The sequence below is a fragment of the Paramormyrops kingsleyae genome, chromosome 13, assembly GCF_048594095.1.
Source record: "Paramormyrops kingsleyae isolate MSU_618 chromosome 13, PKINGS_0.4, whole genome shotgun sequence".
Lineage (NCBI taxonomy): Eukaryota > Metazoa > Chordata > Actinopteri > Osteoglossiformes > Mormyridae > Paramormyrops > Paramormyrops kingsleyae.
In genome coordinates, this window is record NC_132809.1 from 19,213,526 (window position 1) to 19,285,614 (window position 72,089).

Below are 72,089 nucleotides of genomic sequence, written 5' to 3' on the forward strand. Positions count from 1 at the left end.
CAAATTCCTGTCCATGTGTAACTCATTTCAATCCCCAAAATCAGTATTTTGTGGAGCACCCTTTACCCTTTATGACCTCCAAGTGTCACCTCCGTGTTGAAATCCAATGCTCACTGATATTCTTTGATTTCTGTGCTGCTACTGCTTTCTTTAAATCCCGCCTAATTTAGTTTTAAATCTGGGGACTGATATAGCCACTCAAGTACTCTTGTTGTTGACTTGGACATATGCTTTGCTCTTCGTCTTGCTGGAAAGTCCAATTATCAGCAGGCTTCAATTTATGCACAGAAGGCACCACATTCTTCACCACAATCCACTATTATTTCAAAGAATCCGCCTCCACACCCTGAAGCCACAAAACACCTTCATAGCAGCACTGAGCCGCCACCATGTGTCTTTCCCTCCTAATGCTAGACACACCGCCGATCTGCGAGTCCTGAAGGTTTCACTTCACGCTCATCACTCCATAGGCTTGTTCACATTCCTTCTTGCATATTCAGTCGACATTTAACATGCTTCTAGAAGAAGAGTGGAGGGTGCCGTGGTGCGTGGCCATGAAGCCCTTGCTCATTAATGTTCTTCTTATTATTTGCACAATATGTTGGTTCCTCAAGTCACCCTGCCTGTCTTTAGCAGTAACACAGGGATTTTCTCAGGTATTCTGTTAAGAATATGATTCCCCTCAGTAAAATGTTGCATCCTTCCAAAGGTAAGTTTACTGTTGTGCCATTTTTAAAACTTGCGTATGATGCTGGTAAATGTGTCTCTTGGAACTTTAAGTGTCTTGGAAAGCTTATTGTAGCTGTACATTTGTATTATTATTACATTTCTGCTCTCTGCCTTTGTGAAAGATCCTTTTCCTTTCCCCAAGTGACTCAGCTTGAACACATGCAGGGGTGGCATTTATAAATCCGGCACAGCTGTAGCAAATTAAGTGCCAGTATTGTGTTCCCAAGTATTTAATTGTTTAAACAAAGTTTTGTAGCCTTACAAACTATTAAATTATTAAAAAAGAAAACAACATTGTAGAATGGGGGTTAAATAATTAGCATATGACTGTTACAAATATCTTGAAGTCTAGCAATATTACATTCTAAAAATATTTTCATTGTTAATTTGAATATGTCACTCAACTGGTAGAGATGTGCTGTTTAAAGAATACATGCCTTCAGAAAAGTTTCAATTTGTAAATCCTGACAGTCTTAAGCGGGTTTGAATAATTTTTATTGCGCTATATAGTGAACTTTCGCCAACTTTAACTTCACAAAGAGCAGCGTGGAGCTTCTCACACATTTGTACAAACCAAATGATGCAACTTTCTCACTTACAGAAAAAACATACAGAAGTGCATCCGAAGAGTGACAGAGTACGTCCCTGGGTGACACTGTTATTTACTGTTTTAAGAAATCAAGCCCATTCAGGACCTGGTCATTCTGATCACACTTAGAACAGCGGCCAGCAAAGGCGGCATTCAAATGATCATTTTATGACCCTCATATAGAATATTTCTGTTCGCTATAGTCGTCCAGGATAAAAAACAATTAAAACCAGATGAATCTTACTATCCAAATTGCTGTAGAATTTATTAATGACATTTGCTGCAAAAACACTAACTAAATAATTTTATTATATTATTTTATTATTCATTATATTTTTGTTGGTTACCCATCATTCGTCACATATTGTCAACATGCATTGCAGAAGTAGCTTTGAATCATGAACAATGATTTCAACCTCAGATACCACATATGCCTTAAGAATCTCACATTGCTGTTTGCCTGGCAGGTCAGATCACATGAAGCTGATACTGTATATTGATTACTGACATGGCTATATATTCACGGTATAGGGTACAGTTAAATACCTTGCTCATGGCAGTGGTACAACTGCAGCAACTTACCTGAGATTCAAATGCTCCTGGCTAACAACATAGCCCAAAAAGACTGTGACATTAGCCCAAGTGTCCTCGGGAAGTATTCGAAGGGAGACTTCTAGAAAAAAAAAGCCAAGCGGGTGTCCTGCAGATCATGCCTCCAGCCTAAAGCAATCTTCCAGGCTACACCTTTAGAGGAGATAGACAGACAGCCACAGGCTCCACTCCAGCTGTACAGCAAAAGTAACTCCATTGCAAGAAATGTCAATATGCAGTACAGGTTTATGCTAGTGCATCAATGAGACATACAGATTATGACTTGAAATTTGAACTGTGTTGGTAAAAGGTGGATAATCTGAATGTAAGCAGTTTGGTAAAAGCAAGAGCCACTTTTGATGATACAATTGACACATCTGATGATACAATTAAGAAAATTGATCGTTGAGCTACTGCCTTGGGTGCTCAGGTGCCAGGTCCACTTATGAACGCCCTTATGTCCGAGCATGGTGTTTGTTATGGACAAGCTGTGGTTTGCAGAGAAATCCAATAAGATAGTATAGCTCAGATTCAGATCAGCTGGACCATTCCTCCCAATCATACTCTTCCAGGTTTTACTGTCATTATCCATGAGTATTAAAGACCCCCAGCAGCACCACGGAGTCCCCAGATGGACCGCCTTCCAGCACCCCACCCAAGGTCTCCAAGAAGGCCATATACTCATATAACTGGTGTTCAGTGCATACATACAGACAACAGTCAGAGCCCGTCCCCCAACTCAAAGTCACTGAGGGGAACTGCAATGTACTGGCGCCCAACCAGGGGACTATGAGTAGACCCACACCTGCCTGCCGCCTCCCACCAAGGGCAACTCCAGAGTGGAGTAGAGTCTAGCCCCTCTGGAGGAATTAGGTTCCAGAGCCCGAGCCGTGCGTTGAGGTGAACCCGACTATAATTTGGTGGTATCTCTCTACCTCTCACACCAGCCAAGTCTCTCTTCCCATCAGAGAAGTTATGTTCCATGTTTCTAGAGCCAGATTTGGTCGCTGATGATCTGTCTGCTGAGGCCCCTGCCTTCGACTGCCACCTGATCTGTAACGCACCCGACCCCCACGGTCCCCCCTGCAGGTGGTGGGCCCACAGGAGAACAGACCCATGAACTTACCTTGGGCTATGCCTGGCCGAACCCCACGGGTAGAGGCCCAACCAGTAGGCGTTCACCTGCGAGCCCCGCAACCCCCGCCCCCCCCCCGGACCAGGTGTTCACCTGCGAGTCCCCCCCTCAGGGTCTCAGACTTCTCAATCTGGGCGGGCTCACATGATCTTCATAGGGGGTCTATGTCTATGTCAATCGCACTTAGTCTGGCTGCTCACCTAGGACCAATTTGCCTTGGGAGGCCCTACAAGGGAAAATAGCCCCTGACTACATAGCTCATAGGATCACACAGGTGTGTGTGTGTGTATATATATCACAATATATTACAAAGGAATCAACATTATGCTTTACATATTCTTTAAAGGGATACGAAATCATCATGCTTGTAGTAACATCATAAACATATTTCTATTCAAACGTTACTTTGGCATTTATGGGTCCAGTGTATTTATGTAAATGAGCATTGGGAATAAGCAGCAGATCTTGATGTTTTCATTCAAGCTTTTTGCCTTTTTGTAAAATGGTATAATAATCCAGCCGAAACTGCTGCACTTGTTATCAAATTGTAGCATTTAGGGTTTTTTTTTTAAAGACAGTTTATTCTACGTCACAAGTCTGGCTGCACTGAGGCATGTAAAGCATTTATCTGGGGACAGATCTGCTCCTTTTCTTGCCTTTGGCTTTTCCTGTGAGCCTGGGCACTGAAAGATCTAGCAAAAGCTGTCAGATGGGTATTCCACCGTGAATAAATAAAGTTGTGTTTGCACAGGTGATTCCTTTTTAACATCTCTACAGCATTTCCCTCTCCCCCCCCAAGTCCATTCCATCTTCTGGCTAATCAAAATTTTGCATCCCATTTCCTGTCACCCCAGTAACATTTTGAACACTTTTTGGGTGTCTGTTTACTGCGTGTTTTCTTTGGCTGCCCTTCACTTTCCATTTTTCATTATTAGTACTTTGTGATCTGTGCTTTCCACCTCACTCTCTCCTTCTTCCCGTCAAGAGTTCTTTTTCACCCCCCCCCCCCATGTATCATTTCACCCCTGAGTGTCCCCTTCCGGGTCCTCCCTAGACACAATATGCCACCCCCAAAAAACATATCAAAAGGCTTGTAACAGAGAACTCCCACACTACTTTGTAAAATCCAGCTGTTTTCTTATTTTTAAAAATAGAACATAGACTCCTCATTCTTTCCTAATGATCTAGGGGGAAAAAGTCAGACATTTGGGGGATTCTATTCATAACTCAAGCATTTAGCTGGAAGAGCTTTGGCTGGATTTGTAAAAAGGACACCGTATCCCTCACTTGTAAAACTATCCATTGCTTCTCAGCACTTTGCCTGCTTGACCTCAAAATCCAGATAGCAGTTTCTTCGGAATGTCCCTCCCACTCCGAACCCAGTCCATCCTTAACACCTCCCAGAATCTTATCAGGCAGTTTGTAATGACAAGGATCGCGGCTTCATGAATGCAGGCCCTGTTTGATTGTGGCCTGAGGGAAAAGTGTTTAATATGATCTCTTTGCAGCCTGCCAAGACCAGGGAACCTTGTCTAAGGCTTTAGCCATGTGGGTGGACCTTGCACAGATCTAATCCCCATTTAATCTGCTATGTGCCCTTTGCATCATGGAAACACCACTAGAATGGTGATGTCATCATCTCAGCTGCTTCAGCATTCATCCGATGTGATGGAAACTGACACAGGAAACATGCTCCAGTTTGGTAGTCAGAGGTTTGCCATAAAGCTCCTTTTATGTCTTATGCTATTTTTAAGCTATTTATATTGCATTTGTCTTTTATATTAGCACGTGGCAGAAAAGAACCATTGGAATGTAAGCTTGGTTGCTAAGGATTTGGCTGTTTCCCTTTTCCAGCTTGCTAAAGGTTATTGTATGGTTATTCAGAGCGAGATCAGCCTCCATGGAAGAGCAACCGAAGCAGTAGAATTATATATTTCAAAGATTAATTATTCTGTATCCTAGTCTGTGCTTCTGGGATTATTGAAGTCACTCAAATCAGCCTGATGATGGCGCTATAGTGCTTAGACCTCATTAAATGGTGATTGCAGCTTTTCCTACTTAGTGAATCCTTTTTTGGCATTTTCATTCAGTGAAAATTGATTAAATATACATGGTCTCAGCAATCCATTAACAGACCTTATAGCAGTGAATAGAGTCTGGGGGAGGCCAGTGATTTTTATCAGTCAAAGCGGCTCTTTGCCAGGGAACGTTGCACGTATTATAAAAGCTGCCCTAATTTGCATGTTCTTCACAGGCATGGTGTTGGCCATGGTACCACAAAACAAAACAGCCTATCAATACCAGAAGAGTGAGACCTTTTCCGGTCCATTTTAATGGACATAAAAAAAATGTCAGTATAAGTAAGAGAATGAAGCAGGAGCTTCCAAACACATCCAAACACAGCACATGCAATTAGAGGAAAATAAAGTTTAATATGGAACATTGCATTTTTAATCAGATCAGTATAGGTGCCTGCAAAACAAAGATTTTTGGGGCCTGAGGTTATGGCTTACTATTAATAATTTGTTCAGTATGAACAATCTTCACCTTCTTCCTTAACTTAGTACTGAGGCCAAAAAACAAAACTCAGTGTTTGCATTGACAAGTTTAAACAAAGCAATAACCACTGGGGGCACCTGCACTCATGTGCTCTGTTTGGATCAATTTATAAATCTATCAACAAAATGAGGGTTGAAATCTCAGTGAATATTCTTCCTGCTTTTAAAATTTGTTTACAATCTACTTGCGAAATCTGCCCTGAATCGGATGCAAAAACATTTTACTAAAGGTCTGATCGCCAAACTTCATTTATGTTTGGCTGGAGTTTTATGTAGCACCCATTTGTACAGAACAAAAAGGCTTGATTGCTTCCCATCCAATATCCCATCAACAGTCACCTGATTCATTTAAATTACGCATGAACAGAAGGGCAATTATGTTCATATTGGATAAGAATGGTACATAATCTAATATATCCATAGAAATAATAACACATTGTACATAATATTCTACATATAATTCTTAATACTCTTTGAGGTATACAGCACCATCAAAATGTGAAGCGTACAGGCAGGTAACTTTATAGTTTTCTAGTCTTGTTGTAATAAGAATCACAGTTCATACCTAAAGAAAGCTACTCTATTTACGAACTTTCAGACATATAAACGAAGAGCACTGTAAGTCCAAATTATGTTCATTGGGCTCCTGTTTCCTGTCTGCAACATCAATTTTTTTTTCTGCGTGCCAGTTCCGCCTAGTACGACTTCTGGCTGCTACTCCCGCCGCACAGCAGCACAGTGTGCGTACTCCCAGCATCCTAGTTCTTTGTACTTGCATATACCCTTAAAATTATGTTGAATAACGACTTACGAACAATTCAAATTACGAACGGCCGTTCGGAACATGTCTCATTCGTAAGTAGAGAAGCATCTGTATATCAGTTTGACAAAGAACACAAATAAGAAATACATATGTTCAAAAAATGTTACCCTGTGTTCTTTTAGGCCTTTTGAGTTTTGGGTCAAGCTCAGTATTACTTAACATAACATATTACTTAGCAAATACACCACCCTAAACAGGCCACCCATATAAGTGCATGGGTGCAGTTTTGTACTCTGCGACTCTTTATACTTATCTGGTTGGTTGAAACAAAATCTTGGTCTGGATTTTTACTTCTTGACCTGAACTATCCACCTCTAGGTACTCTGAGCACTGTCTCTAGTACTGGCTAGAGTGGCTAGAGACAGTACTGTCTCTAGCCACACTCCCTGCTCTCTGAGCACTGACGGTACTGTCTCTGGCTGTACCCATTCCTCTGAGCACTGACTGTACTGTCTCTGGCTGTACCCATTCCTCTGAGCACTGACTGTACTGTCTCTGGCTGTACCCATTCCTCTGAGCACTGACTGTACTGTCTCTGGCTGTACCCATTCCTCTGAGCACTCACGGTACTGTCTCTGGCTGTACCCATTCCTCGGAGCACTCACGGTACTGTCTCTAGCTGTACCCATTCCTCTGAGCACTGACTGTACTGTCTCTGGCTGTACCCATTCCTCTGAGCACTGACTGTACTGTCTCTGGCTGTACCCATTCCTCTGAGCACTGACTGTACTGTCTCTGGCTGTACCCATTCCTCTGAGCACTCACGGTACTGTCTCTGGCTGTACCCATTCCTCGGAGCACTCACGGTACTGTCTCTGGCTGTACCCATTCCTCTGAGCACTGACTGTACTGTCTCTGGCTGTACCCATTCCTCGGAGCACTCACGGTACTGTCTCTGGCTGTACCCATTCCTCTGAGCACTCACGGTACTGTCTCTGGCTGTACCCATTCCTCGGAGCACTCACGGTACTGTCTCTGGCCACAACATGAGGATGCCCCTTGAAGTATCAGAAAAGATTCATTTCAGATAAATCTCAGAGAACCAGGGCTACCAAACTTCCTAGTCAGAAGGAAAGCACTACTAAAGATCCACAGTATGTGACACAGTATTGTCAGGAGCTAGGTTTCATTCAACAAGGGTTACTTTGATTTAGCCTTTGGATAAGAATGGTACATAAAGTAACATATCCATATTATATCCCTGTTTAGGGTTACCATATATCTGGGTTTCCCTGGACTCATCCAGCTTTTAGGGCCCTGTCCAGGCGTCTAGGTGGATTTTAAAAAATTGGCAGTTTGTCCAGTGTTGCAAGTTACAGTAGAGTACCAAGTGAAGGAAAAGATACCAAATGTCAATAGACGGCAGCCATTCAGTATCATAACACAACATTTGCAAGGCTCGTGTACACATTTACTTTAAAAATTAGATATGCACATCCCTACGTGTCACGCTGCTGACTAATGACGTCAACTTCCTCAAACCATTCCCACTCTGATACTTTATTTTTGTTTTCGCGTGAACAGTGAATCGTGTCGTTTGCTTGCAGTCTAACAAATTTTGTTAGTGTTTTGTCATTTTTGTTGAAAAAGACTTGATACTTGTATATTGTGTCAAGTGTTTATAGGCTGTAAAATGAAAGTTACCATATGTCCGGGTTTCCTGGTTAGGGAAAACTCATTAATATTCAAAAGAGAAGTGGTACTTGATTGACCAGTGAATGCGAAAATTCATTATTATTCATGAGAGAACCGTTACTTGATTGGTCGGTGAACATGAAATCTCATTAATATTCTGATCCACAGACACGTCCTCTTTGTCGTCTCACCAAATATGGAAACTCTATCCCTGGTCTTTCCAAGCTCCCTGTAATCCAATGTGTAGTTTGTATAAAACAGAGATTTCTTCGTGGAGATTCTGATTTTGCCTGTTTTGCAGCTAGCTGTGATGTGAACTTAGCAAGAAAGGAGACGATAGCAGACAAAGTGAAGATGATAGCAGGATGATCATTACACCTTGCCCTCTGTTTCAGTAACACAGTCTCACGATGTACGTATTTAGAATCAAATACACTTCTGCTAACATTTCCACAGCTAAAACCATTCAAAGCATTTACAAGATTGTTTTTTTGATGGTTTAATACAATCTTACCTAGCTAACTTCATACACATTATTAATTGAAACACCCACCTTTACATCCACATAAAGAGGCATAGCTACAAGCTAACAAAGTCAAGACTTTATATGAAAGCAAAAAATTTACAAGTCAATGTTTGAGCCTCTCTCACTTTTTATAAACTGGATGTTCACTTTAAACGGGCGAAGACTTGTGATGCTACAAAGCAGTCAGAAAATTATGCTTCATCAACAAAGGTACCTTTGAAGTGTGAATTCAAGTTTGCCATCCCAAGATCTTTATATGGAAAGCTTATACTGTGTTCAGAATAGAGGAGGCCTGGCTTGCATTCGTCTGACACACAAAGACATTTGCATTCAAGAAAGGACCATTCTCTGCCCCCCAGTCTTGCTGTGCTCCCCTCAAGCCCCCCATTCCTCCCCATCTTGATTTCTACGTCCACACTGGGTCTGCTGAAGGATGGCCACCTGGTGTGGGGTCAGATGTTATTTATCACATGCGTCTTCTTTCAGTTTGACATTCGTAAGGTGTTTCACTGCCATTGTAATTGAGTCTCCTTGTCATCTTCTAGGGCACCTGCACATACTGTATAACTATGTCAGAACACCTTGCTGCTATATATTACCCACATCATGAGGAAGACAAGGATGAGTTATCATTCAGTGTCAGAAGCAGTAAATGAAGAAGGAGAAGCAGCAAGGCCTTCATCCTAAACAAGGAAGGATGTTACAGAGACATCTGGCACCAGAGCAGACAAACAGCAGCATGTGTGAGGTGTGGCTCAGCAAAAGAGCAACAGGACCCTTGGGTACCACACAGGCTGGTAGCATTCTGGGCCTCTATTAGCTGGTGTACACAACAGGTTCAAAAGAAAGTTTAAAAGGAGCTTTCAAATGCAACTGTCTTGTCTGAATATTAGGGAATTTAAAAAGTAACACTTTTGACTATGAATGATGATTAGGCTATAGGGAAAATAACGTTATTGCCAATTGTATTTTAAAATTTTAAGTTTAATGCAATCCCTCTGGTTAGGCATTCAGTTTGAGTACTCTTTTTCCTTAACTACAATTACATGGTTTTTAATCTGATAGTTTCAGGTGAGAGGCTGGCCCTCCGCCTGTATGTGGTTAACATTTATAGATCAAGTACCACACATTTGCAGAGGTCATCAGAAAGTAAACTCCTACTAATGGACTAACAGATAAGCAGGCCGCAGTAATGATTAAACAGAGCTGCGTAAATTTCAGGCTGCTGTTGCCCTTTTCCGAAGTAAGCGAGTGAAACAGGTTCAGTCCAGTGTAAAAGGCCCAGCCTGATTGCTTTAAGACAATGACCTGTGATATGTGAAAACAGCCATTCCAAAGGGGAATGCCATTTCAACACTTCTGAAAAGCCACATGGCCACACTGGGGTTTTGGTAGAGGAAGCATTGTAAAGCACACCTGACTGCATGACACCCAGCTCTTCTGCGGGTAAAGCTCTCTGGGATGTTCACTGTCAGCGTAAAAGTTTTTTTTTTTTCTTTCTGAGGGACCCGTATGTATCTGGAGTTCGCAAGGTCACCTCCAGCTCTGGGACGGAGTAAGTCAAGAAAAACAGAACAAGCTGCAGCTTATCAGTACCCAAACATGCCAAGGTTTAAGATGAAGCTCAGGTAGAAGGTTGACTTTCACCTTCCAGTATTTGAATAATTCACACTGTAGCATTTTCATGCTTTACGTAGCGACAACTTAGATCTGTATGATTAATTATTATTGCTCAGTGACATTCCATACTTGTTTTTTTATTTTACTTTCAACCAAAAGGCACAAAAGACAAACACTGGTCACATTAGTCAAAAAATTGTCCACCAGAAAAACATAAACTCAAGATACTGTTGCATCCTCCTCTTTCACAGCAGACATTCATCAGTCCTTGGTGGTCTCACAGCAGCACATGGGTAATCTTAAACATGGCTGGAATTTGGCATATTTGCTCATGGAAATCTGTTGTTGATTTTGTGGAGACGTGCTCCATTTTCTCATTGTATGCCCCTATGTAACTGACACTTGAGTAATGTGTCAGGGCTTAGAGAATTAATCTCGGCATGAAGCATTTCAGCATCTGATCATCCATAACCCCTGGCACTCATCTCCTGCAGTCTGTGGACCTCCCCTGAAACATTAAGGTAGGCAAAGGAAAAGAAAACATACATTTGTGCCCCTCAGTGACAAAAGCACTGTTTATGTTCCTCACAGTGTTTCACTCATTGCTTAACTTTTTTCACGTTGTCTTTTTTTGCATTTCACGTGATTTTGAGTGCCAGCCCCTCCTTTAGGAACTGCCAGGTTTATGCAGAAGAATTTGAGGAAGATACTCTGCAATAAATGCCAAGGGCTTTCAGCTTCCAACAAACATTTCTGTGAAGCTGTAATGTGATGAATTTGATGAGGTACTTAGCAGTGCCCGCTCCAGAATGTATGTTTAATTCAGCATCTCTCTTTGAAGAGGTCATAGGCATCCATGAGGTCAAGTCAGAGATGTTAGAATTCAGCTCAAATGTGACACATTGAAATTTCTGTTTTTACTCTTTTGGGCCATTCAGTAGCTTTTGAAGAACTATTCCACATTTAGAAAATACAGAGTCTGTTCTTGCACATCTGAAGGATAATTAAACATCCCTGAAAATGGAATGGTTGTTACATGTCGTTTCCAATATTGAGAGAAATGGATGCTTGAGCACTTTGTGTTTTAGTCTGTTGTTGATCTTGTGCTTTATATGAACAGTTACATTTAATGTACAACACAATAACCAATAATTTGTTTACCATTGCAGTTTTTGAGTGAAATGTTCTGAAATACATTTTGTTGATAATTACTAGATCAACTTAGTTTTTGCTGTCAACAGCAAAATAATATTTTAAATGAAATGTTTATGGTAATTCAGCTGTACCGGAGTCATTTATCCATTTCCTACATAATATTGAGGCTTTTCTGAATGTTCAAAGTTTCATATTTTGTGGTTTAGTTGCTTCAGTTCTACAGCATAACAGTAAAATATGTGATACATAAGTTGAAAACAGTACATTACAAAGCAGCTAATTTGATTATTAAAAATAATTCACATGAAGTAACATATAATACTGACACATTTTTGTGTATTACAGAAAAAAAATGTTTTCCTTTTTTTCATATACTCCGCTGTAAGAAAGCAGTTTTAAACACGGCTTGTATAATTCGAACCTCTGTTAAAGGGATTCCCCTATTCCCATGAATGTGTTTGCTAATATATACCACCGTTTCATAACTAATGATTTATTAAGGCATAATTTCTATTCATATAACCACAAGTTCTTATTCAATACTAAAACGCATAATCTGGGCTTTAGCGGAGCTACAATAGTCGCCCATAACACAGGTGTGCTCTTGTAGTGCTTAAACTATTTATTGCTCCCATTTTTACACTTAGGCCAATCACACAGAATATTGCACTAACCGTATTTTCCTCTGTTAATTGTAGAAGTTGCGAGCCCTTAAACAATTCAAGGGTGTCCTAATTCAAATATGATACATTTTCTTTGTTTAAACTCTCAAGATCACATTGAAATCATAAGCAATCATACTAAAGTAAAGCGGCTGGCACCATTTTGCAGGCAGAGAGAAATAAATCCGCCGTAAGTGTGATATAAATAATAAGTGGGAGCTTTGCATGAGTCAGTCTCACTACAGCAAAATAGTTACATAAAAAAGAAAAGAGGGGTCATCTGGTTTCCATTAGGAAGATAAAATGGTTCACTTGAAACCTTTTACCAGCCTCTTTGTTACTGGGAGGTGTCCACACTACCCACTCCATCATCAGTCAGCTGACACAACATTAAAGACTTCAAGCAGCCACACCAGGTCGCTTAATCAAAAACTAATTGTAATAGATACCGGAGGAGTGTTAACACTCTGAACACTCGAGCTGGTATCGGTGGCCCAGAGCCGGAGATAACATTAAACACAACACCAGCTTGGCAGGTCGCGAGGGCTGCGAGTGCTAAGTCGGACACGCAGCTGAAAAGACGCAGGCCCTTTGTACCGCACTGTCAGAGATAAGTTTACTGTAGCCTGTCAAGCTGCATTAGCTCATAACAAAAAGGAATTTGAAAACAAAGCCTGAAAGTGCTCTCGGCTGTAGGAGGAGGGAGCGAGCCCAGAGGTTATAAGACAGAAGAAAATATATATCATTTGGCTTGAACCCTTCTGGGTCTATAGTGATGTCATTCACTTCAGCATATTAATCCATGTGTATCTGAGGTACCTTTCACTGCAGCTTGTTTCTGGGGTTTGCACACTGGCCTCTTAGGGAGGAATGAGAAAATGCAGTGCAAGTCCATAATACAGTATGTGTTTATCTCATGCCTTCAATTGTCTTAATGCTTATCTGTGAAAAAATAAAAGTGAGTGCATTAAGAAATAACACAGATAAATCCACATATACCTTAACAAGCCGTAAGTGGGAGGGCAGCTCAGTCAATGTCACCGCCGCCACTCACCTCTAGAACTGCCACCTGCATCTGTATGTATACATTTTATACACTGCTTCCTCATGTCACTCTGGTTCCTTTTTGATTATTGATTAGAAATTCAGGATTGTCAATGACAAACTACACACTATACGAAAGAGTGTAAGGAGGACCCGTCTTCATTCAAACAGATGCAAGCAACAAGAAGAATGTTGAGCGGCTAGGAAGCAAGAACATCAGAAAAGCCATGGATCAATATGGAGACAGGAGTGTGTAAACAAAGGCGGTGGGCAGCTGAAGGGTTGACGATGGAGGGCCAGAGAAGCCGCTTGCTGTTCCTGACTAAGGTGGGGGAAGCGTTAGACAATGTGTATCCATGAGGCTGTAGGGTAGTTTGATAATGTAGTCTGAGAAAATCTGTAGCTGAGGACAAATTTGTCTGTCTGTGTGTGTGTGTGTGTCTGTCTGTTTGTCTGTCTGTCTGTTTGTGTGTGTGTGTGTGTGGGGGGGTGTCTGTCTGTCTGTGTGTGTGCTTGTCTGTCTGTCTGTCTGTGTGTATGTGTGTCTGTCTGTGTGAGATAGCATAGCCTGGGAAGGCCGACCTTCTCTCAGGAGAGTCTAAGCCCAACTTTTTCACAGAATTACTGGTTTTAAATGTTCAGAAAAAATGAGGAAGCAAAAACTTCCAAAGAACAAACTATGTGGAAAGCTGTGAGCAGCTAAAACTGTTTGCAGGGGTCCATATATCACAGGAATAATCGGCATGATCCTGAAGCTGCGACATTTTAAAATGAGACTGCTACAGTCCTCCTTTTGTTAAGAAACATTACGGAAAATCGGATAAGTGAGTTTTTAAAGAAGAACCCAGTGTGAAAGCTGCGGGAAATCAAAAGCCAGGCCTTCAGCCACCGCTGATCGTGAGTAGGACTTGGGTTCAGGAGACTTTCCAGTATCTCTACATTTTTTAGAAGTTTTCCAAAATGAATGAAAAAGTACTTAATACTAGTCTTTTCACTATCAAGTGTGTCCAGGTCTCAAAGGAGAGGAAAGGTTTTAAAACTTAATGTTTAATTCGTTGAATCCCCCAATCAGAATATCTCTAGTAAACTGAGTTTTGTGTTATATGTACAATACAATAATTTTAGTGATTCCGTATTTTTTTTGAAGGCTGCATATCTGAAAGTCTGACCTGTATGTTTGAAGTAAAGTAAATCACTCAGCATGTAAGTCAGCAGTCCTCTTTATTTTTGCTTTCATAGCCCTTTCATTATGAACATACGTGAGGCTGCTGTCTTGGCTGCCCCACATCCCTCTCCAGGCCCAGTTGACAGTCTTCTCAAGGCTGGACTCAGTCTGATGCCGTCGGTCTCACCAGTTCCGTGTCAGACTTTGTGTACATTGGGACTGGTCCTCTCCTATTGAATTTCCTCACAGGCCATCTTCTCTGCTTCTCTGGGGTTTCCCCCAAACCACTTTCCGATTGGGCTTTTCTCCGGTCCAGTTTGGCTTCTGCGTCGAAGCTGCTGCCCATCATGCTTATTTTCCAGTGGGCTGCTCACCTACTGCACATTATCGTCTTGTTTGTCATCAGCGGGACAATCACTGGCCAAGTTATGGCTCACTTCAGCCATGTTAACCATGTCTGTCTGTCTTGGCCTAGTCTGCCCCAGCTTCCTCCAGAGTACCCCTTTATTTTTGGACCCTGAACATTTTCTTGTTTAGGGCCCTGCACCTTTGTGCAACTTAAACCCGCACTGATGCAGAAATTATGCAAACAAAAATGCTGAGCTTCTCTTTCACCAGTGCTTCCTTTGAGGTGGTCTCTAAGAATGAAATGTGAAGGTGAAATCGCTTTTTATATGGGAAATCTTCCTTCTGTGACATCACTGACCAGTTTTGACATCACAGAGGGCCCTCGATATAAGGCATCTGTAATTTCATTGTTCATACCAGTACAGGGTTGCTGATTGGTTTAAATCATTATTAAAAAAAAAAAAAAAAAAACCTGTGTGTGTGCGCACACTTTTTAATTCCATCATCATGGGGACTTCAGTGTGTGTGTGGGTGGGTGGGTAGGCAGATGTGCATGTGGATTATTCAGTGTATTATTCAGCGTCCATGGCCTGCTATCCTACTCTTCCAAATTAGAAGACATTAAATATCTCAGGGTTTAATTAAACTAATTGATACCTTTGCATTTTTATGAGTTATTGTGATTAGAAACATGGGATCTCTGGCTGCAAAGACAAATTGCAGATTTAAGCAGGTTTTTCTTGTGCACATTAACCCCCATGTCACCTCCCTCCTTTGCATACTGGCTTCCCTGTCTAAACGAGACACAGGACTAAGGTAGGATGTCTTGTCACAATGTTCCATAATGGAATTCCCAAGAGATGATTGCTATATGAATTAAACACACAGTCACACCTGTCATCTTTACCTAAGAAACCACTAAACTTTATAGATACTTATACACAGTCACCAGCCGTTCCCAGCCGGACCATGTCATGTGATTGATGCATCTTACCTTGAGATATTGGTATCTCTAAAACCTGGAAGATGTGCACCTAAAAACAGCTAAATGAAATAACAACAAAATATTATTATTGATTGCTATGATTATTGGGTCTGCATACAGATGGGAGGCTGAACAGCTGGCCCTCCACTGCAGTCAGAACATCTTGGAGATGAACATGTTTAAAACGGTGGAGATGATAGTAGGCTTCTGGAGGTGCCCCCCAGTACTGAGCCCCCTTACCCTAACCAACAGCACTGTGTCTGCTGTGGAAACCTTCAGGTTTCTGGGATCCACAGTCTCCCAGGACCTAAAGTGGGTGGCTAACATAGACAGGACTGCCAAAAAGGCCCAGCAGAGGATGTATCTTCTGCACCAGCTCAGGAAGTTCAACCTGCCTCAGGAGCTGCTGATCTAATTCTACTCCACAATAATCCAGTCTGTTCTCTGCATGTCCATCACTGTTTGCTTTGGTTCTGCCACCAAACAGGACAGAAAGAGAGTACAACGGAAAGTCAGGACCACAGGAAAAATCATTGGTGCAGACCTGCCCTCCATTCAGGACTTATATATGTGCAGAATTAGGAAACTGGCAGAATCACAGCAGACCCATCCCACCGTGGTCACAACCTGTTCGAAACTCCACCGCTCCGGCTACAGAGCACCGTACACCAAAACAACCAGACACATCAACAGTTTCTTGAGGCTGTCACACTGATGAACACTTGTCAAGGACAATACTGTGCAGTAATCACAGTATCACCAGGCATCCACTGCATCTCACGTATATATAGCAACCAGCATCTTGCACTATGCACCTTTGCACTCTGGGTCTTCTGGGTTAAGTCTATTCTGTACATACAGAATTTAATAGTTTTTTTGTAGTCCAGTTTTTTTTTTTTTAATGTCCATCCTGTTTAAGCAGACTGAGCGTGACGGCAAACCACAGACAAATTCCTACTTGGGCAGTATAGCTGATTCTGAAGATATCGACGAAATGTGTTCAGTGAAGTTCTGTAGATTGAATGGCCAGTTTCTTAAGCTATAAAATAACAGTCACATTTTCAATAAGAGCTGTGAATAAAAGATGAATGCTAGTATAAAAAGCAGATAAGACCTCATGACATTCATATAAACACATCATGCAGAATAATGATAGAAGGCGGCAGATTGCAATGAGCTTTCTTGGCATAAGCCGCATGTAGTCTTTTGGTTTTGACCATGTGATGCACAGATCATCCAAAACTAGTGAGACTGGAAGATATATTTCTGTTGACTATTTCACCGGCATGTAGGGGAGGTCTTTACTCTGTTAGGGACAGAGCCTGGGGGGGGGGGGGGGGGTCTTCACTCTGTTAGGGACAGAGTCTGGGGGGGTTCTTCATTCTGTTAGGGACAGAGCCCTTATGCCCTATGCTGTCTAAAACAGGCTCCTGACAAGCTTAAGTAGGATAAGTGGTTGGGTGGATGGATGGAGGGATGGATTGAGAGCTATTATTATTATTATTATTATTATTATTATTATTATTGTTCATGTGGTAGCACTGTTGCTTCATACTGGTATATAGCCTGTTTACCGAGGTAAAGCAGGTGAAAATTCTTTATGTAACTGTGCATGAGGCATTAATCTTGAGCATTCCCAAAAGTAAGTGTGCCATTCTCTGTTGCTTATCGTGTTCCATTATCAAATGTTGCCTACACGATTTGCATACTGATACTGTGTTTCTATCTTTATGGTCCCTGTCTAATGTAGCCAGCAAAATGTCCTGCCAGAGAAATCTAGAGCTCTCTCTTATTCTTCATTTCTGGTGGGTATGAACGTCAGTATGTCAGTGTCCTTTCTAGGGATTACAGGCATCCCCATATCACCGCTGATTGTTCAGCTCAGAGCAGGGGGCGTAGAATACAGCATTTGATTTCAGATAATGTTGAATGAGACAAATGCCATCGAATTGGCTGAGCTTTTGTTGAAGCCAAGTTGAGATAAAGACCAGAATTTGAGACTCTGTCTCTCCTGGTGCGCTTCAGAGATGTCTTCAGTGAGGTGTGGCTTTCATCAGCGAGTCATACAATTTGTCAGGTTTTATAGTGTCTCTGAAATATGAAATTCATCCTCTTAACCTTTCAGTTCCTGTCATGTTATGCAGGGTAAATTACATGATTTGTTACATTGTACAGCATTAGTAGACATTAGCTCTGATTTCATTATGTGCCTTGTTCTACTGTAGCACCGTCGGCCGGAGTGTAGCCACACAGCTCCATGAATAGCTTTTCTTTTCTTTTTACTAATAGTGTAAACTGGGACTGAGGCTTAAATCCAAGCAGAATAATACTTGTGCTTTCAGCCACACGTATGTCCATGACGTCTCAGAGTCACCGACAGAGAAGAGTATTAAAGACCACGGATACACACATTCTGCTGCAGGGTCTGGAGTATCATCTTCAACAGAAAATGGCACTTACTTGTGAGTAATGATATACTGACAGAATGTGTACCAGTCCTATAGCTTTTCCTAGTTGGTACTTTGACTGTTTGTCAGCATATATCGTACACGCAGTCAGTGCATTGCTCTGTCACTGGTGGCCCTGTTTGGGCCCTTTCCTTAGTTAGCTGTAGACCAGTCAGATAAATATCACTAAGTGATTGGGAGCACACATTCTTAACATGGCTGACCCGTGACATGTTGGGGGCAGGCATGGAGCTTGTCATTATACACACAATGGATTTCTTTCTTCATCAATTTTTTTTTTGCACTAACTTGTTAAAGGCTATCAGCGAGATCAAGGGAACAAGACATTCTGCAGAGGGGAGGCCCTTCACAAGCACCACATACAGGACCCCAGGCTTGCCTCCTCATTCCGATTTCAACCTTGGGTGGATCCCTTTTCACTGTAGAGTTCTCAAAATCTACATTTTCTTCTATATTAGGTATAAGATGGGCCACCAATGTCACAGGAAAAAAATAACATATCTACAAAATTTGTATTTGATTGCCATTTTATTCTCATTATTTACAGAATGTCACAAAATGGTCCTTGGGTCCTCAGTTATTGTTCCCAGATGGAACAACCAGATACCATTAGATGCTAAACACCTGCAGTCTCTCAAGACAGCATATAGTGACACGATTCCCTGGCTCAAGCTGTCAGAGCAGCTTTACTCCACCAGTGCTGTTTGTTGCAGTGCTGCCACAATTAAATGGTTAAGGAAAGAAAAGGTGCTGTGAAAGATTGATAGCTTTGGTCTGTGGTTCAAATGTAAATTAGAATACTTGTCTCCCTGGGATACGTGGGCTCTGTTTGTGATTAAGAAAAAAGCTCCATAATAGACTAATGACTAAAAGTTTGCTCCCTCTTACACTCAAGCAATTAACTTGATGAAATGGGCCCTATTTTGTGCCCCAGATATGTAAACTGATATTATAATGGAGCGTCTGATTGTTTCGCTATTATTTTCACCTTGGACTTGAACTGTGGGTGACTTCGTAGCACCATCCGCCAGCTCTACAACTTGCACTGGAGGCAGACCCACCATATAAAGAGAGAAACGCACTATATGTAATAAAGTAGCCTGTTACGAAACTATTGGTGAAAGTAAACTGCATGACGTTATGAAACGACTGTATGGATCTTCCACAACTTTAAAATTAGACACTGTTGGGACAACAGTGTCTTATTTCACTGCAAGATATTTTTGAGGAGATGATATATTTTATTTACATCCTTTGAGCTGCTTCTTGTAGTCTTTTTTCAGGTTTTCATTCACTGAAAGGTAAATCGTATGTGTATTACACTGATCAAGGTATTCTATTACTTACTGTTACAGCAAAACTGACAATTGTACAGTCTTCTAAGCAAGAACACATTGCCTGACAACTGTTCTAATCAGCATACAGAGCCATGATTAGTGCGTCATTATAACCTACATAATCACTAACAAAGACACTGTGCAGGACAGCAGTATGGTGAGTACGACCATGGTGATAAAGATGACCCAGAATTGCTTCATTTAAGTAATGCTATTTAAGCAAATCTGATTATTCGTGCCTTAACCTATATCCTGATTCTGAGGATCCATAAAGACACATATAAACAGGAAGAAATAGTTAGAGATATAGAACATATACATTTTCATCAGTGATTCCCATTTTAAAAACTGCTGTCTGTGCACTTTGTTACAGGTTAGTGTTCATAGCAGTAGACAAAACATACATAATCAGGAAAAGTATTGCTGTAATAATTTACATTACATTAAATTTTACAGTTTCATTTTCTCATTTTGATTTCAATAGAGGGGCGGCGCAGTGGTTAGCATTGTTGCCTCACACCTCTGGGACCTGGGTTTGAGTAAAAAAGTGGGAAAAATGGGTGATTATGTAGGACTCAATAAAAACACATGAAATTGGCTTATCTGGTGCTTGGCCCTTAATGAGAAAGCTGATTATCCAAATGTTCATTATCCATTGTGAGATGTCAGTAAAATTGACAAACTGAATTGCAATAGCATCCTGGGATTAATTGTAGGAGTGAGTCCTGGTGCATGCAGTATATACAGGGGCCACAGTATGAAGAGCCTTCCTGCGTGCAAATGGCACTGAAGGACATCCCAGCATTGTCCCTCAGAGCCACACCCGTCTCAGCAATCACACTTGTTAAATAAATATTAAAATAAAATATTTTATTGTTCCAAACAAAACCATGAATGAAATTGTCATATACCTTCAACTGATCATTCGGACAAGGTTGTTCTTCTCCAAAGGAGACATCTGTCCCACTTTCGTTTGATATTTTGAGTTTTGCCAGTTCAGCTACATCTCTGGCTATTTGCACTCATATTCACTTATAGTTTGTACTTCAAGTTATACAGCATTTATTTTATGTTAGAGTGGGTGGTACAGAAACATTTTTTATTTTTTGCTTTTGGTTATCCTGGAGTATAGTTATCACCAAAGTATCTTCTAGATGTTTGTGAAAATGCATCAAATGTGCATTAAATGAACTATAACTCTATATACTGTCATTCAAGTATCTATTTGCCAACACATACTGTAACATATTTTGTTTAAAAACAAAAAATAATATTGTTTCAATAGTGCTAAGGATAAATTTTTGCTTGTAATGATTTAAGGATTATATTATCATACCACTAATTATTTATTAAACCAGTAAGATTGCATTCACAGAAGGTTCAAAGACGTTTAAACATGCAAGTTTTATTTGTCACTCTGCTTCTATTTTAGATGAATTAGTTGCATTTTACTCTAAAGCACAAGTAGAAAGAAGATCACATATAATTACTACAGCCAGTCCAAAGTCAGCCACATGTAGAACAGCCACTGTGTGAAAGAAGTATCCATTTAACTGGTACAGAAACTTTGCAACCTTGATTGCTATTGACCTCCACTAATCTATAATCAAAAAAAATTTAAACCTGAATTTTAGGGCACTGTTAATTAAAGACAGCCTTTGATCTATTTCAGTAATTGCCTGGTTTTAGAGAAATAAACTGTAAATAAAGTGAATGAAAACAATAATCAAAGGTTGAATGTTGTGGCCTGTTCAAGCCATAATTGGATCACTTCATCTTTGAAGGATGAAATTATCTAAATTCATTGTTAAATAGAAGTATATTGATTGTCTGTTCTCAAGAATAAATTCAATGAGCTTCTGCTTAGAATCAGCTATGATATAATTTTCTCAGATGTTCTCATAACATGGATGTTTGAATTGATTCATTGACTAATCAATCAGGTCTTTAATTTGTCAGTTAGATTTTATTTCATACAACGTTTTTCCAAGCCTGTCAGTGCGTGGGGGCTGGGATGCCCGGTGGGCGGCGCCCCCAGCTGACACCTCCAGGGCATCTGGCATCTCAGGTCTGTATCTGTGATAGACTGGCATCCTCTTCAGGGTGTTCCCATGCCTCATGCCATGCTCTTATGGGACAGACTTCAGCAGTGTCGTGTACATTTTGTCCATCGGGGGGGGGGTCTCCATTGATAAATTTTGGACCATCAGTGATCAAGACAGGGCTTGGCATTTTCAGTCATATGGGCAAAACAGGCCAGTGCTCAGTCCCCCCACCCCACCCACCTGTGTCTGAGCTTCAGCCCCCCCCCCCAACGCACACCTGTCTGTGAGCTTTGGGATCCCCAGCACTCCGCCCCCCCCCAATGTGGTTAGAATGTGGCTAGATGTTGCCATACAATGTGTAATGCTGCAGGGTGCAGGTTCCCTGGAGTGTCATCTGTGACATCCTGGTCACAGGGCTGTCAGCGTCACCCCACAACACACACGGCAGTGCTGGTCATCGCACATGTGACTGTGCCGTTCGCCCACAGCTGATGGCTAAAAAAGACACTCAGCCACAGGCCCAGTCAGGCCATGAGAAGAGGGAGGGAAGGAAAATCCCAGGGCTTCTCTGCAGGGCTGCTGGCTCTGCCGTGCCGGGGATCCACTTACTTACTTACTTACTTACTTTCCCTCTGCTATAAGTTGCTTTGGCTAAAGTTTTTGAAAAATGTAACAACTCATGGCAAATTTATTGAGTATATCTGACATATGAGAGTGTTACTGTACTTCGATGAGGTGAGCATAGTGGTCTTGTTGCATTTTTTGGCGAAACCTTTGGTGTTACTGCCTGGGTCAGCAAACCGGAGGATTGCTCCTCTATATATCATCGGATGTCAGATGTCTTTGTACTATCTGTCTGGTGACACAGGCGCATGACATTCCAAGGACAATGTTGTTTGGAAATTTAAAAAAAAAAAAAATATATATATATATATATATATATATATATATATATATATATATATATATATATTTAAGGCACTTGCGGATGTGAGATATAAGATCATTGGTACTGGAAACATAAAAGACCCTAAATACAGTAATCACAAGCAGGAGGGGCTAAAATGCTGATTTCTAAGCTTATAAATATCTCATTCCCCATGGTTTAGACGCACAAAATCATCTACTTCACAGGTATTCTTTAGTGTAAACTTAAAGGCTACACATGGTCCACTTCCAAGAATGAACAAGCATATTAGTTTAAACAGAGAGGAGAAGGCTGAGCTCTGTCATTAAGAACTACAAGATGACCAGCATACAACGCCGCTTCTCATTGATGAAGGGCTTCTTCCTTGCTTTATGGTCTTCAGTCCTGCTTCGAGGAGCCTGTTGTGAATTGTCCTAGCAGTGCACCACTTAATGTCTCCCATTCTTTTTGAAGGTTACTTGATATCATCCTCCAATTCATGAGGCACTATTGGATAAGTTAACAGTTATCTCTGGCATTAGTAAGTCACTTCTGCCCTCTCTCTCGCTGGTTTTTAGTCGCTCCCAGTGTCTCCTGCTTCACCTTGTTCATGTGTCCTGTGGTCTTAGAAATCTATCAGTCTGGGAGCAGCCTGCCACTCTGCATCGCCTTCTGCCAGCAGAACCAGGACTAAACCAGGATTTAACAATGCAGATTCATAAAAAATATGGTCTCTTCATTTTTTCAAGAGCAGTATATATTAGATTGTATTATGTAATAAACAATAATTTCCAGCATGAATTGCATTAAAAATATGTTGAGGTAATAATGTTATCGTGTTGACATTGACTGAACCTTTGTCAAAATATAAAATATGGAAATAATGTTTCATTAATGTTACAATAAGAATGTTCTCTACCATCTTTTTTGAGGACCTACACATAACAATTATGTCCACCAATGTTCATCTTTTTCTGTTCATAATCTTAATCTAAAACCATTTCACAAATGGCCCTAAATACAGAAGCCTGATGGTCATTTAAGGTGTTATCCTTCAAGAAAATAAACCTTGAAAATTATATTTTTAACATGTGATCCATTTGGCAATTATTTACAATAGAGTGAACCAAGTTACAATGACTCATCCCCTCTATTAAATTCCCCATGAGGCACTAACTGAATGCTTTGTTTTTAGCTGTGAATTCCCAAATTCTGTTCAACACCACGACTGCCGCTCTCCCATTGCTTGTAACCAGGAAGGAATACTATTGGTCTCAAAATCTTTAATGGAGCCCTAATATCAATGCACATTTAAAGCATATCAATATAAACAGTATCGTGCAGAAAACTGTGTGTTTTCTGAATTTGCAGCTCCCATTGACACCTATCAGCTGATGTAAAAAGCAGAGCGTGGGACAGTTTTTCACTATTTTATAGCTGTGTTTTAGCTGGTAGGGTAGCGTCATGGATTAGTGATTAACCCTGTAGTCTTAAACCACCAGGATTAGGGTTCTAGTCCCACCTCCGATGCATTCTCTGACTTTCTGTAGGCAAGGTTACTTCTGGAGTACAAAACATTAAATTGATTGAATTGGCTTTGAGTGCCCTGCAATGGGCTGGCACGTTGTCCCGGATGTCCCTGTCCTTCCTGGGCAGGTCCTAGGGTCACTGTGACCCTGTAAAGGTTGAGCAGTTATGGAAGATGGATGAATGTATTTTTTGCTATATTCCAGAAGTGAATGACATTATTGATAGACTTCTAATGTGTGGCTCAAAAGTTCAGTTGCAATGTCAAGGTCCCTCAGGGTAGATGGAACAGCAACACAGAAAACATCTAGTCACCTCGCAGCTAGCGAATACAGATCTGCGAGTCACCAAAATCTCTGGTTTGTGTAGATAAAAAGAAAGTTATTGCTGAAATGTATGTAATGTAAATTTATGTAATGTAAATTTAAAAAGTTAAATTATTTCATTAGATGTGACGGACACATTATCTGAGGAACTGCATACCTGAACTCTGAATATTACAGCGATATATATTACTCCTTATCTACCCTAAAAACTGATAACACTCTTATTTACAAAAAGAAAAATTAAATAAGTAAATGATAAAGATTGAAGAAAATCAGACTGATAGTTATTTGACTACTGGGTAGTAGGCAACTGCTGAGCAATGCACTCATAGTAAAATATTTTTTTGAAGCTACAATAGTCATTCTAACCCAGGTTGGGCCTGATTGAGGCCTCATTAAACCTGTCTTACGATATTCGGGAACATATACAAAAGCAAAATGGTGAATTCATTACATTTCTTCATAGACTTTTCAATTATATCCAGAAGATCCTTCATTAACTTGATGGGTAAATAAGAGGAGGATTTAGACTTTGTAAATAACATAGTCAACACTCTCTGTGTAACCAATCCAAATGACTCAAGACATCCAGTAATTACATCTGCAACACCAACATCAAATGTGTCTGAGATCTGTTGGTTATGGTTATCGATGGAGCCTTGTGACGTACTCCGAATTGTTTCATTATAGATGGGTTTGTATACTAGTTACAATAATAATAAACAACACCAGTGTTCTCATACAGTCTTGGCAACACCCCTGACTACAGGGAGGGGTGGACTAACTTCTCTGGGGGCCCTAGGCTGACAAATCTGGGGTCTCAAATTATAATATCCAGTTAAAAACGGGACGAGGGGAAACTTTGTCTATCCAGAACACTTTTGCTAAAAATGCAAATAACAGACATGTGGCTATAATTTAAATGATCATATTCTGTTATATCCTTAAATTAAGTTGCCTGCCTTGCCTGAAGTACACCTCCATCCATAGGCAATTTAAAAACACACAAACACACAGTGTTCTTCTAGCCTACAAGTCTCAAGGTGAGAGGAAACGCTGGTGCCACCTGTAAAAAATAATACTTCAGAAGAGCTAAACTTATATACAGGCTTTAAAGGAAAATGGAGTCCAGACTCGTGGATTATAGTAACAGCAGCCCTCCTCCGAAACAGTAATGAGAAGTTCTGATTAAAAAAAAAAGTAACCAGACACGGAGCGAGCAATTAAAGCAGAGCTTCATGCCAGATGTAAGTAAGTACCATAATATCAGGTTTATGATTAGTGATTAGCGACCGGACCCAGACGTGACCAAATGGGCCTCCAAGAACTCCACCGATTCTGCTGATTCAAGACTTTGAAATGCAGTTAGCAGGAATGTTAATAGTGTCTGTAAAATTCAGGGGTGGAATACATGGCAAGAATCTCATTGAAAATGAAAAAGAAAAGTTTTACTGTCGGCTCACTGCGAAAGGTTCCTCTGGAAAATATCCCAGAAGGCAAATACTGATCAGCCATTTTGTGTTTCCACTTCAATGACTCTGTTATTGCGCTCATATATTGGACTGAATAATTATATTTTTATTAAGATGTAAGAAAATGCAAAGCCAGCTGTAGCTGAAAAGACAGAAACATTACACTATATTTAGAAATTAATATACTTAAGTGTACAGTATATAAACAAATACCAGACATGATCATATCATATTTCACTGTGGTAATATGAATAGCTAACATTATTTGTGTCTGCTAAAAAGTTATACAGTTTTAATTAGATACTGTACTGGTTAATTACTTAACCTAGTTAATTATTAAAGTCCGGACACATAAGTGATAAGAGAGGAGCCCTTGAAGGACGCATGAAGAACATCAAGAGTGACACGGCTGGAGGGAGTATCATGTAAGCACCACACTCTGCCTGGGCATTTGATCCCAAACCTTGTTTGACAACGGATTTCATTGCAGCCTCTTCGCATGCTTGTGGAGTGTAGCTGGGCTTGTTTGGCAGCCTGGTGAATACCGCAACAACTCAGCACTCATTAAAGCTCGTGTACTATGAGGTCTCCCCTCCCCTGGATCGCTTTACGTGAAAATTTTTCAAAGCCACACTACATGTATCATCTGTCTTTGGGAGCAGGGCCATGAAGGCTACAGTTAGGTGTAAGATTTGCTCTTCTCTCTCTCTCTCTCTCGCTCTCTCGCTCTCTCTCGCTATTAAAATGGAAAAAAGTTTCAGGGGAAAGAACTTTTTGTTTTTTCAGTAATGTGCTCACAACTGTTACATGTTTAACGCAAACATCCCACTGTCAAAGGACCTACTGCAAACTGTGAGGTAAGATAGTCACGTGTTTTGGTCATATGACCGTGGGAACTGGGTGCGAGACTTATAGGTCAGGGCAAGATATTTAAACAAGATGTTTTCAAGTCACCCGAGCATTTTAAAAGAGAATGCAAACACCCAACTTCCTTCTCACCTATAAACAGTCCACAATATAATGTATGAAAATAAATGTTGCATTATAATATCACATTTTTGCTAAAGGTAATTTCGAATAGTATCTTTACTACAACAGATTAAATTCATGGATCATAAAGTCAGGCAGTAACAACAAATGAGACCACAAGCAGTTATGAACATAAACAGGCTGTACAAGGTTATGATTTCAATAGTCTTCGGTGCTCCTTTCCCCCTTGTCATGGTGGGATAACTGGTAGTACTCAGGGAGTGAGTGCAGGATCTTGGTTAAAATGTAAATTGTGCAGCTGAATAATTTCAGCAAGGATGCAGCCACGCACATCCCGTGTTAACAGGACCTGTGTTTAGTGCTTTGGTCTAGGGGTATCACACAGGCTTACTTTCATTTGCTAATGCTTGTCTCTTAATCATAATAATATGGCAATTCCAGAAGTTGCGATTCTGCATATGATTTATGAACACAAGAAAGGCACTATAATTTACAAGAGTGTCAAGTGTGGCAAACATTTTGATACATCATTTCAACAGGTCTGAGTACATTCGCTTCCTTAAGGCAAAGCAGTGCTTCAACCTAATAATTACAACGAATCCTAAACACGAAACCCAAAGAAAATCCTTTTGGTAAGTGCACACAACCAGAAGAATAATTGGTACGTTCCTTTGAAAATGGGCCTCCAACAATGACTAACACCTTTGCCGCCATACAGTCTCATGGTGGCAGAACAGAGAGCTTGAGAGCAACCTTGCGTGATAATTGATGTTTTGTTACGTCACTTTTCTGTTATTTTGGTGAAGTAAAGAGTGCCATTTGGTTTTCTTTTTTCTTGTCAAAGTTCTGTACAGGTAATTGTGTATTCATTGTTTTTTTAATTATATATATATTATATATAATTAAAATATATATATATATATTATATATATATATTACAAATTACAATAATAAAACTTTCCAAGCTGAGGACACACTGAAGTGCTCTGTGTGCTTCCCAGTAGTACTCATTAGTATTAAGCTGCTTCCAATTAGCTCCATTCCACAAAGCATATCTCTCTGTGCTGTCCGTCTTTCATTACCACTCAAAATATTTATGCTTCCTAATAACTAAAAGGCAGCCCAGTAACCTATGATTAAATCCAGACTGAAGTAGTATGGATGAACTTTGGCGTGGGAATATATTATATTATATTATATTATACTTTATCTAACAAATCAGCTATCATCTATCGATCTGGAAAGAATGCAAACCTGCCAGCTGAAAACAGTAAAAAGGTTACTTGTGTAATTTATAAAGATTAAGCACAAAATTAAAATTTATGTTGATTTAATTCTCCTTTCTTCTTGTAAAATCTATTTTGATAGTCAGTGTGTTTTACAGCTTGTTATTACAAAGACAGATTTATGTGGCTAGCTGTTTTATCTTACAGTTCCTATCATTTAACTAAATGCTTAATGATACATCATTATTCCTTAACTCAAAACTATGCTTGTTCTCTAGAATTATGGAATTTCATCTTATAGCAGCTTTAACGATCAATAGTTATAAAGTAACACCACCCTCATCTTGCACAGAACAAGATAAGCTGCAAATAATTATTTGTTTTAATTACATCAGACCTATTTTGAAACCCATGGTATTTATCCATAACTAATTTGCTGGTCAAAGCCAAGGGCAAAAGGCAGTAAGATAATGGATGTTATATAAATTTGGATTACTCCAGCTCCCAAATACTTACCTGTATTTGGTACTTTGCGCACAGAAATAAAATATGAATACTCCAGAATTAATAGACTGTAATAAATATTTTGTCTCTTGGAAAAAGAAGCCTTAACCCTCCAGAATTTTGTTTTGTTTAATTAGATGTATAATGTCTCTTATAGACTGATAACCAAGCATTTACCTGTAATTTATCTTGAGGCTGACGGTAACTTCACTGCAAAGCAGCACTTTCCCAGTACTGACAAGTCCTATTAATCTTCCCCAAGACACATTTCAATAGGTGGCCACATCTGTAGCTTCTGACGCCCTCGCAGGCACGTGGAGAGTCGCGAGTCACTTTGAGTCCCCTGCTGCACAAGGGCATCCCCCATAACTACTGACTTATATATGCCTGGATATTTGTGACATACAAACACATTTTTAGGCTAAACAATATGTGACCATCATTATCTATTTCTTTATTAGTGTTGAAGCTTTACGAAAGCTATCTTATGCCTAAGTAATTTTCCATGAGTGCGTGAGAGGAAGCAAGCTGTACTCCTCTTGAAGTTCCTATTCATTCCACCATCTTTGTAAAACTGAGGATGGTTGTCAACTAAACCTTTTTTCTCACTGCAGACGTTTCCGGTTGTTTCTTGTTGACAGCAAAGACGAAGGCCTTTATCTCAGCAACTCAGCCGGCTTTTTATGGCGTTCCTGCTGACTTGGGCTCATTACTGAAGCAGCTTCTGCACAATACCAATAATTCCTCTTATTTTAGTCTCACTTCAGCAATTATTTTGCCAAACGCAATGTAAGAAGGGACAGTAAGTTGCATTCACTGATACATATGTCTGGATCAACATCATTTTAATTATATTGTGCCTATACATTCACATTTATATAATGAAAGTAAAAACCAAAAAGTGAATGATAATTAAATTACATGTGTGAATGTGTATATGACAGACTGAAAGAAAATTAAAATGCTGAAACTGTTCACACAGCCACATAAAAGCTGACATTTCTATACATATCCTTACTGCACTTACATAAAACACAGGTCATATCAATAAAGGAAAAAATGCAAAATGCAAAAAACTAAATTGATATTCTTTATTGAACATTGCATGACTTGTATATGATTTCTTTTTTTCTCCCAAATAAAAATATAAATGTAGTTTCAAGTGTCACAAAAGTGTGAATGAAGCTCCTGAGTCTCCTTCAAGTGAAATACAAAAACACACCAAATAATCAAGCGACGACTTTGCTCAGTAATCCAAAGTGCTTCTCGGGAATCACATTTATCATCATCATAATCACGATCAGAGGATCAGTTATTTATTTATGAATCTGTTTCTGAGTCTTTAAATACCTTTTCAGGAGAATTCAAGTTAGCTCTAGTGTTGCTAATTGCTCTATGTGAAGGATAATAGGAAAAAATACAAAGTTGACTGTGTGTGTGTGTTTGTGTATAAACCTGATTGAAATACACCAATATAACTACTTACTAACATTCTTTCACTTGCATATTTTTAAAAAGAAACATCGAGAAATTAAAGAAAACAATTCCTCACCAAGTGAAGAAAGTCTTTCAGCCTAGAGAGGAATTATTGAAACAAATTAATCTTTTGCCTTTTAAACTGACACAGTAATTCATCATGGATACATCAGACTCTGTGAGTTATCTTGAATCTGCTGCCTGCTCAGATCCGCCCTCAGGGAAGACAGGCACTGAGCGGATGACAGTAACACAAAGAATACACACACACACACACAGACATACATACACACACATGCAGACAAACACGGAGATATACACACACACAAACGCACAGACACACACACACACACGACATACACAACACATACACATGCAGACACACACCTGTAAAGGAGTTTTATGTCGTTTCTGTACACCATGTTATTCTATGTGCCTCTTTAGTGACATTTACTTAGATAAATATTGTGTTGAAACAGCTGTCTCTGGCATACAGCAATAGTATACCTATTAAAATACTAAAGATCTTAAACATTGTACAGCTGTCATATATAATATAAAATGTAATTGATTATAGCATACCTAAATCATAACGCAAAGCACTTTCATAATTCCCTTTGCTATGAGACTGGTGCAAACAGAAAAGATGCAGAAGCGTGGTTCAACATGAAAACTGGATTGTAGGTGAAACGGCGAAGTAGAGTTGTTTTTAAAAGAACGTGTATTATTATAAGGCAAATGTATTTCGAAGTGAACATGGATATGTGGCAAGGCATTTTGTTCTATTATGTCAGCATGGTGACATAATAAACCTGTTTGTAAATGAGCACAGACACCCATAAACCTGTGTTTAACAGGAAGACAGGGTAACCCTAACCCAATTTTTTTTTCCCCCGAAAAATCCCTAGTAAATCTGTGACTTTGTAATGTTTGCTCCATCTGTTTGCTATTGGTTGTAAGATATGCTAATAACATTAAATGGGTATGCATATACACGTTAAACTAAAGAAAAGCATATAATAAAAACATAACAATAAAAGTTACCAGAACTAATTCATTTGTTTTTTTATTTTCACTATGTGCATAGTAGTTCATTGACAACTGATTTATACTTTTAATATTTTCATGTTTTGTTTATTCATCCAAAGTTTTGGATACAACTCTTTATCTCTTTAAGATTTTTGTTTGAGATTTTCTTCCTTTTCTATTAATCTAATCCGTCATAATAATAAAATACTGTCTAATCTTTCCTGAATGTATTCTCATTAGACATGCAGAGGACTGACGTAGCCTGATTCAGCTTCTGTGAAAGGTGTGATTCATGTTGCTCCAACTTGTTTAAGCAAAAACAACTAAATAACTGACTTGTCAAGCTTGATGCCAAATAATAGACATCCAGAAATATATTAGAAATGATTGTGATTATTCCTAAATTCCCGTTATTTAAGGAATTTGGATTAAATGACAGGCCTTGAACTAAAGAGTCAACTGTTCAAATTTTCCCTTACTGTAAGATAAATTGAAATTTGTGAAATGTCCACACAGTACCAAAGCAAAATGAAAAGTGGACATGCTATCCTGAAAAACAATGAGTCAGGGCAGACAGGCTCAGGGCTGAAAAGCTCAGGGCAGACAGGCTCAGGGCAGACAGGCTCAGGGCAGACAGACTCAGGGCAGAAAGGCTCAGGGCAGACAGGCTCAGGGAGGAATGGCTCAGGGCAGACAGACTCAGGGCAGAAAGGCTCAGGGCAGAAAGGCTCAGGGCAGAAAGGCTCAGGGAGGAATGGCTCAGGGCAGAACCAGCAGTGACCAAATCTGCTTGTTCTGGGTTTCTTCTTCTCACATAAAACTTTATATATTAATTTGCACAAAAATGAGTACAATTAATGAAGTATATTTCTGCAAGTCTTTATTACCTATTTCTAGTCCTTCATTTCTTGAAAGGGGCCTTGAATGGGGATATTTAATATATCTACATGACACTGATAATGCTGGATGCTTTTCTGTAAAACCTCAGTTTGGATCCGATTTTTTAACAAAATCAGTCATTAGAAATGGCTATGAAACACCATGGCTGTTATAAGTCCACTTCTTCAAAGTTAAGTCTTCTTTTAGTAAATACGTTTGAAATTTTAAAAAAGCAATTTCTTAATAGATTCTTGCTATTCTTTGGTATTCATTTAAAATGAGGGCTGACCTCATTTACAAGCATTCACAACATTCCAAAAACAACAGCTTTTCATCACCTTTCTACGGTATTCATATTTTAGAAATGTGAATACACTGCATTTCCTTTAATATACTAAAGATAATATGGTAATCCAAAAACCAACAAATTAGTCATTGCAGTAAATATTACTTAATGCTTCAGGAAGCTGTATCTGTCATGTTTAGAATTATAAACTTACAAAAAGTCCAGGAAAAGACAGGTCTTTAATTAGACATTCATTTATAATTAAAAGAGAAGTTATGAACTGGCATCCCATTCGGGGTGCAGCCCTGTCATATGCCCTATGCAGCCAGGGGTTGGCTGTAGACCCCCCACAGCCCTGACAATGATTAGGTGTTTGGATGGATGGATGGATGGATATAATTGAATATAATGAATATAATTAACGTATATTACATTACATATTTTTCAAAAGCACGCACTTAATTATCTGATACGCAAATTAACATTAAATAACATGGTTATTGGGAATTTAATTTAAAAGTTAACTGAATATTTTCAGAAAATGGTGCCCTTTTCATAGTGATATAGGATCAGAGGTCCTGTATGTTCTTGATAAATCCTGAGGCAGTGGTGTTGTTTTTGTGCCTGTGGAAAACATTGAACAAATTAGAACACATTTTGGCATGGAGCCAGGTTCTGGATGCAATATAACCATAATCCTATTCAATTTGCATGCAACTGATATCACGGACTTTTGCATAGCCTAAAGGTATGCTTGAAGGTGTGTGTATACACACACACACACACACACACACACACACCTTTTTTACTCCTTAAGGCTTTGCGAGTTCTTGGCACACAAAATAAACTAATGAGTCTTCCAGTTAATCAGACTCAACTACTGTTGCATTAAAAATAGTCTTTAAAGTTAATAAAACACAGATCAAATATATAAAACAATACCTACATAATTAAACATGATGAAGGAATACTAGTATCTGGATGTTTCAAGACACCAGAGAAATATATATGAGTACTTTAAATCTGTTCTGGTAATATAGTTATGGGTTATGTCATCATCAATACAAGAGGATAAGCCCATGACTGTAATGCTTTAATAACACACAACGAATTTTGCTCCATATCTGCAACTTACCGGTTCACACCATTGTTGCTGAAACATCTGTAGAATCTCACAGTCACACACTCACTATTGTCATCAGCTCAATAAATAGTCGAATGCCACTTAAGAGGGACTGAGTGAGAGCAAGACATGCCCAGTTAATGGCTGAATGAAGGGCATAGATTCGGGTGTTCAAGGCAGGAACGTGTAGAGGAACCTGTCATTACTCTGGGAGTACTGTATGTATTTCGGGGCTGGGGGGGTTGGGGCTCATTTGGTCCTCACCCCAGTATGAAACCTACACCCTTTACTTGAATTAAAGCAACTTTAAAATCATTAGGAAATGTCTGCTTTGTACTAAGGACCCTATCAGCCGTGTGCATCTCTTCTTAATGCTAACCTGAATGACAGGATACTGTTTACTTATATTCTTTTTATAATGGCAAAAATTCTGTATGAGTGATTTTCTGATACTTTATTAGCAAAGAGGAGCCACTGACAGCCACCTGCCAGCCTTATCAGATGTACTTAAGCTGGGGACATTAATACCATGACAATTGAATATAATTATATGCAGCAGTATTTACTGTAGTTCTCAAAGAATTGCATATACTTCCTGAGGTTTAGTAGGTACCAATCTGTAATCGAAGTTAAAAGTGCTGTGGCTTCACCAGGTGAAATGTTGTAAACGTGATTGTTTCAATGATTTTACAAGGCTGCTACAAATGCTATTAGAGGAAGCCATTAATGAAGCAGCACGACGCCGTACAGTGCGGGGATCGGCTAGCAGTGACTGTGCTGCGTGCCTTTCTCTGGGGTTTGTTCTTCTGAAACATTCATCACACTGTTCCAACAATGCATGATGGAGATGCAATTTCATCTATTTCAAACGCCACTGATATTAAAGAAAAACAGAAAATATATGCCCTAAATATATAACCTAAAAATTCTTAATAGTTTCAAATCAATCATATATTTTCCCTCTTAATAATAGAAAACTGAATGAATACAACCTGCAAAAAAACTGACTTTAAGAGTATATATTAAAACATATTTAGTCATAATTTATTTTAAAAATCCAAATGATTTTTTTTTTTATTTAAGCAATAGATGTTTTCAATAATACAGCCTAGATAAGACCAAAAGGTTATAATGTGACTTTTTTTGGTTCATGGTTTGATTCAATGTGACGTTTTTCGTTCATGGTTATCAATTGTTTTTCTTTAGCTAAACAAAAAGTATTACAAAAAATATATTGTAATTTTTTTAATTTTATGTAATATTTTTCTAGCGTTTACTAAAACATAAAGTTTCCATTTTGAAGTCCATCCAGCTGTCTTCCAACCACTTACCCAGCACCAGACCACCGACACTTCAGTAATAGTACTCTGAAATATACTTTAACCTGTTTAGTAATGGTACTCTGAACTATACTATCCTATTTAGTAATGGTACTCTGAAATATAGTTTATCCTATTTAGTAATGGTACTCTGAAATATAGTTTATCCTTTTTAGAAATAGTATTCTAAAATACACTTCATCCTATTTTTTATACATTACTGCAAATTACAGCATAAGGCTAATTAGTCCATAATTAGAAGAATGAGTACAAGAATAATGACTAATTATTCGTAACAATTCAATCAGATACGTCTAAAAAATATTAATATTTTTAGCTGAAGAAAGTTTTTAAAAAATCTTTCTCTTTCTCTTTTCAGAGTAATGGAAGTAGATGTCGTGCAAATCCTGCATCATCCTATATAATCTATATGCACCTTTTTTTTTTTAACATACTTAGTGAATTTATTAAACCTGCTCCCCACAATCTCTTCCCCTTTTAAAACAAGACCATCAAAATCGAAATTTTTAACAAAATTCAACAATGTTCATATATTAGGAGTAAAAAATAAGACAATTGCAGAAAAAAAGACAGAAATAATCTGATATATTCTTACAGACAGTAAGTGAAACCAATTGCTTAAGGAATGTTCAGTGTAGGGGAGAGAATTCGTTCCTCCTATTTTTTCTCCTCTTTGGACTTAATCAGCCTCTTAGAGTTGATTAGCCCGGCTAACCTTTGCTCTGTGCTGGGTCTGGAAGGGTTAATCAGGCCAGGATCTTGGTGACCTTCAGGTCAGGGTGCCTCTATCTCCTGCCTGGATGGCTGGGCGAAGGCAGTGATAAGATTCAAGCGAACTTTCCTGTCTTTCCTTCATGCTACAGGCTTACACGGCACGTCTTCATCTCTTCAATGCGGTGTTTTTTTTACTTAGTGATCATCCACATCCCTCGATTCTCGGCTGGAGCAGTACTTTATAACTGCCTTATGCTGCAATAATTCCTATTTGAGAAAGGTCACTTAACGAATTAATATTGTTTTAAGATGAAAACGCAAATCATCTATAAAATTCTTTACTGATGTTAACATTATTCGATTTGTCTATATAAATACATATAGTTTTGTTTCACGGGATCCTTGCACGGAAGCCACTGCCGCTCGTAGGCTACAGCGAGATCGTCTAATCACTGACTATCGATTCGTCTAACTCCACTTATTCCGACCGGGACACGTATTGCAGCACCGTGTCCCAGTGTGCGCTCTTTGCTTTACAAACAATAATAAAGTGATTTACCCATTTCTCCCCGCCCCGAGCGAACAAAATCGTTCAATTGTCTGTTTTTTCTGTTTGTGATCGGTAAATATGTAGTGCAGCGACATCCCCGACTCTCCTTCTCAATCGATGAATGTCCCAGTGGGATGGGGGAAGGGGAAGTGGAATTAATAATGCGACTGGGATTTGCTTGCTTATTATTATTATTATTATTATTATTATAGTAGTAGTAGTAGTAGTAGTAGTAGTGGTAGCAGCAGTAGTAGTAGTAATAGTAGTATTAACATAATAGTAGCCTAGTAGTAGTAGTAGTATTCGTTGTAGATTTACTAGAATTTGACGCAAGTTGTTCACTTTAAAGCAATATCGCATATTCATCCTTTTTGCCCATTTATTGGGGCCACACTGTCAATTTCCCATAAATCCTGGATTTTGCGATTTTTCTGAATTCCAAAGAGCATTTAAAATATACACGCTTCACTTTGTTAATCATTTACTCTTTTCGGAATTTACCTCCACTGAATGTACTTTTGGTCCAGTTTCAGAGTAAACTAGGTTTTCTACACATGTTTCCATGCCGAAAATAATACAGTTTGCGGACATCTCGAAATTTCACACTTATTTTAACAAGTAACGTAATTATCGATTCACTGTCAATACCTTAATACTTTACATAGGCCTACATATTTACATGACACGTAATCTATAAATAAAATAAGTTCTGGTATGTATTAATTTGAAAATCTAGGATAAAATGGCGTTTAGAGAAAGAATGTGAAGAGTGGAAGGATAGGTCTGAAATAAGTTACTCAGTTATCTATATCTTCAAGTGCTCTGCCATAGTTATGGAAATAACCTAATAGATAACACAATAACAGATAACACAATACAAAGATTAATGAGAAGGGGTGACATTTTCAAGAAAAAAGTTTTTTCTGAGAATATCAGATGATTATACTGCATATACTTCACATTGCTTTTAATGTCTCTTTATGATTATTTATTTAGTTATGTGTTTATATTGACTAAATCATTTTGGTTTAAGTTAATATCCCAGGATCCTTGGAATAAATGGATAGAACACTTAATGTTCTCATTATCTGCGATTTTTCCGTTAACAACAAAGATTCTGCTCACGATTAAAACAAGTGCAGAGGTGACAAGTTTTTAATTGAATTACCTAGCTACAGCATATGGAACTGCTCCGAATTAAGCATAAAGATATTGGTAAACCATATAACCATATAAGTCAGGTTTCCTTATAAACAGACAGGTGTCTCTTCTGACTTTACACCCTCCCTCTCGCCCTCACTCACACAGCCCACACAAAGCTGCAGCGCTGCGGAGCGCTTCCCTGCTTTCCGCGGAGCAGAAAAAATAGACGTATAGAATCGAACCAAAACCCTCCTCCGGGTTTATTTTGGGGGGAAAAGAATTCGCGACTGCGTGAACTCAAAGCGGTATTTTATTGCTTATTATTATTAATTTTATTGTTATTACTACTACTACTATCAATATCATTATTAGTTATTCTTCTGTCTATTCTCTTTTTAAACGAGTGCCTAAAGAAACCCCCATTTATAGTTAAAAAATTATAAAGCAACACAAGATTCAGCTGAAACCACAAATGACATGGTTTTGATAATGGTGTTCTACAGTTACGTCGATTTTTCCCTAATCTTTTTGTGAGAAAGTATTTACTTTATTGATAAGTATTTTTGCATATAGCCAACATTCCTCACGTGGAAAGACATCGCTGTTCCTTCTACCACACAAAACATTAAAAGAAAAAAGAGAAGACGACTAAAATATCAAATTCTTGGTTAATATTAAGAAAGAAGATGCATCATGCAGAAGAAGAATCGACGGCATATGCTTTTGGTACGTTCTTAACACACTGGATTTTATATATGTAGCTATATTCTCTCTCATTTTGAGTCACGTTCGTATTAAGATTTATATCAATTTTTAATACATTTCCTGTTCGCACAGAAGTATTTGACTTTTCCTGTAATTCAGATTGCACATAAACAACTATGTCCTTGAGGTCTGCAGATTGAGCGTCTCGTTTCACAAGTCTCTTGAGGTTACGCAAGAGAACAACGTGTAGTATACACATTTAAAATATGCTGAAATGTTTAGTTTCGTGTCTCAAAAAGGTGTGTCTTTATTGTGTTTTACAGCATTATGTATACCACGTGGGTGTACTTTGTAGTTTTCTACTCCTGTCCGTTCGTGAGGGAATGAACAATAATAGTACGCATATTTAAATCTATCAAACAAATGATACAAAATGTCTATACTCACCTGTGGGGCGTCAAGGTAAAAATCCGGAACACGAACATATTATTTAGATAGAAACCACGTCTTTTTTGTCAGCCAGTTTTGTTGACCAAAAGGAACGTAGATTTTAACAGCGAAAAGTAGTGCGATCGCGCTAAACATGTCAATAAGTATTTCACACAAAAGGTAAATGCAAAAAACCTCACTGGTATGCATCCAAACGGACAGACGAATGGATAAAACGGAGACCCACACAGGTAGCTCAACGTCTAAGTCAATTAGAAGAAAACCCTTAAGCATTAATCAGATTAAACTGGGCACACGTTACTTTGGTGTTGGTATAAGACCACGGACGGAAGCAGTTTCCCTTTAAGATGGCTCTTCTATGTTAAAGCAAGAGTTTAGTCTGAAATTATCCATACGCTAGGGGGCAGCCAGACACTGTAATAGACCGGATCTCAGGCTTTCTTTCCTCTATTGACAGCATATGCTCTGATTTAGTACAGTGAAATTTTCAGTGGCTATTGACAGCCTCAGATGATTTTAAAAAGTACCGCAAGTCTAGGGCGTAATGGTACCTTAAGGGACCCAATTGTCTTAATATTTTTTATTTTAATTTAAACTTAAATTTAATGTATTCGAGAAAACTTCATCACATGCTGGCAAATAAACACATATAAGCTATATATATATATATATATATATATATATATATATATATATATATATATATATATACACACACGCGCAAGCGCGCAAGCGCACACACGTACTTAACAGATTATATTAAGATATTTCAAAGCACAGGTTTTATATTTTAATATTTTAACACGGAGTTCTTTGTACGATGTGGCCCGAACCACATCAAAAAGCTTTCCTGATTGATATTGCCCTAGTAATATGAATGATAATATTTTACTATATTACTGCCAACTATTGTGTAAATAACTTACCCGACTAATCTCACTGATTATGCATAAACTATTTCCTTTAGCGGGAAAAGTTAGAAGGAAACAGACCGCCAAACATTTTAAATATGCCATTATTATCTCATATGCTTGAAAAGAAATGTCTTCCACTTCATTCTAAATAGGTCGTGTGATAAATTCAAATGCTGTCTAATATCCTGTTTATTTGAGAGATGCTTTTCATTGATGAAGAAGGAAATTGTCATTGTGGTCCAGTTAATTATTTAAATGAAATTCACCATCTTCCAACGGGTCGTACAATCATAATTGACTGCATAGGTATATCAGAAGCATCCGTTGAAAGGCTCTAAATTATTTTATGCGGTTAAATTCATAGTCGTCGATTTAACGCTATCCAAAAATTCTCAGCGTTCTACAGCATAGTATTTCTCTCATAATATTAAGTGGCTTCTCGTAAGCTCAATAAAATAACTGATGTGTGATTGTGTGTGCAATCTCAACAAAGAAGTCAACACAGTGAACACTTTTAAAGGTAAAAATTCTAGAAAAGGTGCGACACATGAATTTAAATAATCATACATAGACAACGACAAAACACCACTCTGTCAAATAACAACGAACTCAGGAGCCATATGAATACAGCCTAATTGTATTACAGTGAAGCGACATAAAATAGTGCATGAAAAGATACATACAATTTCACAAAGAAAAATTTGGGTCGATGACACTTTGCAGTACATTCTGTCAACAAAATGACAATTTGAGTTAATCTTTTCACTGCTGATATAGTCCTGTAATCGTTATTTGCATATAAGGTAACGAGAAGTCAGAAATACAGGGAACTTCTTATTTTGCCTTATTACCTTTCAAGTTTAAAAAAGAATCTAAGGATAACGTACCGTAATAAAACCTTTAGGTTTTATACTGAGTGAAAGTAGCGTGCGTTTTTCCTGAACTTCTTTCTCTTTAGGACCAAGCAGATCCTAACAGCGAGACACCCCCACCCCCCAGTTGTACCCTGGCAAAGCACCAAGTAGCACAAGTGCCGGCTAGCCAATAGGGTTCACTGGGCGGTCCGTGAGCTCTGACCAGTCATACTCAGTCACTTTCCTTATATGGCAGCGCGTCTCCATGGTAACGTGTGCTAAGTTGCAGCAGTCGTGTCAAAGTTCACTATATAGAGAGCTCGGTGAGCTGATCAGAGAGAAAGCATTCTGCCAGCCCAGCTCCAGCAAATCGCAATCAGTTCCTAACCTCCCCCTTTTTAACATATTTGATCACTTTGATTCTTTGGTTCTTTATTATTTTACGCGCTTGAAGAAGGTTCTGTAGGTGGCGATCTTTTTATTATTATTATTATTACTCTTGCCTGCCGGAGAGTTGACTTCATATTTGACTCCAGCATTGGCTCTTCAGCTGCAATCGCATTAAGAAGAAAAGGAAGCAGTAGTATTTTTTTTACCAGTTGATGGTTTTCTTCAGGACTTTTACAGGAACTTGGGATCGCTGGCTGCTGACATCTTTCAAAGTCGAATTCTTTTTTTTTTTTTTGGCAGTTTTTTTTTCTTAATTTATTTCCCCATCCCCTGCAGCTGAAATCAGTGCGCCGGTTTCTCCCGTGTCTTGCTCAGCTGAGTTTTAATTTTGACCATGTTCCTCCTTCTCTTCTTGACGGGTTTCCTGAATGGCTGACTGCAAGCGCGCCTGGATTTGGCCTTTGAGCGCACGGCTGTCCAGCTCGCCATCACATCAAGTTTAAGATAAAATATCGCGCTGCTTCAGTATACATTTTTTGATGCTATTGTCACGCAAGTTTCAGCGGACCCTTAACATAAAGACCGTCGACATTCGCTGCCTTCACCGCCATCCGACGCAGACAACGTGCTCCGTTCTTCCAAAACATTAACGAAGACAACGCGAAACCAAAAACGGGAAACAAAAAAAGTTTCTTAACGTTGGCTGATAGATATGGCAATGGTAGTGTGGAGAGGCTCCCAGGACGATGTGGCCGAGACCCAGGGCACCCTGTCTTCCCAAGCGCCCCAAGGAGGACCGTTGTCCCTCCCCAGCCACCAGCCAGGCCAACTCAACCTGGCTGCCCCTCAGGCTGCCCCCCCGACCCCGCAGACGCCCGTCCAAGGCGGACCCCCCAGCAATACGGCGCAGTCTACGCCGACCAACCAGACGGGCCAGAGCCAGGCGCCAGAGAAGCAACAGCCCCAGCACATCGAGTGCGTGGTTTGCGGGGACAAGTCGAGTGGCAAACACTACGGGCAGTTCACATGCGAGGGCTGCAAGAGCTTCTTCAAAAGAAGCGTACGCAGGAACCTCACTTACACATGCCGGGCCAACAGGAACTGTCCCATTGACCAGCACCACCGCAATCAGTGCCAGTACTGCCGCCTCAAAAAATGCCTCAAGGTTGGCATGAGACGGGAAGGTATTGGGATTTTGTGTTTTCTTATTAATGTCTTTGTCTGTGTTTTGTGCTGCTGTCTCCTCCCTCCCCTTTTCCTCTCCCGGTTCCACTCTAGGCTGCCCGGCGGGGATGCACACGGGAGCCGCCACCGTTACTTGCGCTCCACTCCGAGCGTCTCGTTTTCCTCCTTTTCGATGTTTTCTTTAAGCCGGCTTCTTTATAACCGCTATATGCAGCTGTGATTATTAGTCACCAATAGTCATTTCAATGCTGTGTTACTGTGAATCTGTCGTTCTCCTCTGATGTGGACAGGGGAATTATTATGCATTTGGATTTGAATAACAAAAGTACAGATATTCCGCGCTATTATGGCGAAACGGTTTGGGGGGCAGTATTTTCAATAGCGCACATTGTGGTCTCAAAATTGGGCTTATCTCGTCCGACTTGCTACAGAAGAAACGTCAACGTGGAGCGGTCTTAAGGGTGTTTTCATTGTATTTTGTTTAAAATAGTGGCGGAGGCTTTAGTTTTCCGACGCACCGAATCGCTAGCTGGGTTTTCGTAGGTTAGGGATTAGCTAGCTCGCTACAGCTTCCTTGCGTTCTTTGTTTTTAAATTTAACAGCTCCGATTTGCACCAACTGATAAGAAATACTTTTTAAAAACACGTCTTAAAAATCACAATCAAACGCACAGAGAAGTAAAGCACATTAATCTTCGAGCATGTCACGTCGTTCGTGCATTAATATTTAAAGTGGAACTACAAGACATTTTGTTTGACATAAATGAAAATAACACTCGAGCATTTGCATACAAGCACGGTCAAACGGCGCAGATGTTAGAAAAAAACTGCGAAAACTGAAAGGGATGAATTGTGTTGCTTATTTAGAATTCAGGCATCAATATCTGCAGTTTCTCTTTTTACTGCAGCAGTGCAAAGGGGACGGATGCCACCCACACAGCCACACCACGGTCAGTTCGCCTTGACAAATGGGGACCCTCTACACTGCCATTCCTACTTATCCGGATATATTTCTCTTCTTCTAAGAGCGGAGCCCTACCCAACGTCCCGATATGGCAGCCAATGCATGCAACCCAATAACATTATGGGCATCGAAAACATCTGCGAACTGGCGGCCAGGATGCTTTTCAGTGCCGTGGAGTGGGCCAGGAATATCCCCTTCTTCCCAGACCTCCAGATTACGGACCAGGTGGCTCTCCTGAGGTTGACCTGGAGCGAGTTGTTTGTGCTCAATGCAGCGCAGTGCTCCATGCCTCTCCATGTGGCTCCTCTGCTGGCGGCCGCTGGCCTTCACGCCTCCCCCATGTCTGCAGACAGAGTAGTCGCCTTCATGGACCACATTAGGATCTTCCAGGAACAAGTGGAAAAGCTGAAAGCTTTGCACGTTGACTCTGCTGAATACAGCTGCCTGAAGGCCATAGTGCTTTTCACATCAGGTAAGAATTTAATTATATTCTCTAGAAAGCACGGTAACATCGCATAAATGGCTTATCCAGTAGTGATTGCAAACACAAAAATACACAAAATTATATATATATTTAAAAAATTCTCAACGAAATGCATAGTCATTTCTAAAACAAATAAACAAACCCATATCAGCATATCAACATGTTTCAATAATTAGGAAAAGAAAAAATATACACAGTGTAATGTTAGTGTAAGACTATTATACACATTTATTAATTGTTGCATAATTAATTTTAGAACATCAATAGCGCTGTGCAAAATAAGCAATTTTAAACCTTTCAAGATTGAAATCGTGTAATTCTGAATTAAGCTATATTTTAAATGAATATATAAAATATTATTCAATCGTGAAATTAAAATATTTTGTTATAACTTATCGATAGTGATGTTAAACTTAATGTGTAAATACTGGCCTCAATTTATTCTACTGAATATGAATTATGGAAACGTGTACTGATAGGTAATTGATGAGACGACGCACTTGTTCTTTCTTTTAATTGTAAATATTTTTTGCGATGTTTTTTTTCGTGCCAGATATTTGTATGCATGAAGAGTGACAGCTATAAATGATGTCATGTTTTGGGCGCGAGTGAGAGGATTAGCGATGGGACATTGGCCTGATGTTCTAATTTAACATTACCATTGAATTTTATTTTGGTGTCATAGAAGACGTACAATGTTTAATTATACGTACAAGGAAACTTAGTTGCAAACAGATTATACAAAATAATACAACTTTGAAAAATTCTTAAAGAGAAATGTTCGGTGTGGGAAAAGGGTTGACAATCCTTTCCTTGTTATGGAAGGGTGAGCTGGTCAGCGAGGCATTCTCTGGACTTGTTCCAGAACAGGGTCACGACCCCAACTTCTCCACTTTATTGTTACATTGCGGAATTAAAGGAGGAAATACATTTAAAAAGGGCAATGAGAGATCAAAATGTTCACACACCTAAAACTGATTTGTAGGTATAATGAACGCTCATTTATAAACCGTGAACGTCGAATTTGAGGATGCTCCCCAGAGCTGAAATAGACAAATGAATGCGTTGCCTCTTCTATAGTAAGTAGTCCCCACAGAAAATGCAGTATTGTGTTTATTTTGCGTTTGTTTGTTTTTTTCCCCTACACATTGTGTGTTACATTATTTCTCATCAGAGCACCATTGTCTTTAAAGCGCCATACAATTATATTCGAAATGCAAACACTGTGCTGATCTTCAAAGCTTCGCCAGCCGTATTTTTTTGGTGATTACAGGCATTCAAATGAATCTGTCGCGGGGGGGGGGGACTATTCAACCTGTTCTATGTAGAACGTCTTGCTTTATGGTGGATTACGTTTATGGTGGGTTCTCGGAGATGTAAAGTGAGCTCCGTTGAAAATCTTTTCCATGTATACGCTTGTTTAGGACCTTCCTTGTTCCCCTTGGACACTATAATCTTTTAGGACACTGACCGACAGGCGTTAATAGAGAGCTCAGTGTGCCTGAGTTACGCTGAATAAACGAAGTCATATTTCTAACAGAGACTGCCGTCAGTCTCCGCCATTAATAAGCGATGAGAATGGTTTTGTCATAGCCGTGGCAGTCATCTGAATGTAACTCATTTCGCCGTCGTTCAAAACGTGCGCTCAGCGTTATAATGTGCTTTAAGGGGAAGCCCATTACCATGGGGTCGCTATTAAAATCACTTTCAAGTCTGAATGTTCGTCCATATCTGAAAAATCAAATGCAACAAATAGCATAAATATTGCGTTTCTTAAATTTCTGTGTGCTTTTAAATTTGCTTAATCTGATTTTGTCGTAGTAAAATATTTTGTTAGAATTTAAAACTGCAGAGCCTTCTTTTTGACCAGAATCTTGCAAAAAAAAATGCAAGATTCTGGATCTCTTGCAGTGGAGGAAACTATTGAATGTTCTACATGAGTTCTGTCAAAGTAGCTTAATATTGAAACTGCTTTGTTTCACGGCACTGTCCTTTGATGTAAAATGTACACGTTTTTTTAAACTGATGAAATACTAAATGCTGAGTTATGTGTCTGACATGTCTATTTTCTTCTATTTCTCTCCCATTTCTAGATGCTTGTGGTCTTTCGGATGTGGCTCATGTGGAAAGTTTACAAGAAAAGTCCCAATGTGCTCTAGAGGAGTATGTTAGGAGTCAGTACCCCAACCAGCCAACACGATTTGGGAAACTTTTACTTCGCTTACCTTCCCTTCGCACCGTCTCTTCCTCGGTCATAGAGCAGTTGTTTTTCGTCCGTTTGGTAGGTAAAACCCCAATTGAAACCCTCATCAGGGATATGTTGCTTTCAGGAAGCAGTTTTAACTGGCCTTATATGTCAATTCAGTGAAGCAGACGGAAAGTACAAGGAGGCTAAGACTACAATAGTTAGCACTTCTTATAGAATGAAAACGGCTGTTACACACATTTACTAACATGAAGAGAGACATTTCAGTAAAGACTGTGAATGTTATAAATCAGACATTCAGTGAACTTTCAAAATCCAGATAGAAGCTCCGGCATCATTCTGAACACATTGCTACTTATCATTTTGTAAAAAAAAAAAAAAAAAAAATTAAAGAAAAAAGATTTTTGGTAAACCTTTGAGGAAAATGAAACTATAAAGTGCATTCAAAATGAATAATTTGGATAAATATAGGAGGAAAAGAAAAAGTATGTTTTCTTTTTCCAGAATACCACGTTGTCCTGTGCTTCTGTATCTATAGATGTCTTCTGTATTTTTTTTTCTTTTTGGTTCCAAACCGGCTTATATTATTCAATAGTATACCATTTTAAATATTATCATGGCTTCTTATGGAACAGTAAAATAATATATTTGTTCTTCGAGAATTAAAATAAAACCATCGGCAATATCAGAAAATGTTATTTCAATGCTTTTAATGTTGCATTCGCACTTACAAAACTTGAGACCCATAACCTACTATTGATAGGGGAAATCTGGGGAATTTAGTTGTGACTAAATTAGTAGTAACCCACAGTAAAAGGGAGACTATACTGGAAATTAGAATGTGCCAGGGATTCCTCTGTATCACGCAGCCTAGGTCCTTGTGCCCAAGACGCACATTCCCGCTGGAACCGTTGAATAAAGCTACATAAGCTAACTATTACTGTTAATACTTATTCTGTCTCTTCCAGTGGGTTTATAATACATTCTCGTTTGTATGTAGCCTTTTTAACGTTTTAGGAGATGCTGTTGGCATTTACAGTTTGCTGACGTGGAGCATCCAACAGCGAATATTTCGTGTTTATTAAGCCTAAGCTATTTAAGATAACTTTTCCTGTACACTACGTTTCAATAAAGGGCACATCTAGCATTTGTGTTTCATTGAATAAAACAAAGAAGTAATAGGCTAATTCTCACGTGAACTAGAATGAAAAAGGTTCAGCCTACAGGTATTTTTAAATTAGGTATCCCTCCTGGTATAGCCTTTAAATTGTGTGGATTATTTGTGGAAATATGTAGGTAATATTATAAAATGAATAAAGGGGAGGGGTCAAGGGTCACTTTACATTGTCATGCAAGACCTAAAATTCTCAGTATCAGTATTATGCCCCCTAAAGAATCAAAATACATTAGATTGCTTAAAATATTCCATACATCTCAAGCATTAAGTGCCTGTAAAGCAGGACATTGTTATTAAAAGAATTTTTTAAATTGAAGTGTTAAAACCCTTTGGAACACTCTAAGGTTTGCAACATCAGTCTATGAATGTGTTAATCACATAAACGGACAGCAGTTAGAAGCAGTATTGTTGTAAATATAGGTCAGTTTTTCACTGCGTTTTCCTTTATAAGAAGTATATGTGATTAAGAAAATATGTGGTTGCCATTATTATTTTGTCAGTAAAACGAAATGTCTTCAAATTGAGTGACAGACTTAGCTAGTAGCACTGAGGTTCTGTTTTTAATGTATATACATATTACAAAATGTTTTTTTTTTCATATGTATTTAGACTGTGAATGCATGGCCACAGGTCGCTAACCTATTTTACATTTGGTATATATAATGTAAATGTTTTTTTTTTTTTTTGATTGTATAGATATAATCTGTGCATTCAGTACAATAGCCCTTGTATTTAAAAGAAACAAAAGTTCAATAGTAAGACTTAACAGGGTGAGCTGGTTTGGAAAGGGGTAGGTTTTTTTTGTTTTAGTGTTTTGCTCCTTTTCTGTCTGTAACAGATGCTTTGTGTGTGTGAAAGATTGCAATTTCGTCTTTGTTTTTGGGGCTTCTCTTCAGCACACAAGGCATGATGTTGTGGTTAGATAAAAGGGATGATATTGTATATTTGATTGAACAGTGATCTTTGGCTGTTCCTATGCTCCATATGGACATGCAGAGAATGATACATGATTGTAATTATGAACAGTTTAAACAACTGACCCACCTTTTTATATATAAATATATAAATATATTACTGCAGGGTATTGATAACGTATAGATACTTTTTTATCATTATGGTTACTATTAATTGCAAGTGATATATGTGAGTGTGTGTGGAAGTTTATAGTTGAAAACAATCTTGTTTGTTTGTGTTAGCTTATTGTAAACAAGCATTCTGCTGTAAATTTGTTCTTGGTATTAAATTATAATTTATGGATTTGAAATCAAAATGCTATTCTGTTTTATTTATTATACACCTTGAAACATTTTAATTGAACGGACATCTGTTTTTGCGTGTTTGCGCATGTGTTAATGCACGCGAGAGTGAGATTTAAAAGAGAAAGTTTAAGGCTGCTGAGCAATTATGGACCTGAATTCAGTGTTAGTTTTAAATATTGTGGTCATGTAGCACTAATCATGGTTAGTGTGTACATTAGGGCAACACCATGTGGGAGTTACCAAGTGTAGATGTCACATCGAATTTCTCATTTGAAAGGAGGTGTGATTAATAGAAACCTGATAAGGTGTACTCTTGCAAAACAATAACTATTCCTGGTCACTGGCAGTGACGCTGTGAAGGCATCATCTCATATTGAGCATTACCTCACACAGTGTGAATTCAGAGAAGCAAACCCCCAACAGCTTCTCGGCGCGTACCTCGAAATTGATGAATCGTATATTAAACATAAACATTAGTTTCAGCTAAGTTTGTGCTGGAACCAAAGACGGATCATGGAAAAAATACATATTGTGCTCATTTTTTGCTTAAATACATCCCTTAATTCGGTACATCTGATAAAAATGAGGTAGTCAGTGTCGCCTCTCTGATAAATTGTTCACGGGCAGAAGCTGTATTAAGTTGAGTATCGAATTATTACAGACAATATGGGTATGGCTTTAAGCATGCTTATGAGTTGGTATCCTATTAGTTGAGTCAATATGGCGTCGCGCAATGCAATCCGCAGTTCGTCGAAGCAATGCAATGTTTGGTAATAGAAGCCACATGAAAAAATAGGAATTTTCGACCGATCAAACGGGGAGTCTCAATAAAACCATTAGCGGCAAGGACTGGTTGTTTCTGTGTTGTTTTGTAATTAGACGGGGACGACTTTCCGGAAATAAAATCTCAGCAACAAGAAGCTAAGGCTGGATATCTGTTAATAGTGAAAGAATGTATGATTTGATAAATGTGTATGAATCAGTTTTCCAATGTCGGAAAATGAAACGTACACGCATCTAATAAAAGTTATTGTGAGAGAACAATAAAATCGCAAGTTGCGATTAAATGGCTGACTTTATTTTATCAGATTGCCTTGTTTAAATATTAGGAAAAGTCACACGTGCGTAAACTAAGCATTAGGCTACTATAACATAAAATGTTTTTCTAAATGTTACATTTAACAACAAGTAGGCCTTGCAGAAAGGTTTCACTGATTGTTGTTGTTATTATTATTATTATTATTATTATTATTATTATTTAAAGCCATTAGCGTTATAAAGCTACAGATCGAAGTCTCGCAGTTTTTCTACCCTCATCCTCCTCGGCGGTGTCAGAATTTATTTATGTAAGTAAATCTCGCTTGAAATGATTTTCCGGATTTCTCGAATTTCAAAGACATCCCACTATGCTTCTATTTAATTAATGATGAAAGCCAGCAAAATCTAATTACACAGTAATTCTAAACAGCTAGTTTTTGGGCATTAGTGTAAGATGATGAGGAGGCGGAATGATATTTTAGGTTATGAAAACTAGATAGTTAAAATGTAAACGTATTCAAATACCGTAATAATCACCATTACCGTCATAATTAATTATTTTCTATTATTGCTGTATTTTTAAATGAGAACATTATTCAGTCAGCTTCTGGTAGCATCTATCAAGTCATTTTTATTTACTAAAGAATATCTTATGAATGTTCTGCTCACGTGAGGATGCCAATATTTTATAACATTTGTAAAGCTTAAGGAGAAGCGGCGTGGCGGTATGACTGAGACCGGGTCTAAGTTAGATTTTTCATTCACATTTTTAATGAAACACTTTTACCGTGAGAGCCCGATTGGAGTAAGTTCGCAGTAATTCGGATCATGGCTTCGCCGGCTTGATGTTAGTTGACAGAGCGTGTGTTGAGGCTGAACTCTGTAATTTGCACTTCTGTTCTTTTATTAGCATTGGACAACGAACTAATGAGCAATCCCTGGGTACTATGTCAGTTTTATTTATTTTCTCTTAGAACAAAAAATGAGAAAAAGAAAAGGAAATACTGTGATATGTGTCTGAGAAACGAAGTAGAAAAAGCGTATTTCGGATCGTGGCACAACTTTTTGTGAGACTTGCATGCTTGAAAGGTATTAATTTTCAGTGGAAAGGACAATGAACTTTTTGGCCTGAGTAATGTCCTAATAGTTGCATATATACTTTGGTTACTGTTGTTTTTGCCAGTGGTTCCTGGGAGTCACAAAACGGCTCTTGTTATTACTGATCAGAGGATTGTTTCAATGTTCATTTTTTTCACAGAATCTATAGGTCTATCGTTCGGTTCATAAACATTATATCATGACTAGTTCCTGGAACAGATAAACGCACACAAAAGATTATATGAACAAAAACTGGTAGTTCGGATAATCAGTTGTCTTTAATAGGTTGATATGGTACTTTCCTGCGCTCGCTTTATTTTATTTTTAGAATATGATGTTTACGATTGTAGGTGTTCAACAACTGTCGGTGCGCGGGTAGTTTTAGTGTAATGCGTGTGGGTCGTATAAAAGTGATATGAGTTTTACACTGTCGAATTACACGCATCTCAGGATTGAAATGAAAATGATGGCCGCAGCGCCTGATTTGTACCAATCATGTTCAATTATGCTTAAGAATACACATGTGGTAGTCTATCTATCTATCTATCTATCTATCTATCTATCTATCTATCTATCTATCTATCTATCTATCTATCTATCACATTGTCCAACTGTTATGAGTTGCTCTCTTTTGAACATTTGGAATTCTTTTCTTTTTTGTTCGTGGCGACTCCTACAGGGAGAGGACAAAAAGTCTTTAATAACCACCCAGGTTGTGTGTCAGACGGTTTATCGTTTAACCAGTGATATCGCGTTTTAATTTGAGACAGGCCTGCCACTACCCATGAGCATACATGATTGTCTTTCTCACTGCAAAACCTCTTGATGTCCTCACCAAACAGGGGCAGTAGGATACAGCAAATGAGGGGAAGTCCTGACCTCATGTCTTTCGGGCGAGCACCCAGACCCCTTCAGAAAACAGACTAGAAAGTGAACACAGTGTTAAATTCAACTTTTTTTTTTTTTTACTTTGTGTTATACTATTAAAACAATACCACTAAGTGCGCATTCGATATTATTATATGTTTTTTTCGGATTTACTAACAAGTATAGGTTTATTTTATTAGTGACGCCATTTCTCTTGTTGTACCCGCGTCTGTATTTTACATGGAGCTTTTCGTTCATGTGCAATATGTAGTATTACAAATGAAAAATCCATTTTAACCTGTTTATAGCACGACGGCGATGCAATAGGCTACATGTTTCGTTGAGATGTGTCTTTATGTCTTTCGGCTGTCAGTTATCTTCGCTGCTTTAAATAAAGTGGTTTTAAATGGACTTGGAGCTCCAGTTGGTCCGTTCCACTCTCTCTAAATGTTAGAAAATTGTGCCATCTACCCGCTATTCACAGAACTGTCACTTCCAGGACCTCCTAAGACCCCGAACTCACACACACAAAAGAAGCCGCCCAGAGACTTGCAGAGGCAAAACAACACTATGAAATGTTCTCACTTTAAAAAAAAACAGCATTAAATTTACGTTTTAAGCCTCTGTGAGTGGGGCGATTGCAGAAAAGGCTCAGTAAAGAAAAAGGAGAATCTATCTATCTATCTATCTATCTATCTATCTATCTATCTATCTATCTATCTATCTAATCTGTCTGTCTGTTGGTATTCTCGTCGCAACCATTCGTGTTACTGAAAACCCGTCCAGATCTGTTTATGAATAGCCCCGGTATTTTCCATTTTGCAACGTGCTGTGTTTTGTTTGCCGCTATGTAGGCTATTATTTAGCCTTTACACCGACTGAGTTTCTTAATGTAGAAAAGCTCCTAAGATAGTGTAGGCCTATTGTACAGTCTTCATCATATTTTAAAAAATGACTTAGGAAGTGTATGTCTCGCAATATTATAAGCATTTCACGCAATGACCTCACTTGCAGAGACTATAAGAATATATATCTTCCACAATTTCGTTGTAGACGTTTAAAGCTTTAAGGGCAAAATCTTTCAATCAGATTATGTCATCTGTCTTTACATAAAGTATTATAGCATAATTGCGAAAATGCTTTACGCTTGAATTGATATTTGTAAACAACATCATTCCTTTTTATATTTTCCTTCTATTAAAATGCCTTAAATGTAACAGTTTGACCGTTAGACGCAGGTTATTTGTAATTTATTGCCTAATTTTAGATATACGACCAAGAGATAGGCCAAGAATTTTATAAAACCGAACACTGTATAGTACTATATGCATCTTCCTCTTATTTATAATGAAAAATTATGATATTTTGCACAAGCCGTTGTATACTGTACGGTGCAGTGGCACAGTTGCAAGGGACTGCAGAGTGATTATCTCACAGACCTCGAGCAGAAGCACGCGGTGCTTTTCGGCTGTGCGTCGGGCATTGATCTTCTGCAATGTAACAAACGGACGGGTTAATTTTTCCTCATTAGCATTCCCCAAGCACAGCCTCTTTACACAGACACACAGACATCTGTCCCGGCCCCCTTTCCATCCGCGGCAAATCTTTCTGCTGCCTAGTCTCCATCTAAAATATTTAGATTGATTCTTTCTTGTACTTCAGACAGCTTTTAGTTGTAATATATTTCGCGTATAAATTTAAATGACCGTTACTAGCATCTTAGAGCCTTAGCGCTTATAATGCATATGATTTATTTGCAAGGAGGATTACTTTGTTTTGATCAGTTTTTCTCTATATTGAACGGAATAACACATATAAATAAACCTATAATGAAGAAAATGTCTATTTTGTCTTTTACGGCTTGAATTCCCGTGTCTTTCCCTCTAGCAGCCTCGTACTCTGCACAAAAGCAATGAAAGGGGCCGGTCGACACCAAAATGGCAAAGTTCATCTCGAAAAACGGCATAGACTTACAAAGGAGCACAAGGCTTTGTAATTGGGGGGGGGGGGGGGGGTAGCAGTTGAAGCAGGAGTGGGAGAGTGTTTGTGTGCATGTATACATCCGAATATATTTTTAAAGAAATTCTTTGAACTGTCTTTGCTGAGAAGACGTTAGATCCAATGCTGGCCACGTGTATACTAGTGTATAGAGAATATGAGATAACATCTAATATTTACATTTAAAGTCCAATTAATCTCAAAAGATGGTTTAGTTTTATGGAGGAAGTCGGGGTTTTCTTCATGTAAGCAGAAAGCACGGCTGACGATTAAAAATGCTTTTAGCTTGAGATACACGGACTCCGGACAACACTGTGGAGAGCGACAGTCTGTTTACAGTAAGTATTTTTATTTCCAACATTACCTTATGAAATAAAGGGATTTGTATGAAATGATTCATATCTTTCAATCAGTCTGCACACAGAGAACTCCAAGTGTGGAATGTGGAATATGAATATGGATGCAATCCATGTAAACATAGTCAAGCCGGTGGGAATCAAGGGGGATGTGACTCACAGCGTAATTTTATACATATAATAGGCCTAATCTTTATATTAAAATGGAACTGTCCTATGTCCATCACTGACCAGTTAATGTTCTTAATGTATCACGTAATGTACTGCATCGTTAAATATAATGCACGTTGACAAAAACGCATGACCACGTGATGAGTTCTCAGTTATATGTCAAAGTAGTATAGTTATAACACTATTGCTGAAAACATTTACATGCGCATTGAATATTAACATGTGCAGTGAATATTAATCTTGGTTCTAAAAAAATGTTATTTTTTTAATCATCGTATAAGTTTAGTAGGCGAAGATGTCGATGTAGAACGAAGCGAGCATCGTGTAAATGCTACTTACTCATTAGCATCGATGTTAATGTTGTTTTTCTTAGGAGTTTTTTTTTATCTATTGTAGTATCTGTAAACATTACTTTTCCGTTTCATATTCTACCTTATATATGTTGCTACTTCAAATTTACATAAAATCTTTCTCTGGAATGTAGACCCTCTCCTACATAAACCTGGGGAGGGTTCACGATCTTAGGCAATTAAGCATGTCATTGCAACAGATTAACAGTGCATTCTATAGGCAATATGTCTTATATTTGATCAAACTAAATAGGCCTATTTTGTGGAAGTATATATTTCATTTTCTGTTTAGATATATAACAATAATCGTCAAACCACGTTCAGAAATACTGCTTGACCCCTCTTGTGTGAAGAAGGGGAATATAAGTAGTTACTTGTAAGATATCTATAGGTAAACCTGCGGACAAGGTGAGAGCGCAGAAAAATCTGTTAATATTACCAACTACCGGTTTTATCTGGAAGCTTCATGCAATACATGCATTTAAGGTGGAGTTACTGTCATGTATTTAACGTACTTTTTTAATTACTTAAAACGTGGTACTGTAGATTTTTTGTGTTTCTTTATACAAAGAATTGCCCCCACACACACACTCTCTCTCTCTCTCTCTCTTTCTCTCTCTCTCTCTCTCTCTCTCTCTCACACACACACACACACACGCATAGATGATTTACTCACCTACCTATGAAATATAACTAATTATCGCTGTGGCATCTATTTGTTGCCACGTATGTAAATTAGTGATATCAATCACAAGCACGCTGTCGATATTATTGCATATTACACAATTTGTCGCCTATCACAAACTAAAACCTTCGATTAAGTGAACGAAAATAAAGCTTTATACTTGAAATACTTTATATCTCTTCATGTACTTTAGTAATTGTTATACTTGTATCGACAATGGGGAAAATATTTTTTGGTTGGTCAGTCTTGTTGGTCGAGCCGCACGTCTTCAGCTGCTGCCCATCACACTGTTGTTTTGTCTCCTTCATAATACTCGCGATTAAGGCCCCCTCCTCGCGCGGGCACTAGCCAAAACTGCAAAGATACCCCATGCGAGCAACCACGTGATCTCTGGCAGAAAGTAAGCATTGTCTGAGGAATTGTAAGTAACTATTTTCAAAATGACCCGTAGCTATTTTCAGCTGTTAAATTTATCATTTGATCTATCTATCTATCTATCTATCTATCTATCTATCTATCTATCTATCTATCTATCTATCTATCTATCTATCTATCTGTCTATCCAGAATTCTTTAAGATTTTTCATCAGGTGTTGTACTTTATGTAAAAGAAATGCGGGAACTGTAATCTGAATTTAATGTACACACGTACAAACATGAGATGAAATAAAAATAATTCTCAAAGGCTCATGCATAATACAAAAATGTACACCAGAGTCAACCGACAAGTACACCAGTGCCTAAATATACAATATCGATTACATAAATAATGTAAGGTATTATTTAAAACAAATATCACTATATTTAGTATGAACACACGCGTAAGTATTGTTTCACGAAAAAGTAAAACGTGATATCATCCATTCATTACCAATTGATAGATCTCATACTTAATTATAGGGATAACCAAGACCTTTTCTAAATGTGCTGAATTGTCTATGCGACGTAACGTACATTTTCTGAAAAAGCAAGGATTGATTAATATGGGGAGTTGATCAGCCATTGGTCCTGTAATATTAGAGACGTAGCTAATACTGATCAGCTTTTTTCTGGATTAAAATGCGCATGTCTTAGTACGACTGCCGTGGCCATCACCATAATCATCATGGTTTTGTTCTTTGCGGTTTATTATTATTATTATTATTATTATTATTATTATTATTGTATCAAATTCAACATGGCAGATAATTATGGGAAACCTCCAGATCAATAACTCCAGTAATGAGAACACGAAGGGATGGGCATACACACTTCTTAAATTACATATTAATAGTGTGGCTACGTTTCTATATTTTCTTGGATGCCAGTGAAAAATGCTTATTATTATTATTGTTGTTGTTGATGATGATGATTATCAAGATTTTTAGTCACCTACCTGACCAGTTTGATGCCAACATTGTGTGGATGTCAACTCACTAGATGGAAAACTCGAGAACCGCCTTTCCCATCACGCAAATCATATACAGACAAGCACACCCTTTTTATCCAGAAATCATTAGCAGTCCCCTCCAGCTGCATGTTTTGCATGAGTGTAACATAATGACATTCTTGTATTACAAACTCAATTCTTATGGTTTGTATCTTACGGTGGTGAATTTCACAGTAATAAAAAGTGATTTAAATTTCAGACACTAGGTTCTTTTTCAAACAGAAGCAGTTGCTGGTGTATGGGTGGTTGGCTATGGAGAGGAATGGTGCTGCACGTATATTTTATAAGCACTTTTGTGTAATACATACTCTTACTAGAACATCGGCTATCCAAGCCCCGGTGGTTAAAATGTTAATGTCCGAAACACAAAAAGACGACTCCATATAAACGACGCACACCAAATTATATCATTACTACTGTACTTTTAAAAGTCTCAGTATAAGAAAATCTCTTATGTGTTTGCAATTTCATCAGCACACCTCTGCGTTACTAACAAAGTTTTGAATGACAGATTCAGTTATGTTCTGTGGTTGGTTGTACAGTTTACAACAATTAGAAGGTGTGGGAAATCGTGGTGCATGATAAATTTTCCAAAAGGCTGAATCGTTCAATGAATTAGTGTGCCATACAATGAACGGTAATTTTAAAATACCGTAGTTTTAAATCTAAGGGAATTTTGAATGGCTCGAACATTCTCTTTTAATAGGCTACATCGTTTTCCAAATATGACTAGGCATTTTTGTTTTCGAATTTAAGTTTCACGTTTCCAAAGCTAGATGGTGCTGTTTCGCACGTTAAATGAGAATGGTCGCAGGAAACTTCAACAAATGTGTCCTTGCCAAAACGATCGATCTATCTATCTATCTATCTATCTATCTATCTATCTATCTATCTATCTATCTATCTATCTATCTATCTATCTATCTATCTATGGGAATAAAGCGTTTAGTTACAAGTGTAAGAACTGCTAGAAGAAATGGTTGTGATTTAAATATTTTCTATGCATGGTTCACATACAATACATTTCTATTCGTAGTTCTAAAGTATAATTATTTCCATTTCTGAAACCTGCAAGTTTCATATAAAAATCTGAACCTTCATTATGTAGAACGTAGCAAAGTAAAAAATAAATAAAATTCATTTTAAAAGCAAGAAATGGAAATAACGAAATCAAAACCAATTGCTTATCCGTTAAAGTCTGATTATGATTTTTGTAAACAATACAAAAATTAGTTTACTATTAATGGGGGAAAAATACAAGCTGCACTGTTTTATGTATGTATGTATGTATGTATGTATGTATGTATGTATCTATCTCTATCTATCTATCTATCTATCTATCTATCTATATAATCAAGCGTATATTTATTTAAATTTTAAAACCCTGTTTATTTGGTATTCATCCTACAGAATGTATTATACACAGCCTTAAATATACTTTCCTATAATATTAAGGGTAGGGTAGTAAATTCGGAAAATGTGATGACTTGCATCGTTTAAACCATCGGCTCCATTGAGTTACAGATTACGGATGAAATGCGAATTTAACACACACGCACGCACGAGAAGTAGACCCTAATATATATTTCACCGTTTTTTTTCGTTAATTAGAAATATACGTAGAACGATTTTATTTCTTGAATTCTTTTTTTTTTTTGTAAACGGCTGTCGATTTAATTACAGCTGAGACTAAGCATGCCAAACCATCAAAATTCATTTAAATATAATTGAAAATTTAACTGCATGTAAAACAAATCGAATGCAAAACTTGTTAGCAACAGCCAATTCACAATTTTACATTCGATCAGTAATGGATGTCATGATAGCCTGGCAATCTTTAAGTAATTGATAGGCGACAAAGCCGTGTGTCCTCTCTTCCTTGACCCAATACAGGACAATTTATAGCTGTCAAAGTCTATTACGGCAAAGTAGCTCTGAAAACATCTCAATCATATTGTCAATTATTATATATATATAATGTGTGTGTGTCGCGCGCGATATTTAATTTTCTCTTCAGCGTCATATAACAGTAAAATATCGTGCATATTAACAAATGTAACATTTTAATAGAACAAAATCATATACATGTTTTGATACACTGCCAACCTATTCAACGGGGGCGGTCAAAGAGGGAAGTACGCACATTACATTAGATTAAACTTAATAAAATGACCAAAGTGTAGTCAGAAAGCCATCGCGGAGTTTTAAAGCTTTTCACACAAAAAAAACGCCCCCCAAAAAAATCAGTTTTCTAAAACTGTTTACGAAAAAAAAAAATAATTAGTACAGAAAAACACAAGAATGACAAAAAACAATAACGCAACTAAATATTCAATAAACAATGCGAGTCTAGCGGACGTGTAAGCGCGTTGGTTCTGGAATTAATTAGCATACCAAAAAATCACTTGGAAAAAATATTTATTATCTGAAAATAGGACAGTAAAAATGCATACACGGTATTTTTTTCTTTAATAAAAGAGTTACATTCAATTCCTCCGACAAACGATTATTCCAAGAATTAGAATATGAAGAGAACTTCAAGGCAACGTCACCAGAAGAGATCCCGGTGTAGCAGATAAGGCAGGCCCGTTTGAATGGGATACAAATTACCCAAATATGAAGATAACTATATAACGGTATGGAAAACGTCGGGGATTCACTCTGCATTTGAGTATTTTAAAACCGTAATATCGATTGCCCATGTTTTGATCACTTCCCCCGAAATCTCAGTGGTGCGGGCAGTCCTTCTGAACTTTATAACGACATGTAAACAAGCTGTCAGTTCAGAAATAATCTTCTCAGCTTTTATCAGAAAGAAAATTCAATCTCCCCAAGTTAGATCAGGGAGGCAAGGTTTTTCTTTCCTTGTCGTTGGTGGTGCTGTAGTTTGGTGGACAATAATGTGGCAATTGTGGATGCTTTGTGACCCAGAAAATTTGAGGGTGGCTATTCTGGCTTTGGTATGTAATTATGCAAAACACTTTGTATAAAGACTTGCCATCCGATCTAATGATAGAGCCTACAGTCTAATTTCAAAAGGGAGTGGGCCTTCAGCATATACCCTCTTTGACGGAGGGAGGGAATGCAACACTCAAATAATTTCAAGGCGCATTGCAAATAAACATGCGACTCATTGTCTCAAAGTCACTGTGTTTCCCTCTCCCTCCCCTTCTTCAGTTTCTGTGTCCGTGTATACGCACATGCGTGTGTGTGTGTGTGTGTGTGTGTGTGTGTGCACGTGCACATGCTTACGCCAAGGACATAAATTTGTTCAAATAGATAGATAGATAGATAGATAGATAGATAGATAGATAGATAGATAGATAGATAGATAGATAGATAGATAGATAAATTGTAGCTGAATCACACACAAAATTCATATTCCTTCATGCTGCTAGGGGAGCCTGAAGTGTATCAAATGTGTTTACTGACTGTGGACATCAGATCTTATGGACCAAATGCATTACATTTTATGCTGCTTCTTTGTTTCCATTTGTTGTTCCATTTTGTAATCACCAGGAAGCGAGAACTTTACATTTTAATTTTACTGTGCACTACTGTGAACCTGCCAATCTTTCATTCGACAGAAAAAAGATATCAGGTAAAATAAATATATTGTATTTATGCTGTTGGTATAATACTTTATATAAGGTGTCATGATCTTTTTGGTTCCTTCCTTTTTGGTATAAAAAGTGAGAAATGTCATAGAAATGCATATGTGTAACTTCTTTATCTGTGTGGACAAAATGGTCATACAAGTTACAGCACATGCAGCTTGATGAACCAAATCAAAAAGTAGATCCTTTGCAGTACATTTTGAATAGAACCACAAAAAGAGTCATTACTGAAATAAAATAAGATAATAATCAGATGTATGGTTTATTTTTGCAGAAATAAATGACAACGTGCACTGTGGATCAGTTAAATCTGTGCCACTGTATAAAGACAGATCGGGAGGAAGGCCATGCAATGCAAGTTTTTTCTATAATTTACTTCTTGTTTGCCCATAATAGGCAGCTGTGCTGTCAGGCTGAGGTGTGAATCTGGAAGGTTTTCTCCCAAATGAAGTGCTGGCAAAAAGAGAAATAAAAAATCCTTCCCCTTGTCAGGGGTCAAGCAACCAGAGATTGCTTCCAGAGGTCTTTTGAAAACTTCACACGTTTGAAGGCTTAGTGCTTCGCTGTCTCCGCATTTCAAGCTAAGATCAGTGAAATAAAAAAATAGATTGCTGGGTTTGGAGAATTCTTATGTCAGGATGACCACAGGCAGAAATGATTTTGAAAGACATGGGTTCTAACCTTTCCTTGATCCCTATAAGGCAAATCAATGACAGAGCACCAAATTTTGCATTTCTTTTACTTGAGTACTTACTGTACCTCACATAATTAAAGCCGCAGCCTCGTGTTTGGGGTGATATTTCAAAGGGGGAAAAAACATGCTATTTGAATCATATGCAAAATATTTATTGTTGCCAGTATATAAGTGGAACAACATAAAATGCAACCAACAACGGCACAAGTACTGGCTGAACATTCTACATTCAGGCATGTTAACAAATACAACTGTTGGGTAATTTGCCAGGCTGTACAACTGTCAGAGCTGTTAAAGGAAAGTTTGACCATATCTGCCAGTAAAGCATTATCGACTGAAGAGCCGGTTATTTGATTTTAGTGACAATGTGGGAAATAATAATAATAATAATAATAATAATAATAATAATAATAATGGGAGTATGATACCTGCAAAGAAATGTGTCAAAGGGTTAAAAAAAGCACTTGTAAAAACGGCGTCATCTCAGCAGAGATCAGAGCCGAGGCTAACAGCTCGCGGGACCTGCCTAAGCCGTCGCGCGGCGCAGTGACAATTGAGAATTGAGATAAAGAGACTAGAGGCATTGAATTAATACCTCTTGGTTTGATTTATGACCAGTTCTAGTGGTTGACATAACTATTACACCACGTTTATTAGTGTTTATCTGTTTATCATTTATCTCCAACAAATTCACTCACCAAATCATGCTAGAGGTTGGAAAACCAATAGTATTTTTTTCATACAGATTGGGTTTAATAGTCTGTTTTACATTAGAAAAACTGGCAAGTATGTTTAATAATTCTGTAAGTAGTACACTTTTATGGAAACTACAAATATGTGTTTTCATTTCGAAAAAAGAAGCAGCCACTGAAATGATGCCATAAAAATATTAGCGAACAAGCCATGTAATGAAACAGGCTAAACGAATCGCAAATGACGCGTTTATTCTTTTCATGTTACATTTTATGCATGGCATCTATATGTGTGTGTGTGTGTGTGTGTAATAAGGATAACTAATACTCCATATATTTTATATAGAGAGTGTGGACAATAGGTGAATTTTGAAGGCTGATTTCCAGTTTACATAATCATATTTATAGAAGGGTCCCACTTCTTTAAAAGTGAAGGGGGGGGGGGGGGGGTGCAAGAAATATGAGGGAAAATTATTTGTTTTTTGATTAATAGAAAAAAGCTGAAACAAACAAATATGCATTATCCATTTCTAGATATTTATTATGTTCTTTCAACAAAAAGTGTAGTTATTCATTTTGGTTAATATTTAGAACTTTACAGATGCTGTAAACGTGAAGCTCAGTGAGGTGTGCTCTAACATTTCATATAGAATTTGTATCCTTTGTTATGGTTCATTATGATGTTTCTTCTAGATGAAACATTATATCTACCCTTCTATCATCGTTTCCGGATAAAATTTACAATGGATTTTTTTCTGCTCATAATTTTACGAAGTTCTTAAGAAATCCATATCTGAGCTATTTATATTGATAGCAACATCTTAAAGTATTTATTTAAAAATAATATATGTTTTGTAGTTGACTGTAAATCGGTGAAATAGAACAAACAGTTTGCTAGTGAAATTAATAATTTTTCTTTAATGTTATTTAACTTTAGAGATTATTGCACATTAACCATTGTCTACTAGGTCCGGTTTATTGTGGCAAAGACTATTTTATGAGAAAAGGTTATTTATATTAAGTGCGTATTGTATACAAATTAGTGTATGTATCTATCCATGCATGTTTGTATGTATGTATGTATGTATGCATCTATGCATGCCTCCGTCATTACAAAAACGAAATTCGAAGGTATCCGAGTTCGCCTGCTTTATATGCCTTTCATCTTAAATGGTTCTCAACATTAAGATTATTTGAGAATCTCCGATATATAAATAAACACCGTATTTTAAAATTCGTGTTCGAAATTTAACAGCGAAAAATAATTGACAACAATGTGACACAAATAAGTAGCCTAATACTCCGCGATTTGCTTTCGGCTATTACTGATATATCAAAATCTGGAAGTTCACAATTAAAAGGGAATAAAGATGTCGGCCTGTCGGCGCATCGGCTTCGCAAAATAATGGGGTCATTTATGCACGAAACGGATTGATAACTGAGATGAATGTAGATGATTAAGTCATAAACAGTCGGAAACCTTTTATTTCGGATCTCAGTTACGTTATTAGACTATTTGCATAATATCTGCACGATCAGCTAAACAATGGTGCAGCAGCGTTGATTCTGAAAGAGCTGGTGACGTTAGATGTCTATTAACACGACGAGAGGAGAATGAGCTTACAGACAATGAGAAGCTAATGGCTTGACATACCTTGGAATGTGTCACGTGACCTCTCTGGACAAGTTCATGCGTGAATTATGTTATGAGCTGCATATTTCACTTTGTGAACCCGATCGTTCCCCGTGCTGATGGCCACGATAATTTTTTTTAACATCTGATTTGTAATTATCCGGTATTATAGTTATTATTATTATTATTTTCCACTTTTCACGTCTCTACATGCGTAATCATATGTGTACACATGTATTACGTTTTTGCATATATTTATACATTTTCTTAAAAACTGAATCATGCCTACCAGTATTAAAAATGTGTAGTAAGAATAAAACAAATCGAAACTTGCAGTCAGATACATCAGAGCGTTGTTCTCATTATTATTATTATTTTTTAATAAGAGCACTAATACTGAAGTTTTCAAACAATGCAGTAAAATGGCTGATATCTCGTTCTCTGTTTAAACTGAAGTGGGTCTCCTGTTTTAAAAGAGGATTCTGTGAAACTCTCCAAAAATGTTTAATATCCAGGGGATAGGGAGTGCTGGGGATTTCTGCTGCAGAATCATCATGCCCTGAATTCCACACACAAAACAATCACATAACAGTCAGGTTTCAGCTCCACATACATATACGCCTTGATATGTCATCTAGTGGAAGTCATTTTCTTTTCCTACTTTCAGACTCTACCATCAGCAAAGACTAAAGCCTTGGGAAAAACTATTTTCTTTGCACATTTGAAAGATGCGTAGTGACTGTGTCCCATCTTTACCCGTAAAATATCTTTTGAATTGATTTATAGAAATCAAAAGGGATCATTACACCAACATAATATTAATCATACAGAAGACATGAACAGCAGATTCATTTATAATGTAGCCACTGTGTAAGGCTATATGGCAACAGGTGGCCCACATACTGATATGAGAGATTAAACTACACTTTATAATAATAATAAGAAATAATAAGGACTTTATCTTGCCAAGATGCTAACCGGTGGCAGGAAGGGCTGCTGGGAGCAGGTTCTCTGTCTGCGGCTGGTCCTCTCTGGGTTTCTACAGCCAAAGCACAGACACCCCTCTGAGACAGTTGAGACAGTGGTCCTCTGATCTGCGACATGTTGGAGAGCTCTGACAATATCAGTCTGCTGGACAAGCGGCCTGAGCTGTCACTTTCAATTTGCACATGACCCTCTGGCCAAAAAGTGGGGTAGAAGTGGCAGAGCGGAGGACCGAAAGCTCGTGTTATTGTCTTGACAGCTTCACTCATCTGGAAGTGATGCAAAATGCAAGTTAAATTTATACTTTCTGACCTTTCTCAGAGAATGAGAAACTACCTAAAGACAGGCCACCACAGCAATAAAAAATCAGAGAGAGAAGAGCAGATTGTTTCTCTAATGGGATGTGTTGAAATTCCTTCCCTTCATCAGTTTAATCATTCATGGGATGTGAACTAAACAAGTAACCTGAAATGGACTCCTGCTGATGTTTCAGGTTTGCAGCAAGTGACAAAAGAGTCTGACATGCGGCAGTGCGCTCCTGGACACCAGGGGCAGAGGCTGGCGGCTTGGCCACTGCGGGCATTCCGTGGAACAGCAGGACATATCAAAGCCTGGGAGATGCTGCAAGAAGCAGCTGTGTCAGAGCATCATGACTCTTAACGACTGCATGTTGTCTGCATGTAGTGTATAGGTGGGATGTTTCTCTGCACTGCAATTCTCTGCACTGCAAGTTCTAGCCTCACACATGCCCTGATTTAGTAAGGTTATCCTCAATTCTGCTTTGTTTACTAAACAAGCTTCCATAGTTGTGCTTTTTTCTCAATGGAGCCCATTTCATCCAACACACTTATTGCTACATGAAAAAGAACAATAAAATATTTTCTACCCCGTCAGACGGAACTTATGCCTCTGGCTGCTGAGACACTTTCTTGACTCACTGCAGTGTAAAATTCCATTTGGGAATTTGGTTCCTGTGTGTCCCTCTATCTACCACACAATTATCAGCTTAGCTTGTAGTCAGCAGTTTCAAGACATTGATGTCAGGATTTAGTTGATGGCCCATTGTCACTGTGAAACTTAAGTCCTGCAACAATGGTCTAGGAAATGCTCATATTCAGAGAGCCCTGCTTCAGTATCATCTGACACACAAATTCACTCATAAATCTGTGATGTCAGTATTTAAGAGCAGTGGCTCAATATCTAGTAAATTATCGTAAATGAAATAGCATTCTCACTGTAGCTCTCATCAGTCAGCTTTACGACAATAAAAGATGCTGCAGAAGGTTCCAAACTGTTGTCCTTTTAAAATACTGACATTTAAACCGAGCAGAAAAAAGGTTTAGCTTGCAGTTCCTTATTATTTTGCAAAAGTCAAAACTTTATTTTACCTTATTGAAAGGATTTCACATAAAATAAAAAAGAAGAGATAACTCAGAACCAACAACAATCCTGTCCTGCCGTTTCATTGCAGCTGTGGGACAATTAAAAATAAAAGACTCTAGCCAGTGAGCAAGTTACGTTCCCATGGGCCGTGTGCTCCAACTAGGAGTGAGGAAGCCTGAGATGCAGAGCAGGTAGGAGTGAGGAAGCCTGAGATGCAGAGCAGGTAGGAGTGATGAAGCCTGAGATGCAGAGCAGGTAGGAGTGAGGAAGCCTGAGATGCAGAGCAGGTAGGAGTGAGGAAGTCTGAGATGCAGAGCAGGTAGGAGTGAGGAAGTCTGAGATGCAGAGCAGGTAGGAGTGAGGAAGCCTGAGATGCAGAGCAGGTAGGAGTGTGGAAGCCTGAGCTGCAGAGCAGGGTGCTTTTCCTAACCTGATTTTCAATCAAATAATCAGGGAATAAGAAGCTCTCAAGGTTTGTCCAAGAAGATATTTGGTTACTGTGATGTATTGACTATGAGCCAAGACAAGAACCCTGGGAATTTTGGTTTTAGCCCAGGAGATCTATGGATACCATATGCAGTATGATTAGTGTGATTCATATGTGCAAAAAACGTGTGATAAATAAAAATTTATTAAAAAAAATATTTTTATTTGGCAGCTCCATTAACTTTGCGTATAGTTCTGTTTAAGTTTTCCATCAAATTATTTGTTTAGTAGGGTCAATGTGCATTTCTTTTTACGTCAATGTGAATTTCATTTTATGTCAATGTGCATTTCATTCTATGTCATGGTACATTTCATTTTACATCAATATGGATTTCATTATATGTCAAGGTGCATTTCATTCTATGTCAAGGTGTATTTCATTTTACGTCAATGTGCATTTCATTTTACGTCAATGTGAATTTCATTCTATGTCAAGGTGCATTTCATTCTATGTCAAGGTGCATTTCATTCTATGTCAGGGTGTATTTCATTTTACGTCAATGTGCATTTAATTTTACGTCAATGTGCATTTCATTCTATGTCAAGGTGCATTTCATTCTAGTTCAAAGATTCATTTATGTTTCAAATGTGAGGCTGCTGAAAGTTATTGCCAGCAACATGCTGTACACCGAGATCACACTGAGTTTTAAATAGTACTGAGAACTGCAAACATATGCTGAAGCATGATAATGATGCTGTTCTCAAAATAATGGTATTTGATGTCCAGACAGGTGTGTTAGTTTTGCATGTAAACAGGATATCAGATTTATGAATTGATATTTGCAACGCAGCTCACACAACTGGGACATCCTGCATTACACAGTGCAGAAACGAGGAGTAACAATGTTGTAGTATGGCAGCGTCTTGGTATTGTGCGTGAGTAACGATGTTGTAGAATGGCAGCATCTTGGTATTGAGCGTGAGTAACGATGTTGTAGTATGGCAGCGTCTTGGTATTGAGCGTGAGTAACGATGTTGTAGTATGGCAGCGTCTTGGTATTGTGCGTGCTCTTTTTATACAGCATTGGATAAAAAGCTGATATGACTCATAAGGTAAAGCATAATTTGGCAGTTTACGTAAATATTAGAATAGTATGTGGTTTTTTGCAGATTTGCAGGGCCAGTATAACAATATTGTAGCATACTTGATTTATTGGTGAAATGAAGCAAAGATAATCCTCTTGCATGTGTTAGTAACATGACACAGCATACAGCTCCTAGTCGCCATTGCCTTGCAACTGTCATTAAGTTCGCGAGCAAATGAAAAATGACTGGGAGACTCACTGGCTCCAGCACTGACCTTGGGCATTATTACAGTGACCTAACTGTGGCCCGAGCGAAGAACCTTTCTGGTATTATTGCTGGCAGTGAAGGGCTTGAAAGATGCCTCGCCTACCATTAGGGAAAGAGAACACTGCAAGGTGGTGGGTGGGGGTGGGGGGGGGGGGGGGGGCGAGGGCCGCCATCTGGGTGACGGATGTATCGCAAACGTATAGCTTGTTCCCATCACTGAGCTTATAAACATTTAATTATGAGACACCACCTGAAACATTGTACGAGAAAGATTCTTGACCCTTTTTAATAACAACGGTGGAAAATATTTTGGTTTAACATTCCGATTTCAAGAAAGGTTATACTGTAACATCGTATAGTTGGCAATTTTGGAATAACATCTCAACGGCAGTGCAGTGTCATCTAGTCCGTGGAAGCAAGCAGACCCAGATGGAACTGTGGGAAGCTGGGAACAAGAGACAGTGACCCTCATTTGAACTGGGCCAGGAAAACAAGTTAGAAATGACAGCACATGAAAGAGGACAATGTGACAGGGTGAATCTTATGAAGAAGTGCTCCATGAGGAGGGCGAGCGGAACGGTGGCAGATATGTCCCAGTGGACGGCGGAGTGTGGTGGAGGGCACTGCACACGGCACTGGCATCCAGTGACCCAGACAAATCAAACATCTTCAGATTACAATGGAACTGCATTGATCTTTAACAAAAATGTCACCCTGTACCATCACTGTAATTTCTAGCAATCCTGTGGTAAACATTCCCAATCCATTAAAAAAAAATAATACATTATTAAAACAGCCCAATTAAAGCAATACCTTTCTCATTTTGTGTATATTACCAAGATGTACGTATCTTTTATCTAATCTGTTTGAACGCAAACACTTGTGCACGATTAAGACAGAAGCGAAAGCTGTGGTAAATTCAGACATAATTCTGTGGTTGCTTTCAACAGAGCAAGTTTGCTGATAGACTTCAACTGAGGTGTGTGGGTGACAGGCGATGTATGTCCTAAACTGAGGAGATCACACGGCGCGAACTCCTCTAGGCTGCACCAAGAGAAAATACGTTTTACGGGAAATCCAAGGCACTTTGTAATGTTCATTCTTTTTTATAAGAATAGCAACAGAGAAACATGTAATGAGCATTGGGGTATCATTTTTAATGAATCCTCGGAAAGACAAAGGGGGGGGGGGGGGGGGGGGGAGGATGAGCACAAATAAAACTGGAAATAAACTGAGAGAAAAAATAGAAAAGAATTATCCGAGGAATATTATATATATTCGGGGTAAAATCAGTAGGCGGAACGTACCAGCGGGAGGTAACAGTAATGATGAGATCGTTTCTCCCTAAAGCGTAAAGGATACAGTACTTCCAGCAGGGACCGTACCGCCCAGTGACATCATCTCCAGTGAATTTGCTCGGAGGAGTTTTAAGCTCTCCAGATCTCTGCAGGAGAAGGGCATGTTATGTCGTGGAGAAGAAGAAACAGGCACGCCAGCATGCACAAATAAAATACTGACAAAGACCTGCGCACGCCAAAGCATAATGGGGCAAATAACGCTTTTCAGATTTCCTTTTAAATATTACATCTACACACACAAAAATCGGAAATATTAGATTAAATTAAGATACTTTTGGAGTCACAATTCAATTCAATTCGACTCAATTCAATTTTATTTGTATAGTGTATTTTTACATTACATTGTGTCAAAGCGTGTAAAGCGTGTAATGTAAATGTGTCAATAACAGGTATTGTGATATCCCTGTGCGAAGTGTCACATACTCCGTGCGGTGACGTTTACAGAAAGGGAAATGGCTAACCCGTAAAACTATCCGTGCCGCCTTTTTCTGTCAGCTTTAAAACTTTTCCTATAGCCTACATCTGGACATCACTTCTTGAGAAAAAGTTGATTTTAATAATTGCCCATGTTGTACCCAAGAACCTCGAGAATATTGCAGTTTAAACCAACATTTTAGCGAAATCAATCAGACGGCTGAAAAAGGTAGTGTGGTATAAGCCTGTCGGCTGAATCTATCGCCTCCAGCAGCTCAGCGGGCACATCGCCACTGAGAAGACGATTAGCTTATTGAAACATTTTAAATCACTCAGATATTAGGGCACATACTTATTACACAGAGTACGTTTTTTAGCATGTTATCTAAAGTAGTTGTTGTAACTTCACGTCAGACGTCATATGTACATTTGAAGATATAAGCCGCAGTAATGTATCCAGTTGCTATATAGATGGAAATATGCCATTGTTATTATACAAATAATTAATAGCACTTAGGAGAGTAACCTCACTTATCTTTTTAGATGTGTAAGGGCTTTGCGCTCAGTTTACGTGGCAAAGCGACCATACTGGCTGCGTACGTGTTTTCCACCTATTTAGCTCGCTATTTCATTTCTTTCATCATTCTTAATTTGTCCTTTATTGAACCTCTGTCTTCATTGCATCTGCTCCCAGTTAATTAAAATTTGAAAGGGTCACTGTACTATCTCCAGGCTGCCTGCCGCTAAGAGGAGTATTTTTCTCCAGCAGTTTCCACCTTAGCAAACTTCACAGGTGTAATAGAGAGCATAACAGCTGCTCTGAGACACTTAAATCATCTGACAGTATTAGAAATACACACAGTGCTGCATTTCCAGCCTATTTCACTTGACTAAGCTTTCTTTACCACACAACACAAGGAAACAATTTGGCCCCCTTTTACAACACATTTAAAATAATTCTCCTCTGAAAGCACCAATGATGTCACTATTCACTATTATTATATGTGTCCCAATAATAGTAATAACAACATTATTATTATTATTATTATTATTATTAACGGCAGCATTCCCCAAGTGATTTCTTTCTGTGATATGGATTTTGTTTGATAATAATAGTTTTAAAGAATTCAATGTATAATTATTTTGAAACCTGAATAAATAAATAAATAAATAAAATAATAATTTCTTACCAGAATTACAATATGTTTCCCTTGGAAACAAGAATAGAAATATTTCTGTATAACACCTCTTATCCTGTGAAATTATATGTAATTATTGTTATTGCGTAGCCATGATAAAACACGATAGAATGAATTTATTGATTTTATTAAATTAATTAATTTTTGATTTAATATGTTTATCACAAATGTAATTATTTTATACATACTTATATATAATTTTATTTGGTTCTTTAATCTAGGATACATCATGGATGAAAGTATAGACATAAAAGATATTTTAATATTAGGGGAACATCACATACACTGTTGTATATTATTAGTTAATAATGTATTAATGACACATTGATGATACAATACGACAGTGGACTCTTCTTACACTGATTCCAACTGTTCTTCAGTCTGCACGATGTACCTGATGATGTGACATTTTGGAGTTGGAAATGTAGCATGCATGCAGCATTTTGCATTTAGCAGCAGTCAGAATGTCTCCCCAATTCCATTCTGTTTTCATGCTGAATGACAACATATTTTAGCAAAATGTGTTACTAGTACCATCAGATTTTGGAAAATGTGACAAAAGGAGGGGCTAAAGAGGAGCCAGTTTGTCAAGTCATAGATAATCAATATATTGCAAAGGGTAAGAGTAGAATGGCATGAAAGAGATACATGAGTTATAAATTATGAATTCTAAATTCCAAAGCCATGAAACAATGGCTACTTCATTTGTACAAGAAAGGTCTGATTCATTTTCTAGCTTTCCCATCATCATCATCATCATCATCATCATCATCATCATCATCACTCTAAATACACCCCGCTACTTTAAATTAAAAATGGTGAGTGTATCGAAAACACCAAGTGTAACAAAAACACTTCCAAGGACGCCTATGTAAATACCCTCTTATTGGTTTCCCCTGTGTGGGGGACTGGCCACAGTGGAGCAGGAGTTGGTTAAAAGGCCCTGTGCTCCAGAAGAGCTGGAATTATTGTGTACAGCTGCCATGCCAAAAATAGTAATTCAATCATCTCTCCAATTCTGCCTGATAGAACATCCTGAAATGGCTTCGATGACAGAGAAGCTATGAAGGCTGAGATGGATACTATTGTCCAAATTTGACCCTCTATTAACACTGATTTTCAGCATCTGGATTCTGTCACCAGTTCCTGTTATGAAGGCAGACTGTGTGACTCTCATTTTCCGAACAAACGAAGACCCCCTTTTTCTCTGAGCACAGCCCTGTCTGAGCTAAATGGATGGGGACGGTAAGATGGGCCCCCTCTCCTTTCTCATTCGGCATTATTAGCTTCCTTAACAGCTTCATTGTTTTGCAGGTGCCTCCAATTTGGGTTTTATCTCTCCAGCTTGCTCACAGGAGCCATATTACCCCATTAATATGGAAAGCCTAAAAAGTGATAAATATTAATCAAAATGAAAGCGAAACTAAACAAAATATGTTTAATTTTTTATGGTACCACCAAATAAATAATAGACTCATCTTTTTAATTGGAGTTGAAAGAAGAAGGAAAAAAAGAAAAAAGGAACGATGACCTTTTGGGTGACAAGCGCAGGTTGCAGGGTGACATTTTATTGTGTGCTTCCTGGTGAAAAGGAAGAAAGGGAAGGACCAGTCAATTTAATGCCTGGACCAAGAGTGCAGGAGGGTTGCTAAGAGACAGGGATGCTGCAGAACTTCCATCAGGAGCTCAGCTCTGACCTTATGCAAATGAAGTCTCCCAACTCTTTTGTGGAAGGCAGAAAATTCCACTCACTGTGTCACCAATACCTGGCATAGAGCCTTTTTATTCAGACCATTACAAAAAAAAGAAAAAACAAAGAAAAAAAAACAGTCTGATGGTGAAGCAAAGGAAGATGAGAGAACACATGGTCTGTATGATATTACGCGAGAGTTGTGGTTTGTGAAATGGAAAAAAGCCAGAAGAAAGAGGCCGTTTTCTGTCCAGCAGCCGGCCATGACGCCCCCGCAGGAGCGGCACTGGAGGCCCGCTCTCCCCCACCCCCCCGCCCAGTCCCCCCCCCCCACATCACACAGCCTAAATTGCTTCTCTTCATACCCCCTAAAAGCTCTATTAAGGCGCATTAATGTAACCAAGCAATCAAGTCTCTGTTGGACTATGGGATGTATGCAGTAATTTATGCATCATTTTAGACCATATCAGGGAGCAGAAGGGGGGATATACTGTTCTATTCTTAAATTACCCTGTAACACAAACTCAAGTAACAGGCACAATCCCCATGCTGCACGATGAATTCTGCAGGGGACAAATCATTTGAATTCAATAGTGAGTAATAAGCTTGTCATTATTTTCTGGTAAAAGAAGTGACAGAATTTATCTGACCTTAATAGAAATCCTTTTCAATACCACAACCAAATGTTGCTATATGTTTATTTAGATGTCACATGACAGATTCCAGCATTTTCCCTTTTTTGACATTTTTGGTCTGTTAGCCCTACATTAGTCAGATGTCCTCCACCTTGGGCTCCCTGAGTCTGTCCGTGGCCACACACCATGACCCCATACTGGACAGGAATTTATGGAAGAGGAACACAATGCAAAGAATTCCATGATAAAAAATAACTTTGTACTAAATTATTTGTATAGCCGAAAATATTCATTTTCATTGAAGAGTTAAAAGACGTTATTTTCACACAGCTGCATAACATGGTGAGGTCGCTGTTTAATGCACCTTCAATGATTAATAATAAAAATGAGGTAATACAATGTAATACACTAACATATTAAGAGGAGAAGAGTGACACGACACACCTTTGTCACTTTTTTTCTTTTCTGAAATGTTTGATGTAACAGGAACTTTTTGCATTATGTGTCAGTTGACGTGTTCCAGCAG

The 72,089-nt window shown here is 38.4% G+C and overlaps 1 protein-coding gene and 1 long non-coding RNA gene across 4 annotated transcripts; one reads left to right on the forward strand and one right to left on the reverse strand.

The window, feature by feature from the left end:
* Positions 1-29,195: 29,195 nt before the first annotated feature.
* LOC111846699 (uncharacterized) lies at positions 29,196-38,682 on the reverse strand. The gene is made up of 2 exons (XR_011982269.1): positions 38,060-38,682; positions 29,196-32,661 (listed from the first exon to the last, which is right to left on the reverse strand). It is a non-coding gene; the product is annotated as an uncharacterized lncRNA (long non-coding RNA).
* LOC111846698 (COUP transcription factor 2) lies at positions 37,072-47,505 on the forward strand. Of its 3 annotated transcripts, none has more exons than XM_023817145.2 (3): positions 37,072-37,633; positions 42,313-42,840; positions 44,946-47,505. In XM_023817145.2, exons 1-3 carry the CDS (start codon positions 37,594-37,596, stop codon positions 45,218-45,220), a joined length of 843 nt encoding a protein of 280 aa, XP_023672913.1. In that variant the 5' UTR covers positions 37,072-37,593; the 3' UTR covers positions 45,221-47,505. The 3 variants fall into 3 exon arrangements, with proteins under 3 accessions (XP_023672913.1, XP_023672911.1, XP_023672912.1); XM_023817143.2 differs by lacking the exon at positions 37,072-37,633 and adding an exon at positions 38,874-41,404 and having other exon boundaries at positions 42,295-42,840; XM_023817144.2 differs by lacking the exon at positions 37,072-37,633 and adding an exon at positions 38,878-41,404.
* The last annotated feature ends 24,584 nt before the right edge of the window (positions 47,506-72,089 follow it).

Coding starts and splice junctions, on each gene's coding strand:
- LOC111846698 (XM_023817143.2), top strand. CDS start 40,933: ATGGCAATGGTAGTGTGGAGAGGCTCCCAGGACGATGTGGCCGAGACC. Junction 41,405..42,294: donor GGTTGGCATGAGACGGGAAG/GTATTGGGATTT, acceptor CAATATCTGCAG/TTTCTCTTTTTACTGCAGCA. Junction 42,841..44,945: donor CATAGTGCTTTTCACATCAG/GTAAGAATTTAA, acceptor TCCCATTTCTAG/ATGCTTGTGGTCTTTCGGAT.